Raw genomic sequence first — 72,089 nt, 5'->3', positions numbered from 1 at the left:
TTTTGTGCTTTTTAGTGACTTTCGCCATATTGGTTTTTCCTCAAAATTTACACAGACCTGCACCCCTTCCCTGAGCATATTACTGGAAATTACTATGTGTCTATCCTAAACACAGTGTCTGCAATATTAATAAATAACGGGGTTCAGTCCCAGAACACCGTACAAAATAGAATTTGGGCTCAAATCGTGAGGGCATTTTTCATTTTCAGGATCCCCAAATTGTACATTTCTGTGAGCTTACTACAAGATTTTAGAAGCATTTAACTTAAACATATATTTGCTGCAATATGAATCCACAGTCCTGTCTGACCCGCCCCTAGGAACTGGGGGAGTCAGGGATCACATGTCTCTCCTTTCAGGCAGAGCTCTGTTTACAGTCCACACCCAAATCAGCATACTCCATTCAATTGAAAGGGTCTATTGTGTTGGGTCCAGCAGGCTGCAGGGAAGTCCCCTGCCTCTCAATCAACAGGTCCATGTGATATCCTGCCTCCTGGTGTGGTTCTCTGGGGTGTTAAGAATTCTCAGGAAAGGCATGTCTTTTGAACTTTTAATTACATAAGACTCCCTTCTGTTCACTGCACAGTTCTGCAAGACAGCTCTCCTGTCAGGATTTATAGAGCGCCAGTGCCGGTCAGTTTCCAATGCCAGTACTGCACCTATTTTTGACAGCTGTCTTGAATTAATACATTTCAAAAGGAAAGGATTTTACTTGATAGTATATGATCCTTGCTTGACATGGCATTGATGTGGATCTGTAGTAGAGTAAAGTAAAACACTCAACCATAGTTGGATTTTTGTTTGGTGGTTCCGGGCCCATGATCTTAGCAATTTTTGACTTTAATAAAAGCGGGTTTTGAACAGAACCATCTTTCTTTGCACTGGTGGGTGGCAGATCAGGGGACCATTTTGGTGTGCGAAAAACCGCACAGTTCTCCTGGATTCTGGCGCAAATGTGGGCTTTTCCGCCCTCTTAGATTTCCTAAGCCCACAGCACCAAATGTTGCAGCATAATAGTCCAAACGTGCGTCAGGACACCCAACAGACAAATGCCCATACTTACGGGCCAGATTCATACCCATTAGTTAATAAACACAGATTGGAAGATATTGGCAAAATTATTGGCTCAACATCTGGAACAGGTACTGCCCAGGTTGATCAATCGCAATCAAGCAGGGTTTGTGAAGGACAGACATTTGTCAATTAATATGAGACATGTTTTGTTGACCCTACAAGAAGGTGGTAAGTTGAATGATGTGGTGGCTCTGTCCCTGGATGCAGAAAAGGCATTTGACCAGATACATTTGAAAAACCTCTTTCTGATACTGGATGGATTTGGGATGGGGAAATAGTTAATTGAATTGATATAATTGGTGTACACCTGGCCGACAGCTGTGGTGATGACACATGGGTACATTTCCAATCTTTTTATGTTGTAGAGCGGTACCCGGCGGGGATATTGCCTCTCACTGTTGTTGTTTGTCCTTGCAATGGAACCACTAGCATTAATCCTAAGAGAAGATGGGAGAATCAAGGGAGTGAATTTCAGTTGAGTAGAACCGAAGGTCTGTCTCTATGTGGATGACCTTCTGCTGGAGGTGCAGGATCTTTTTAGAATTCCCTTCCTGCAGTGATGGGAAGAATGGACGAATTTGGAAGATTTAGGCTGCAAAATGAATTTGCAAAAATCTGAGGCTATACCGATTACATGAGTCAAGGCCAATCTTATCAGGGAAGGTTTCCAGTGGTGCTCAATGAAAATAAACTATCTTAGTATTTGGCCTACGAGAGAACTGGACCAGTTGATACAGGTGAACATGTCACTGGCATTGGAGAATTTTGAGCAGGCCATTCAGATATGGGCTACATGTAATTTGACACTGTGGGGTAAGGTGAACAACATCAAGAAGACAGCAGCTCCGATAATTAATTACATTTTGGAAATGCTTTCATTACCAGTGAGAAAGCGGATCTGGTGTACCCTGGATAAAATGTTGCAGAATTATATTTGGGAAAATAAACCAAGGATGCAATTGTGGAAACTGCAATGGCCTATGAAGATGCACACTAAATAAACAGTTGGGTGTTGCAAACTTTATTGGGGGGTGGAGGGGGATGACCAGGTGTCCATATTGTATAAATTACAGCACAGGACCATTTGGCCTGAGCAATCTATAACCTCCTGCTGAGGGCTTACAAAGGGAATTCTCAGTTAGTTGAGAAATGTTCACAAAGCCTTACAATTTATATGGATATGATGAAGTATGAGAGGATATGCAGTTACATTCCACTTGTGTTGTTCAATGGTGGTGAGCATGCAAGATGGATTACAATTTTTAATCGGATATTCCGGACATTCATCCCTCCCCTCCCTGTCCCTACACCTCCATATGTACGTATGCACTACTGAAATGTTCTAGGACCAGTTAATTGTCTGTCCTGCCCCCCATCAGCCCCCCACTGTTTCTCTTCTCCCCCCTCTGAGGTTGTTTGCAACTATAACACTTCATGCACTTACATTAGGAGAAATGTCATCAGGCCTAGTAGTCTAGTTTTCTTTCTCTGTTTTGATCATTCAGAATCTTCAAAGCCTAAGAATGATTACTGGATTCCCCTGTTCCCTTCACACCTTGAAGCGCTTTGAAGCACTTCACATGTGTATAAACGTTGTATAAATAAACTATATACTAAACTTAACCTGTATGAATGTATGAACTGAATATGTGTGATTCAAATGTGTGCTGGTGGTGTAGGCATACTGAAGGGATGCTGGAATGGTTTATTTGGGATTTTACCAGGGTGAGAACTTTCTGGAATGAGGTGTGTACATTGCTCAACCCGGGGTTGAGCCTGGCTATTGCATTTGATTTGAAACAATGATACTAGGGGACGATGGCCTCTTAGTTGAGTTTTCCAGTCCTGAGAAGAAGTGGGTATTCACGGCCGCTATGACGGTGAAAAAGATGATTCTTGGAGGTTGGAAGTCTGGAAGACATCCTTTAACAAAAGACAGGGTTAATGAACTTCGCAAATTGTCGTTGATTGAAAAGGGTTTGTTTTCTCAACTGAATAAGTTCCACCTTTATGAGAAGGTGTGGGATATATTCAATGAAATGGACTTGTAAACTGTGTGTTTGTCTTCAAATATGTAGGCTGATGTACATAGAATTTGGTTGCTAATAATGATGTTCTTTTTTGTCTTTTTCTTTGTAAATACCTGTAAATACATAATAAAATACATAAATAAAAAGAATTAGATTTGTTCGGAAATTCAACTTACCTGGTGATAACCAGTGGCATCCTCAGGAATCAAATTTAGGCGGAGGGTACAGAAGGGGCCACAGGCCGAAGTAGGGCGGGCACCTAAGAATAGACAATGTGAATGTTTTTCCCAAATTGACGTGGGCCAAGTAGCCCAAAGTGGCTCTGGGGAGGTAAACATGGTGCATTTCTACAGCACAATATTTGGGTAAAGTTGGGTGAAAAGACATAGGGCCTCATTACACGGATGGCGGTAAGGATTTACCAGTACCGGTAAAATACTGGTACCGGTAAATCCTTACCGCCTTACTACGAGGTCCCTTTGCGGGTTGGGGGATTTAACACCTGCTTTTTGCAGGCGTTAAAAACCAACCTGCAAAGGGACCCAGGGAGCTAATTACGGTACAGCAATTTGCGGTACCGTAATTAGCGCCTTCCCCATTCCCATTATGCCCTATGGGGCAAAAATGGGAATGGGGAAGGGCAATGGTGGAAGGGGGAATTACCGCCCCGCCAACCTTGGAATGGGGCGGTAATGCCCCTTTCCGCCAAGGCGGTGCCGGTATTTTACCGGCATGAACCATGGCGCTAATAGCGCCATGGTTCTCCGCCATCCGTGTAATGAGGCCCATATACAGGCCATTTTGTGGGAACAATTAAATATTCAAATACTTTGGATACCAGTGCGTCAATTGTAAGCAGAATGTAAATTATGCATCATAGGTCAGTTTAAATGACACCAGTTCAAATATAGTGCCAGGATATCATGCAGTGCACATCACTATTTGGTAGTAACAGAATGTATCAACATTTACTTTAAGGAGTCACCAACAAAATGCCAGGTTACTTCAATGTATAACTTAGTGTTGCTCAAATGCTGCACAGTGTTGTCAATGCAAGATGACCTGTGTTGTTCTTTTACAGGGAGTTCTGAATAAAAGTGCCAAACTTGCTGCGGTAATGTTTAAATACACAATGGTTCTCTTGCAAGAAAAACACAAAGTTCAGTGCAATGTGCCAGCCTGCCAGTTAAGTATTGCCATGTCAGTTTGAAACAACTCTACTTATTCACAGTCAAAATAATGCCAGTTCTAACAGTACCATGCCATCCTTATCCAAGCCTGCATCAATATGGCATATTCTGATGTAAGTGCATCCTGAGATCCACCAATAATTCCATCAAATGCCTTGTCAGCCATCATATGTAATAGCCTTGCAGGAGCTGAAATAATATGCCAAGTGCACATTCACATGTCCCAAAGAAGTCATGTTGTGGTTGGTACAGCCACCATATGTAATGTAGAGAACCACAAGTCCAATCCCAAATGACCTAATACCTCCAAGACCTGGCATACCTGGCATCCTGCCTCCACCATCAAGACTGCAAGCCCATACCTGGCATTCTGCCCCTCCACCACACAGAGCAACAGCACCATAACTGACATCCTGCAGCACCACAACCGAGAGCACAAGCCCCATACCTGGCATCCTGCTGCCAGTACCCAGCACACAAGCACCATTTCTGGCATCCTGCCTACCCACCACCCATAAACAAGCTATATACCTCGCATTCTGCCCCACCAACTCTAGGATTACATGCCCCACACTTGCACCTTCACCACACAGAAAGAAAAGCCCCATACCTGACATCCTGCCCCATCACCAAACCACCAAGCAGAGCACACATCTGATATATGGCTTCCTACCGCTCCACCTAGAACACAAGCCCCGCACCTGGCATTCTCCCCCATGACCCCGAGCTTAAGCCCCATACCTGGCATTCTGTACCCCACAAGCCAGAGCACAAGCCACATACCTGCATCCTGCCCCCCACCACTAGCACACACTTCCCATACCTGGCATTCTGGCCCCCACTCCCCAGAACACAAGCCCCATACCTGGCATCCTGCCCCCTACTACCCAAGGCACAAGCCCATTGACTGGCATCCTGCCTGCCCACCGACCAGAGCATAAGTCCCAAACCTGGCATCCTGGCCCCCTATCACCGAGAGCACAAGCCCTATACCTAGCATCATGACCCCAGCACTAAGATTGCAAGCCCCATACCTTGAATTATATCCCTGCTACCCAGTGTGCAAGCCCCATGCATAGCATCCTGCCTCTCCAGCATCCAGAACACAATCCCCATACCTGGTATTCTGCTGCCCACTACCCAGAGCACAAGTCACATACCTATCATCCTGCCCCCATCACCCAGAGCACAAGCCCCATTCCCAGCATCCTGCCCTGTACTACCCAAGGCACATACCCCATATGCGGCATCGTACCACTCCACCACCCAGACCGCAAATCCCATACCTGGCCTTCCGTCCCATCACCCAGAACATAAACCCCATACCTGGCATTCTCCCCCAGCACCCAGAGCAGAAGACCCATACTTAACATCCTGTACCCATTTCCCTGAACACTAACCCTGTGCCAGGCATTGTGTCCCCACCACTAATATTGCAAGCCCCAAACATGGCATCACGTCCCTTGCAACCCAGTGTGCAAGCTCCATACTTAGTGTCCCACCTCTCCACCATCTAGAACACAAGCCCCATACCTGGCATTCTGTGATTCACCACCCAGGCTAAAAGCCCCATACCTAGCATCCTGCCCCTCACTACCCATAAAACAAGCTCTATACCTGGCATCTTGCATACCAACACCAAGATTGAAGGCCTCATAATTGGCAACTTGCCCCTTCACTACCCAAAGCACAAGCTCCATACCCGACATCCTGCCCCTCCTTCACCGAGAACACAAGACCTATACCTGGCATCCTGGCCCCCACCTCCCAGAACAGAAGTGCCTTACCTTGCATCCTGCCCCCACTACCCAAGGCACAATTACCCTTAACAGGCACCCTGTCTAAATACCACCCAGAATATAGGTCACACACCTGGCATCCTGGCCAACTACCAACCAGAACACAAGGCCTATACCTAGCATCCTACTGCCACCACTAAGATTGTAATCCCCATACCTTGCATTTTGGTCCCTGCTAACTAGTGCACCAGCCCCATGCCTAGCATCTTGCCTCTTCAGCATCCAAAACACAAGCCCCATACCTGGTATTCTGCCACCACCACCTAGCCCACAAGCCCCATACCTGGCATCTGGCGCCCCATTACATAATGTACAAGCCCCATAGCTGGCGTCCTTACCCCCCACCACCCATAGCAAAATCCCCATACCGAGCATCCAGCCCCTGCACTACCCAAGACACAAGCCCTGTACTTGGCATCCTACCATCCTGCCTCCTGACCACCCAGATAACAAGTCCCATACCTGTCATCTTGCCCACACTACCTAAGGCACCAGCCCCATGCCCAGCATTCTGCCTCCCCACCACCCATAGCAGAAATCCCGTACAAGACTTTCTGCCCACCACCTAGAACACAAGCCCCATACCTGGCATCCCACACCACCCAGAGCACAAGCAACAGAGCACGAAGATTGCAGGCCCAATACCTGGTATCCTACCCCCTGCTACACAGTGTGCAAACACCATGCCTAGCATTCTATCTCTCCACCATCTAGAAAACAAGCCCTATACCTGGCATTCTGCCCCCCGCCACTCAGACTAATAGACCCATACCTGGCATCCTGCCCCCCAACACACAGACTGAAAGCCTTATATTTGGCATCTTGCCCCTTTGCCTACCAAAGCACAAGCACCATGCCTGACATCCTCCCCCCACCCACCGCCCATTGCAGAAGACTTATATCTGGCTTCCTGCAACCCAGCCAGAACACCAACCCCCTACCTGAGATTCTCTCCCACCACCCAGAGCTCAAGCCCCATATCTGGAATCCTGTATCCTACCCAGAGTGCAAGCCTCATACTCAACATCCCACCCGCTACCACCAAGAACACAAGTACCCTGCCTGGCATTCTGGCACCCACCCCCAGAACACATGCCGCATACCTGCCATCCTGGCCCCCACTGCCCAAGGCACAAGACCCATACCTGGCATCATGCCCCCAACTACCAAGGCATAGCACCAAAACCAGCATTCTGCCTTCCAACCACTGAGAGCATAAGCCCCAACCTGGCATCCTGGCCCCTACCAAACAGAGCAAAAGCCTTATACCTGGCATCCTGCCCCATCATTAAGATTGCAACCCCACACCTTACATCCTGCCACCTGCTACCCAGTATGGAAGCCCCATAGCTAGCATCTTGCCTCTCCACCATCCAGAATACAAGCCCCATACCCGGCATCCTGCCCCCACTACCCAGAGCACAAGCTCCATACCTGGTCCCCTGCCTCCCCACCACCCAGAGCACAAGCCCTATACCTGGCATACTACCCCCACCACCAAGAGTTCAACCGCCATACCTGGCATCCTATCCCCACTTCCCCAGAGCACAAACCCAATACCTGACATTCTGCCGCCAAATACCCAGTGGGCAAGCCTCATACTTGCCATCCTTCCACAACATCAAGATTGGTAACCCCATGCAAGGCATCCTCTTCCCATCCACCAAGAGCACACATCCCATACCTGGAATCCTGTACCCACCACACAAAGCACAAACACTATACTTGGCATCCTACGCCCGTCCACCCAGAGCACAAGCCCTATACCTGGCATCACGCCACCATCTCACAGAGCACAAGCCCTATAGCTGGCACCCTAACCCTTACCACCAAGACTGCTAGCTCCAAACCTTGCATGCCATACATGGCTCCTGTTCATTCCAGAGTGTCTTTTGTTCTATGCTGACTTTCTCCATGGAGAGGTAGTGAGCACAGCAACCCAAGCCCACTCCTGCCTCCTGGGAAGTTGGGGCACAATATGGGGCACAACATTTTGAAGGGGTGGCAGATGCCCGCCCTGGCCTTACCAGAAACATCATAAACAAACTGCATACGGCCATCTTGGTGGTGTACAAAGCATCAATAAGAGGCATTCTGCTTACGGAAAAGAAATCCAGAAATATAAGTGAAATCCGAAACGTAGAAATAGAAAAGTAAAGTGAACCATATAGAATAGAATCCTTTGGCTAGCTGGGACTCTACTTACTCTTTGGAACTCGAAGCAAATGTGGGTTGTAAGTCCATAATGCAGTGCATACGAATTTACCTATGTGGCTAAACGAAAATCCAGCAACAAAACAATGAACTGCTCGAATTGGCCTCGTCTGAACCTGAACCGTTCCTACCAAAACCCAGCTGTCATCTCAGACGGGAGAATTTAAAATGAAACACTGGTAAATAGTAATGTAAAGATCAATCCTTCAGGAGAATGGAAACAGATGATTACTCAGGTAAAACATTCCACTGAGTATTGTACATTTTACAAATAAAATAGAATTAAACATTGTAACATTGTAATAAATCTGTGGGATATCACACGATCGCGGGAGCGTGTTCTCGCGAGAAGACACGTAACGTGATCTCGTGAGCCCACGCTCCGCGGGAAAACATTTCCCGCTTCAGAGCTGGCAGCCCGCCAGATGAAGCGGTCGCACCACAGCGCTGCTCCTGATGAGGAGCCAAGAAGTAAGAACTTCCAGCAGCCGTGCAGCACAGCTTATAGGGTGTAACACCACAGCCACAGGAGGTTACCTGGGGGCCCTAGAAGTTTACAGCATGCCATCCTAGTGCACACATTTCCCTCAGTGACTCAACTGGGGAAGTCCTAACGTAACTGAACTGTAAGTACGTGCTTGATGAGAACTTGGACATATACCAGTCCACACCAGTTGTTATTCAATAAAGTAGAGTAGACTCACTACAGCGTCCTGTCGTTCTTCAAGGCCACAACATAATTGGCGACGAGGATACTAAAGACTCCACGGCCTCACCATGCAAGGCACCACACCGCCCCCTGCCTTTCTCCCGTCACCAGGGACACCAGCAATTCCATGGATGCGGTGGGAGCCCCTGTTTTCCACCTATCTGGAAGCGATAGGTGGCATGCGGTATGCCCCCGTGAGGAAAAAGGCGATGCTGTTAAATGGGTTGCGGGTTGAAGGACAGCGCATTTTTGCTGGGTTGAAGGAGATACCTGCGGCCGATGATGACGACGACGATGACGTCTACAAGGAAGCGACCCGCCGCATTGTGAAGAGGTTCACCAATAAGGAGAACGTTGTACTGCACAGGCTGAGGTTCTACACCCACAAACAAGAAGGGAGCGAACCCGTGGATGACTACATCACCAGGATGAGGGAGCTGGCCTCTCTTTGCGCCTTTGGCGAAAATGCAGAACAGGTCATCTGCGACATGCTCGTCGTTCACACCAACTCTAGGAAAGTGCAGGACAAGTTCATACAAGAAAAGGAGGTCACCCTTGACAAGGCCATCCAAATTGCCAGGGCGGAGGAGGAAACCTCCAGCAGACGCAAAGAGGCGGGAAGTCACCTGCCCACGCCCGAACTTGCGGCGCTACATTGGAGAGGGCGCAGAGACAAGCAGTCCCGCGACGGCCCCAGAGACAAAAGTCCCAGGCAAAAGGAGGCACCCAAATGCTATAGATGCACCAGCACCAAGCACATGGCGAATGATCGCGACTGCCCCGCCAGGAATAAAGAGTGCTCTAAGTGCGGACGCATCGACCACGTGGCTCCGGCATGCACGTGGCGGGAGAAGGCGGTTTCCCGTGTCGATGGTGACTGCGTTTCAAGCGACGATGACGACCAGCAGGACAGACCCATGGTTGTCATGGTCAACGCCCCCCAGGCCAGGAGGGAAAAGCCCCACTGCACCATTAAAGTTGACGGAATGGAAACGCGCGTCATGGCAGACTCGGGATCCGACCTCACAATCCTCCCCATCAACACGTATAAGGAGATGATGGGACAAGCACAAGTAGAGATCAGAACGACCAGGCAAAAGCCGACGGTGTTCGGTGGTGCAACTGTCGACCTTTTAGGCTGCATCAAAGCCCGGATCGAATTCAAAGGGAGGTCCACCACCATCAAAGTGTATTTATCACCCAAAGGCCCAGCTGTACTGGGATGGGACGATCAACACAAACTCAGCATGAAACTGGATCCCAGCACTCCGGAACAGGTTCTCATGGTCTCCCCAGGAGCAGCGCTGAACTTCAAGGAGATGTTCCCGGACCTGTTCTCCGAGAACCCAGGGAAGGTGAGAAACTATGTCCACAAGATTCGCCTGAAACCCAACGCCATACCGGTGAAACACAAGGTCAGGACAGTACCTGCCACAGCGAGACCCGCATTGGAGGCCCACCTTCGGAAGATGGTCGAAGAAGGAACCATCGAGACTGCGAAATCCTCAGAGTGGTTGAGTCCAGTAGTTTTGATCAAAAAGAAATCCAGCAACGACCTTAGGATCTGCATCGACCTAAGAAGCCTCAATCTAGAGGTAATAACAGATAGCTTTCCACTCCCCAGTATCAATGAGATCGTCCTCATGATGAAAGAGGCGGCAATCTTCTCTAAGCTGGACATGCGTGATGCCTATCACCAGATTCCACTGCACAAGGCCTCTCACCCCCTTACAGCGTTCATCACGCCCTTCGGCACCTTTCAATATACCCGCATGCCATTCGGGTTGTCGTCGGCGGCATCCGCATTTCAGAGAATGATGAACTCCTTACTCAAAGGACTTACAAATGTTTCCTTCTTTCAAGATGATATCCTTGTGATTGCCAAAGACAACGAGACCCATAACAAGGCACTCAGGGCTGTTTTGAGCAGGCTTCAAGAGGAGGGCATTCACCTACGCCACGAAAAATGCGTCTTCGGAGTGAGCAAGGTAGAATACCTTGGCTACTGCATCTCAAGTGACGGCGTCAGTCCCAAGAAGGACCTCATGCAGGCCATAACAGAAGCACCGGCTCTCTTGTCCAAAGAGGAGCTACGCTCATTCCTGGGCCTAGCGGAGTACTACGCCAAATTCGTCCCCAGATTCTCCCAGACCACGTCTCCCATGAGGGAGCTTCTGAAGAAGGGGCAGCCTACTCGTGGGGTCCGGAACAGAACGAGGCGTTCTGTGAAATCAAAAAGAGAATCCTACATGCGCCGTGCCTGAAACCATACAACCCTGATTGGGACACCTGCATTACCACAGACGCCAGCGCGTATGGCCTGGGGGCCACCCTGACCCAGAAGAAGGGAGATGCTGAGAACATTGTGGCATTTGCATCCAAGGCGTTATCCGCATCGGAGAAGAATTACTCCACGGTCGAGAAGGAAATGTTGGCATGTGCATGGGCCGTCGACTACTTCAGATCGTACGTATGGGGGACGAGATTCAAGCTGGTCACCGACCACAAACCCCTCATCCACATGTTGAGCCCAGGCGGCACCAAGACGGCCACACCGAGGCTGGCCAGAATCACCGCAAAGCTTCAAGAATACACATACAAAATAGCACACATCGCGGGGTGGAAAAATGCAAAAGCGGACTGCATGTCCACACTCCTGAGCCAAGGAGCCCCCGACACCACGTTCTTGGAGGATGAGTGTGTCGTAGCCTCCATCAGTGACTTAAGGAACGGCGAATACATGGACCTGAGTGAGCGCCACTGGCGGGAGGAGTTCGAACAGGACGAGGCCCTAAGGCACGTCAGCACCTGGGTTCGCGAAGGATGGCCCAACGAGAGAGCGATCCCCGAAGGCCTCCGTCCCTACTGGAAAGTGAACGAGGAAATCTCCACCATGAACGGTCTCATCTTCAGAGGCGTTCAAATCATCCCGCCCAGCGGCATCCGCAAAGTGATAATGTGCAGGGCACATTCGGGCCACCTGGGATGCAACATGACCAGACGCAGGATAGGCGACGCCTACTGGTGGCCAGGCATGGACCAGGCCATAAGACAAATGGTCAAAAGGTGCCACGAGTGCACCAACAGTGACAAGCGCCTAAGCGTGAGGCAAGCCCCCATGCTGCCCACCGAAGTCCCCAAAGGGGTGTGGCGAAAACTAGGTTTGGATTTCATTGGGCCCCTGGACAACATGCCCCCAGAGCACAGATATGGGATAGTCATGGTTGACTACTTCTCCAAATGGGTGGAAGCTGACTTCACGTCAGACATCACCACAAGCATAGTCATTGAAACACTCACCGCCGTATTCCAGCGGGAAGGTCTACCAGAAGAACCCGTCACAGACAACGGAGTCCAGCTAGTCTCCCGAGAAATGGAGAAGTTTCTCAAGCTCAACAACATTCGACAACGGAGAGTAAGCCTATACCACCCACAGGCCAATGGCCTGGTGGAGCGAGCAAACCGCTTCATCAAAGGGGCACTACAACTGGCTCATGCCTCGGGCTCAGACCCGTACAAGATGGTCAAGGAAGCAGTAGCGGCACACCGCCTCACCCCCAACGCCGTCACTGGGTTCTCCCCATTCCATCTGCTGAGGGGGAGAAGGGCTGCATCCTCACTGGTAACACCCTGGCTCCATCAAGTGAGGGCTGACGAAGACGTGAACATGGACGACGTAGCGTTTCGCATGTGGCGCAACAAAGAAGCCATGAAGGCCCAAGGGGACTTGCGTCGAGCCGCTCGACACACAGCAATTAACAGAGGTGACCTGGTGAAAATACGCCTTCCCCACAAAGACAATTCGACCGGCTCCAAGTACAGCAGTCCCATAGAAGTCATGGAGAGAGGGTCAAACCACATCTGCACCAGCGACGGAAGGAAATGGAATCTGGAGAGAGTGGCCATGTACCGCAGGAGGGAAGACATGGAACAACCACACTGGGACACCGGAGAAGATCAAGACCGCCAAGGGACATCCGAAAACCCTCGCCGCTCAGAAAGAGGTGTCTTGGAGCCACACCACGGCAACGAGTTCTCAAGCCCCAACTCTCCAACTACACCCAGGGAGTCACAGCGAAGAGCAAGGGAAGAAGAACTCGAATCACCCGCATCTTCTCAAGGGTACTCCAGCAATCCTGCCCCATATACAGATCTAAGCAGACCTCAGAGAGAGAGAAGAAAACCCAGCAAGTTTGCAGACTTCATCATGGAATGACCACCCATCCTTTTTCCTGGCAAAGGAGGTGTGTGGGGATATCACACGATCACGGGAGCGTGTTCTTGCGAGAAGACACGTAACGTGATCTCGCGAGCCCACGCTCCGCGGGAAAACGTTTCCCGCTTCAGAGCTGGCAGCCCGCCAGATGAAGCGCTCGCACCACAGCGCTGCTCCTGATGAGGAGCCAAGAAGTAAGAACTTCCAGCAGCCGTGCAGCACAGCTTCTAGGGTGTAACACCACAGCCACAGGAGGTTACCTGGGGGCCCTAGAAGTTTACAGCGTGCCATCCTAGTGCCCACATTTCCCTCAGTGACTCAACTGGGAAAGGCCCAACGTAACTGAACTGTAAGTACGTGCTTGATGAGAACTTGGACATATACCAGTCCATACCAGTTGTTATTCAATAAAGTAGAGTAGACTCACTACAGCGTCCTGTCGTTCTTCAAGGCCACAACAAATCTTTTTTTTTTTTAAATGTAATTTAATATTGTTAATACACACCTTTTAAATATCAAACAACATCACAATTCATCACTGGCCCGAGAGGATAGGTCAGCGGCAACGTGTTCGCCTTGGAAGCAAGACGACACGAGACAACATCGGCTCGATCCCCGGGTCCACAAAAGCGGCCCAGGGTGCAGATGGCCAGTGGGAAATTTCTTGAGTGCCCTATAGGCCAGTCCGCCCATGATTCCCGCTAAGATTACTGCAATAAATCCACAGGGGTGATGCATCCTGAACCAGAGCAAATGGTAGGTCAAATATCTAAGTGGCACATAAAAGATACACCGAGTTTCACATTCTGTAACGTCGTTTTGTCACCAATACGTCTTTATCACCACAAAAACATCATGTTGTGCTGTATTATTGGCAGTAAGTAAATATAAAACAAAAAAGGGGTTACCTTGTAGCTAAAAGATGAAAAAGAAAACATTTGTTCAAGCTGATATAAAGTCTTCCTCCACTTGGACACCCAAAATAATAGTTTGCATTGGTCAAGCGCAGGTGGTGGGCATGCCACACATTTTGTTACACCGTCAGGGATACATCACGACCAGGAGAAAAAAAGTTAGAGAGTTTGAGTCTCACATAAGAATGACAAGAGACAAGAAGAGGGCAATTTGGAGACGCCTTGCAGATCAAGATTCCAGAAACACAATGGATGGAACAAAATGTAAATGTCTCATAATATCAGAAAGGAAATCTCAGTCTTGCTGAATGTCAATCACGGCCCGTGTAAGATGAAACAATGATCTGGCATAATGTATCAAAAAGAGACAATTGGGCCTCATTACGAGGAAGGCAGTATAGAGTTAATGGCGCCGGTAGAGCTGCCGGCGCCGCTAACCTTCTACTGCCTCATTACGAGGTCTGCTTGCGGGAACCTCTAAGGACGTCTGGTAAAACCAGGCATCCTTAGCGGCACCCGCGAGCAGACCAGGATGCTAACAACGGACCCGTTGTTAGCATCCTCCCCATTCCCATTGAGCCCTATGGGGGCTCAAATGGAAATGGGATGTGCCGGGTCCGGGTTCCTTGAATGGGGAAATAACGGGCCCTCCAAGGTCGAAATGACCCGGTATTTCCCCATTCCAGGAACCCGGACCCGGCACCTGGTATGGGGTTAGCCATGGCGTTAAAAGCGGCATGACTACCTCCATACTCGTAATGAGGCCCAAAGACTGCTCAGGTTGTGATGTAGAATTATACGTCAAAGGAGTATCTCACAAAAAAAATCATAAAATAAACGAATGACCCCACACACTCCTGACAAGGTCAAAACATGCTGGTTGCTTAGCATTCAGAATGGAAGAAGCCCACCCAGGACCATAAAATCTGCTTTACCCAACAGATGCCCATCTATCTCATATCTAGTGCCAAAGGTCAACAATCAAGAAGCAACCACCAGTGGGGGTGCAGACCAGTGGTATCACCACTCCAAAATCACAAGAGTTGCGAGTAATCTGCCATCTTAATTGAAGACCCCTGAACTTCGGGGTATAAATGGACACACTCATTTCACTCATTGGATGAGTCTGATTATCCCCCACCACCACCACTGTCCCACCACTGTCCCATACTTTTGGTTCACATGTTTATTCCCAAAGAATGTTTCAAAGCAAATGACGCCTATATGTGCGCTGTATAGTATAATTATGAAGTGGTTCTACGGTCAACCACAAAAGATGTTCGATGTCAGGTGAAGCCTGTCAAAATACACGGTGGCACACCTTCGCAGCAGCACGTCACATATGTCCCAATGAAAACAAATCCATTCTCAATGGAAACAACAATTACTCAAGAGAACATTGTGTTGCCAGATCGTTGAAGTGTATTAACAGTTGTACCATTGCACTTTTGAGAATGAATGCCAACAATAGATGTCACGTGTGACAAAGTCCTGTGATTGGATCTTCAGGGGAAGGATGTGGGGACCGTTGGGCTGAGTGCAGCCATAGCTGATTAATGCAGGGGCAATGCAACCTCATGTGAGTGATTCCTCTGTTCACCCCACCACAACCCAATCACATGGCACAGACTTGTCAGAAAGTACAACTCTGTCTTGTTGTACCTTTAAAGAGACATTCTGCACCAAAGATATCACCGTAATATGTAATTTTCCCTTGGTCAGGGAAGGCCCACATTTAGTCCAGCATAATGAGAGTAAACAGTAGAAACAATGTATTATTTGTTAGTAACATTGTTTATGGAGTGCCGTGGGATGGAGAATAGTTAGAAGGAGCTCAAACATGCACAAACCTGATCCCACAGAAACCCTCAGACTTACTGCATGCTGATACTAAGTGCGAAGAGTGAGGTGGTAGTTTGGTTCTGCGTATGCATATCATGGGAATCCAAGCTGGTAGGCTGCTCTTAATAAGGCTCGGTCCACAGAGCAAAGGGAGGCAGGGGTGGGGCTTCCTTAGCAGCGGGAAAGCGGTGCACAGATACAATCAGGAATCAAGGCTGAATGTATGTGCACCTGAACATAAGTGAGTGGAGACAGGTGATCGGGGGCAAATGTCAGATTGGTATGAGACCCGAGAGAGTGCAGGTGGAGAGGGTGGAGAGTAGGAGGAAGGAAGACAAGGGGAGGTTGTGACTCGGGAGCAGGTGGTGATTCAGGAGGTAATTAAGATGGAAGAGGAATGTAAGGAAACAGAGGAGAAGGTTTAGAAAGAGCACAACAAACAGAAAGGAAGATGAGGATCATTAGGTGTGCAAGAACCAGAGAATTATGTTAAGGAGGAAGAGGGCAACCATACAAGACAGTCAGAGAAGCATGCATTGCTGGAGTGATAATGATGTGTTATTTATATAGCGCTTTCGCCAAAGCCCGGTGCAAGAAACATTTACATACAATTATCTCCCAACCGAAAATGGTACTCATCAATCAACCTCGGAAGGATGAAAGGCTGGGTTGGTGTTGCGAGGATTTGAACCTGCGAGCTGTAGATCACACACAACAACGCAAGTGCTCATCCCGCTGACCTATCTTATTGTCTAAATGTGTGCAAAGGAGATAAGAGTCAGCAAGGGAAGGCCTGGGAATGAGAGGGAAAATCATTTTATATGTTACACACCTGTCAAAACAAGCTCCTGTTGATCCATCAAGAAGTTGTCTTGAGTGTCAAATTAAGGCAAACTAATGGAAGGGGGTAGCGAATAGGAAAGGCTTCCCTAGGTTTGACACCATTAAGTGGAAGAAGAGGAGAGGTTGTTGGGTGCCACTGTTAACACACTAACCCCTTTCCAGCACATTCCGAGCCTATGCCCAGCAGAAAATATCAAATTATTTTATGGCTTGAGATTCAATCATAGAAGTGGTTACACAATTGTCTACATGGTGTTTGGGAGATATCTATAGCCATTGTCTGAGGGCCTATAGAAGTGGGAGATGCCCTGTCAAACAGATCTCATTCAACCAGTCAAAGGTTATGCTCGAAATTTGACGAGAGAATCACGTCAAGGACATACATCGGCAGGCCAATCAGACTTCTCGAACATCTTACAGAGTTCCAGCAGCCCAATCTGAGCCCCTTATTATCCAGGGATATTTGGTGGGATGCTAAAATGCCCAACTCATGTCTGTGGGTTGTGCTTGGCTATTGGTGGGAGAAACAGAGCTCACTCACATGGGGACAGAGCTGGCGAGGTTGTGCTGTAGCCAATGCAAGTATTTCTTGAATGCATTACTGGTATTTTCATCCATATTTGTGAATTTTGTGTGTTGTTTTGCTTGTTTTGTGAAGTACAAGTACTTTAAAGTCTGCCATCCCAATTGAGAAAGCATTGATCAAGCTCTTTATTTTTGTTTGTTTTTCAAGTACCTTTTAATTCCTTTTCTACTTTCCACACAAAACTAAATTTAAAAGTAGAAACCCATTTCTTAAACCCATTTTAAAGCCATCTATCGTAGTGTTTTTTTAATTTATTTTGCATTAACTTAATGACTTCCAACCTTAAAAAGGAAAAAAAGAAAAAAATAAGCCCTTTCCATATACTGCCACAAAAATGGAAAAAGATAAACCTACTGCAAAATCCACTATTAGAAATGCTGTATGAGAACATTTTCCTAAATTCACACCAAATGCTCAGTCATTATAAAACAAGTGGAATTGTTTGCAGAATTTCATCATATTTGGGTGAGGAAGAGGGCACTCCAGTAGGAGGTTGAACAGGAGGATGCAAAGATGTCAGCAGGAAGGAGGAGACAGACATTGTAGGGCAGCTGAAAATGAAACATGAACAGGTGGATGAGGAGCAGCAGGTAATAGATCAGGCGGTGGAACAGGGGGACGCAGATTGAATGGAAAAAGAGGCAGATAAGGGGCCAGAGAAATGGAATGAGGAGGAGGAAGATGGGCAGGTTAATGGGGAGAAAGTGTAGGCTGACAGAGGTGATGCTGGTTGTACCCAGTGTGTGTAGAATCAGTGGAGGAGGCGAAGAAAAAGTTACTCCTGCAACACTTTCTAGTCCAGGAAACTCATGCACCTGGAAGTTATTTCTCTTGTCTGTGGGGATGATACAGGTAGAGGTTTATATAATTGGGAGCAAAGACTTCAATACATCAGCATGGAGGCACAAGAAATCTGAGCATTAAGCATTGGGAACAATTATAATGGTTAAACACATTTGGCAGTGGCATTAACCAATGCCATATAGAGCAAGCACCTGCAAATACATCTGGATTTGAAGGTCATATTGCACCATGACATAAAGAATGTTGGCATTCAGAAAATACACAACCTCAATCAGTGGCACCAGCTGTAGCTATTAATATGTTGTTGCCTCAGTTAAGTGCCCATCCAATTTTGGTTGAAAGGATAGCTGTGATATACTTTAGCAGCCAGTGTGATCAACTGTTCTGGAAAGCCGGGAAATATTGCTTCATTGATGTGGGGTGTTTAGTGCGGGATGCATTGACCCACTCTGCTATACTATGCGGTCTCACTCTGCTATCTATGGTGCAAAAAACATTAAAATGGCGGCAAAAACCTTTGTCTGCGCCAAAACCCCCAAAACCGTGTTTTTCAACACACAAAAAGATGGCTGCACAACCTGCCACCATGGTGCATGTGCGGTGGAACAGGGCACACGCTGCAGAAAAAGTGCCAGGGAGTTGCATGAAAAGCAAACATTTACTTTGCTGCTAAAACTCCGAAATGCCTGTACACAACACTTCTCAACATTCAAAATCTTGCCTGGCCCTAAAATTCATTTAACCTAATGAAGCACTGTGAATGTACATAGTCCTGAAAGGCTAAGAGCAAAATATTTGTCAGCAAAACTGTATGCCGGTGAATGACAGTTCCTGTCAAATGGGCTCTCCTGATTAAGCTTTACAGTTATTTAAACTAAAAGTCTGCCAGAGTAGCATATATAAAAGGATTGTTGCTGAAAGAAACACAGATTTCAGTTGTGTTTGATCCCACAGGTTTAAATCTAAGAACGTAATTTATCTATGTCATTTGATGCAACAAGTTTGTTTTCTGCTCGATTTTAAGTCAAGAAATCAAGAATAAATTAGGCTGACTGGGCCTGCCAGAAGTTGAAAATCAGGTTTTTCCCCCCAAGGGGAGGGCATTCCTCTCAGCAGATACTCACTGACATATTATAATTGTGGGGTAGGACAGACTTTTGTCTGCAGCCACAGACTGAACAATGGAAGATTCTCCAGGTCAGGAAATAGACGTGTGAAGAGGTCATAAACCTGGCTTGCAGAAGGTTCTCAAAGGTGGGGGCTACTCCTTGAGCTCCAGCGAGATACAAAAGGTAGACCATTTGCTGCTAAGAACATGTAATGAACAATTTTAGAGACTCTTAACTTGTTATCAGAAATGGTGAAAAATATGAAAAGGGCAGATTTTTTAGTCTAAATGTTGGCACCACATTTCAAAATGTGGTGGAACATAGCATATTCTGAACAGGATTTGCGATATATGTGATTTTATGTGAACTGTATTTATGCTAGAATTGTTAAGCTTTACACACACATATTTGTGGAAATTTGGAGAAAGGTTGGAAATTGTTCTCATGAAGAAATGAACAAAATGCTACAAAAAGGTGAAACAAGATCTCACAGCTGTGGGATTTTGATGAACAGATACTCCAAAAAATATAGAATCTGTGTATGTAATTTTCATAGAGGTTGCAAATGTATAAATTTGTATTTAGGACAAAATTCGATTTTGATACTAGTGGCTAGGGGAGGTTTCTAAGGACTGTAAAAGCCAAACCATAAATGTGACATCATCCGTCCGTGATCCAATCACTCAGATGCAAGGCATATATGAGGCTCTGATCCAATCCCAGTCCACAGGGGCGAGTTTAGTTAAGCCGGCCCATACACCCATTTGTGTGATGTCATTTGGAAGGATAAATAGTGACAGCTGACAACACATAGAGACGGACTCTTCTGATTCCAACCAAAGCACTCTGATCCAGCATTCAACATCCAACATTCAACATCCTTCCAGATCCAGATGCCAAGGACCAGGCCAAGCAGTAGCTGAACCATTTTCAGTTAGGCCTCAATCCTCAAAATAATCCTTACAACCCAGTGAAGCGCTGTGGTGTGAGAAAGCATCCTGAAACTAGCATCCTGTAACTATCTGGCTTGCTGCCATAATGCTTGCCTGAGGAACTCGCCATCCCGCTGATTTGAAATACCCAGAATCAAGAAGGGCAGATCCTGTGCAGTTCTGATGACCGGCCTAGCTGATCCAGTCCCGCGCCTGATGTGCTGTCTTTCCTTGATAGATCCAATCCATTGACCAGAACCGCGACTGTCCAAAATGTTTAAAATCCCAGTGGATTGTGAGTATTAATAGGACACTAGAGAACTATTGTATACCTTGCATTATCTTGTTCGATTCTGATCTCTGAACTATCCCTACTTTCCCAGCCAGTAACAGTGTCAACATTTTTAGTGCTATCTTATTCTGTCTAGTTTCTAAAGTGCCATTTTCATAGTCATCTATGTTTGTGTAACTCTGATCCCTAAATCCCACTGTGAGTGTTTGGACTGGTGCCGCTGGGGAAAGTGATGGGGATCTATTACTGAAGTCATGAATTAGTCTCGGAGCTTGCTTCGTCCCGACTTGGTTGCCTAGCCTGAACACTCTATCCTTGAATGAAAGCATAAGCCATATTTTCTGATTCTAAACTGAAGCCTGTGTCCAAATTTGTGTCTTTATTTTAAAAAAAATACCTCTCACTAAAACCTTGATAACTCCCTCCGTTTTTAAGATAGAAGTGAAATTCCAACTCCCACTTGTACCTAACATCCTTCGCTACCTCTACAACTCACATTGTGAAACAGAATCGCTTAAGTAAAAGTTTGCCGCTAATTGACATTTGGAAAGGTTTTTACACATGTGAATTACCTTTAAATTATTTCCCACTTGGCCTTTGAGATCCCAACTGTTTCCTTTTGATGAAATCATTGTCTGTGTTTGCTTGCATCTTTTCAAAGCAGCTCCCGTAGGAACTTATAATAATTTAAGCATTTTTAACATATTTTGTGTTTTTGCTCAGCAATTCCAAAGCCATCCTGACAGTTGAAAAGTTAAATCCGTTTTTCTCTTGTGTTTAAGGGGGGAAGGTGGGAGTGATATTCTCTTTGGTCTGCATTATTCCTGAATACCTGCTCTCTCCTCACATCTAGTTAAATTGCCTATTGGTGGGTTGAGGTGTATTGCAAGGGGAACTCCTAACCATAGTGCTATCTATTTCAAACCAACTCAGAAGCATTATTTTCTTTGCTGCATTCTTTTTGTGTTCATTACTTTATTCCTAATGCATTAAAGATATTATTCATTGTTCCTGTCACCCCATTGGTGATAGTTGTTACCTATTAAAAATATATGGTGATTTTAAATTCTAAATAAATAAACAAGTAACTACCTTTACAACTAGCCTGATTCCTGGTTCAGTGTAACCTGGGGGTATTTTCAGGAGGGTGTGATATGAGTGTTATATCATTCAGAATATTGTACTTATAGATAAAAATAAATAAGAGTTTAATTTGCACACTACATGCTGGGCGAGTCTTGGGTGTGTGCCTGATTGAAATCACTTACAGCTTGGGGGCTCGGGTCCGGGATACTGAAGTTGACATACCACTCATGACAGTCTAACACAGCATACTAGCCGGCAGGGTACACACACCTGGTTGGGTTGGCATACTGTGCTACACTGCACAAGCACCCCTCAAAAGAAATACTCAAAATAATTGGGCGGTTTGCAAAGGTAAATTAACCCTGAGATAAGTCAGGAGGTGCTGGTGCATACGGCTTCCCTATTCCCATTGAACCCAATGGGGCTCAAATGGGAATGGGGAAGAATGTTTCCCTGCACCCATGAATGGGCAAATACCGGGTCCGGCAAGGCTGTAATGACCCGGTAATTGGCCATTTCTGGGTGCCGGAAAAAAGAAATACTGGCGGCAGCCATGCCTGTATTACAGGCTCGGCTACCGCCAGCCTGCTAATGAGGCCCAGTGTCAGCTTTGTGTCTGCTGCAGCATCCCAGCTGGGGGTATCCACTCCAGTAGTACCATGGAAGGTCCGGAAACACCCCAAACTGTGAACTAATGGGGTTCTCAGGCTCACACATCACGCTAGAGTTGAGAGGTAAGTTGGGTAAGTTTATTCCCTGACTCTGAACACAGGAAAGATAGATGGACAGAGTACTGCAACTTCCCTCTCAGCCAGCACAGCAACTCTAACTGTCACTGTAATAACCCATAGAACCCAGTCACACCAACACTCCAGGCTCCATGTGACAGCACACCGATCTGCACTCCTACACATTACAACACTTCTCCCTCCCTAATAATCAACGAAAAGGGAAAAATCCACAATACTACCAATCAATTCTCCCCCAATCCACGTGTGGCCAGCATGCAGACCAATTAAGATCATCAGCACACTCCCCGACATATGCATGGCAGAAACAGAAAAACAGCAGAGCCATACCAGAGAGCCCCACCACAATACGAACACACTGTAAAGTCACACACTGTAAGGTCACACATGCCTTAATAACCCTATGAAAACCATTGCATGCTGTGACCGCCTTAACATGCACACGTTCCAGCAAGAAAAAACTGGAACATGCCTTGATGACAACTGCCAAACCTGTTGACTAGAATGGCAAAGCAAACCTGAAAATGCAGAAGCTCCAGAGAAAATGGACACTGTAACTGGTATGCCTAGATGTGAACTGGTATGCCTAGATGTGAAAACAACAATGTTGCACCTTGAAACTCTTGTGTATAGGCGCATTATAAATGGCATATCATATCATATCATATCATATCAAATAGAACGTCCAAGATTAAATGAAATCCAAACTCCAGCTCAACCACCAACTGAAAACATGTGAAACCAAAACATCCAGCTCCAACTACCAACCGAAAACAGGTTCCAAACACACCAATCTATTGGATTTCCAACACCAATCGGAACTCACAACTCACCAACTCTACTCCCTCCTTTAACCAACAGTGACACACACAAAATACAACACACAAAACAAACCCCACAATGTGACTCTCAGTAAGCAGGCAAACAAGTGAGCATGGTTAATGCTAAGTACACTACAGCCGAATCAAGTCCATAACCTGAGCATGACGTCTGGCAAAGAAGATAGAGGAGAAATTGCTTGATACAAAACACATAAATAGCAATCCGGCAGCACCACACTGCAAAAACACACAGAAACTACCCAGCCATCCCGAACCCCATCAGCCCCTCACTGCAAAACCACAAAAACACTCAGAACCCACCCGGCCATCCTGAATCCCAGCAGCCCCTCACTGCAAAACCACAAAAGTCTCAGAACCCACCCAGCCATTCTGGCCACCACAAAACCTAACTGCCTAAACACAAAACTCTCAGAACCCACCCGGACATTCTGGACCCCGCAGCACCTCACTGTAAACACTCAACTCTCAGAACCCACCTGGAGATTCTGAGAAATGTGCAAAACCCACCAGTGGAAACTCCCCTACGAACAACACACAAAGCATAAAACACATGCAACTACATGTAATATGATTTGCCCAAAAGATTAAACCTAAACTTGAATCTTGAGTTCCAGCACCTGAGTTCCAGCGCTTCAGTTCCAACACTTGCACCACACCTTCATGTCCAAAATAGAAAACAGAAACACAAGGTCCAAAACGGAACCCATGTAACCCGGGAAACCAACATGTCCATGGGAGAGTTCCAAAATCAGTCCTGTGCATCCCGCACCCATATGTCCATGTAGGTCCCTGAAAAAGAAAGCATGTACCCCACGGCACCTAACTGCCAAACCACCAAACTCTCAGAAACCACCTGGCCATTCTGGACCCTGCAGCACCTCATCGCCCACATGTCCAGTAAGTAACTAGATAAACTCCCAAAGTACACAAAATCACCCTAAAGTCAAATTCCTGTATCCCTGAGGCCACACCACAAAATCAACATCATAATCACAAGGCTTGACAGTGACCAGGACCATACCCCCAAGACCACAACACAAACACAGCACACGAAAAACATACACAGACCCAACACAAACAATTACCAAAGTCCTCCTCACCAGCTTCCAGGAAAATGTCTTTTACTGTTACGTTATAGTGGCCAATGTGTTTTACCTCCAGCTTACCTTCAAAGTGATTGCCACAAGTCCACCACAGACTCCCACAGTCACCACAGTCAGTGACCCGGTCCTCCACTAATCTGACCCAAAGATGCACATTCTTACAGATCTCACAATTGGAGAGAGGGGTGGACACCCTGTCCCTGCACACTGCTGTTCGTAGGAACCACCACACCACCATTGTCTGAAAACGCTGCCGCCTCATCTCGCAAATCTAATGCTTAACTGCAACCCCGGGAGAAGCGCAAGTGAGTGTGGTCACCTGACAAGAACACTGATGACGTGCAGCCGTTACATCTCTTGCCCATGTCATCAGTGTGTCTCTCACTGCAAACTCAGCAGGTTTGCCAGACGGCTCCCTGTGGTCATGCGTGCACACCTCCTGCTAGCCCCATGGAGGCTGGACTCTCTGACTGCTTCACACTGTCTCCAGTCAGAGCCAAAGGTCCTCTCCTTTTTCTTTGCACCACCCGACCTGCGAGCCACTTGGGGAAAGTGATGATCATCCATCAGCACACAGCTGGCACATTGCTTCACACCACAGCGCCCTGGATCATGCTTACTACCAGCCCTCTGCCAACCCGCTGGTTTGTTAATATAGGTCCTTCTCACTGCTGCCCACTGAAGCCAAGCCTGCTCTGCCCAGCGCTCCACTGGCACCAGGCTGCTCTACCGCTCCTGAACTGCTCAGTGACCGTGTTCGCTCCCAGCCGTTCCTGTGCCTCCCTGGACACTTAAAGTCTGTGCACTACCAGCTATCTGTTGGCTTCTTGGTGCTGGCCCCACCGGCCTGACAGCTCGCAAGGCCCATCACACGCAACCCGGCAAGGTCCCTGCTCCCAGATGGCCCCTCTGTGCGGATGAGGCTGCCCGCCTGGACAACACTCCTCCTTAGCCTCAACCCAAGTAGCTCACCAACTCCATCTGGTCCCGAAGGCAGCTGGCATCTTCCTGGATGGATGTCACACCTGAAGGGCAGTATCTCATCCCCTGCTGCCCTATTTTAGCAGCCAATACATTTTCGTCGCCAGTGAAGAAATGGGGCTCTCAGGCTCACACACCACGCTGGAGTTAGGAGGCAAGTTGTTGAGTAAGTTTATTCACTGACTTTGTGCATAGATGAGATACATGGACAGAGTACGGGAACATATCTCCAAGCCAGCAGAGCAACTCTAACTGTCACTGTAAGAACCCATAGAACCCAGTCACAACAATACTCCAGGCTCCATGTGACATTACACCCTTCTGCACACACATTACACCACACTGCTTTGGGCGCATTTCACTGGACATTGTGGGAACGCCAAGGTAGACGTCATGGGTGCTTTTGGCACTGCTCTTCCAGCATGCTCACAAAGAGGCTTACACTCTGGTCCGCGCACCATGAAATATGCCCCTCTCCATCCTCTTCACCCTGAGTTGCTCCTTTGCCAAGAGCTGCTCCCCATTTGCCCTGTGTGGCAGCATCTTTGGCTTGGTAGGCAGCTCCTTTATCCCGGGGTGACAGTTTCCCTGACCTGGGTGGCACCTCTGCACCCCAGGCGACATTTTTTAACTTGCATAGTTAAAGGTTAGGATATTACTGGCTACATGAAATTTGGCCACCCCACCCCTTTCCCCAAATGTCAGCACCTTCACACAGGAGACGGTTAGGTGACATCAGCGAAACATCAACGTGGTCATAGAAGGACCGTTCACAACAAGACAAAGAGAGAAAACCATATTTCAAGGCCCAAGGATGCACGGTTTCCAAGATAGTTGCACCACAATGAACCGCAACAAATCGCAACAAACCACACCATGCCAGGGTGAGGCGACAGGTGGGGAGAGAGCACAGAAGGTTTTATGGAGGAGCACACTAACTCTCCCCTCCCCCAATGTCTGCTCTGGGGTATGTCAGTCAGCCACACGCCCATTCTCAGTGCAGTTTACTTCAGGGTGGAAAGCACATCAAGCAATAAGTGAATCGGAACAGCAACCTACAGGATCATTGTTTTTCAGCAATTGTTGATAGTGTTATCATGTCTATGTACCAAACCCGTTCAGAGAATGGCTACCTTTGCTAGTTATCGTGCCTGTGTTTTATTTTTTGACAAGTGTCATCATGTAGGTACAAAAAATAGTGATATACCTTTGTTGACTGAGGTACAGCCTGTGGCCATGGGCAGTGGCCAGATTGTCCGGGTAATGGGATAAGGTCATGACACAGACAATCTGGCCATGACCGCGAGGGACGAAAAATGGCATTAATGTGGCCATGTCCAACTGGGACTGGCTATATGGTAAAGTTATTCAAAGTTAGGATAGTTTTGAAAGGAGAAACAAATGTGCTTGTGGTAATATGGTCATAGGGTTCTGCAGGCTGCCATGGAAAGGGAAGAGGGGCTCTGTAGGGAGCCCTGCCTTCTCTTTCCATGGTGGCCATCTTGGAAAATCCTTCCTTCCTACAGCGGGACGCTGTAGGAAGAACAATCTATTTTTTAGCACCCCGGGTTCCCGCTTTGGGAAACAGGGTGCTAATAGCCTTTATCCCCCATGCAGGAGCTGCAATGGAGGATAATGGTCCGGAGCCCTTGTTATTTATTTATTTATTTATAACATGTTGAAGCCCGCAGACATCAGGGCGCACATAGACACACTTTGTTTGGGCTGATAACTTGGGCTGCCGGGCTGTTATCCCCTGGTCCGGTCCCTGGAACGGGGATGAATGTCACAATATTTCCATTAGCATAACACAAAATGCTAATGGAAATGTTGGGAAAACATACTGAGTCTATGTACTTTACTGAGAAATGTAAAGTAGATGGAGTCTCTAAGATTTGTTTTAGTTCTATTTTTTAACTGTGTAAAGGGGTTCCTAAAGAATCCTTTCTTTTGTTTTAAAAGAAAAAGTTTGCAGAAGAGGCTAGAACGTAAGGTGAGGAGGGAAATGAGGGAAGAGGCACCAAACACTAATATGAAGTTATTTTTAAGGTAGTGGGCAGTGTTTTTCATGCTCCTTGATTACAGTTTCAAAAGCATATCGAAATTGCTTCCCCCTGCAGAGTGGTGTGTTGCAGTAAATAGAGAAGACTGTTGTCTTCCAAAGATATGGATCAACAGTCTCTTTCATTCCTTCCAAGGTAGCTGGTGGGATTTTGTCTACCACAGAAGTAGGCTATGTTGTTACAGTATTGGTTAAGGAAGATGAGGTGGAGGAAGACAGCCTACTACTTGCTGAGAAAGGAACATCCTTTCTGAGAGCATTGCGGTGGTTGGATTTGGTGTTGCGGCTCATGGAGGTGGTCCCGTAGGAGTACTGTCCAGGTAGTCCGCGACTGAGTGCAAGCACTCAGTGCATTTCATTTTGGTAGCTTTAGCCTTTGATACACTGCCAACAGTGGTAACAAACTGCCACACCCATGACTCTCTCTGGGTGCTAGAGATAGGCACTTCCTCTACAACATCTTCTTGGTCCTCTTCATTGTCTTTGGTAGTACTGTGCTTTTTGTTGTGTAGGTCCTCCAGCTGGTAGTGGTGGTGGTGGTGGCTCTTCGGGAGGAGGGATGGCAATAGCTGATGCCATTTTTAAGAGAACTATCAGTTTTACTAATATTTGTCCAAGTATGTACTTTGTACTAGATTGTTAATGGATAATGAGTAAGTATAGGTGTAAGAACTGTGCAAGGATACATTTTGAGCTTGAAAGTTCCCAGATCAGTCAAAAAATGCAGTTCCAAACAGTCCTCAAAGCATGGACCCAAACGCGAAGCTCAGACGCCTTCTCAGACACATCATCATGCTGCGTGCAAGAGCTTGGTCACCTGGCACTGTCCGGAAGGTCTGAGATGACAGCAGAAGTTTGTGGACATCGACGGATGCAAAAACAGTGGAAAAAGTTGCAAAAAGTGTATAGAAGTTTTAAAAACGATGCTAGAAGGTGGGAAATGACAAAGCTTTAAGGTGATACATTGTGGTTTGAACAGAAGTGTTGCTATATTGGGGTAAGTATGATATTACTAAGTTGTAGGAAAATAGCATGCACTGGTAAAAACACATGAAATCCCTTTGTTAAAGGGACGTTATGGTTAAGTCGCACTGATAAAAACCTATGAAAATCAATGAAAAAACTTTATTAAAGGGACGTTATGTTAAGTTTCACTAATAAAAACCTATGAAATTCAATGAAAAAGCTTTGTTTAAGGGACGTTATGGTCAAGTTGCACTGATAAAAACCTATGGAAATCAATGAAAAAACTTTGTTAAAGGAACGTTATGGTTAAGTTGCACTAATAGAAACCTATGAAATTCAATGAAAAAACTTTGTTAAAGGGACGTTATGGTTCAGTTGCACTAATAGAAACCTAGCAATTTCAGTGAAAAAAACGTTGTTAAAGGGACGTTGTGGTTCAGTTGCCCTAACAAAAACCGAGCAAATTCAGTGCAAAAACTGTGCTTTTCCTATTGGTTTAGCAACAATTGTGGCCAGGGCCTAGAGTCTTGGGTGCATGGCCGAAGGTCGTAGGCCATGCACCCAAGACTCTTGGCCCTGGCCACAACCACTGCAGCATAACTCTACAATGCTACCAAACATTTTGATTGTGGTATGTGGGCTGCTTAGGGGATATGTCTTCAAAAATGTAAATATTGATTGGCAGTAGGGTAGTGAGATTATGTGTGTTAGTTTGTTTGTTGGATTGTGTTCAGATTGTTGGTATCGAAGACTGTAGGCATTTTGGGTTGTATTTATTGGTGAGATATTTGTTTGCATGGCTGTGTAATAGTGCAGTGTTTGTGAGTCTAATTATTATATACTTACTGTTTCCTTTGTTGAGGTTGTATGATGAGTTTTGGCCAGGCCATGCAGTCAAGATTGTAGTGTTTGGCAACAAGCACTGCAGCATAAGATACCCATGGAAGCAAACATTTTGGATTGTGGTCTAAGGTCAAGAGTTTGATTGAATGGGTGTGTTATGCTATGCTGTGTGTGAGTCCAATCATTATATACTTACTGTTTCACTTTTTGTGGTTGTATGCTGTTTTTTCATGACGTGGGTAGTTGGAGCAGATACAGTTCCGGTGTTTGTTCATTAAATCATTGGGTCTGTGGAAAAAAAAATCTTTTCTACGTTGTGGTACAATATATTTCTTTCATTGATTTCAGTAGGAGGAATCGAATAGGTGTATGGTTTTTGATTTGGAAGCGGTGGTAGTATTGTTGCAATTAGATAGCAGTTGGTGAATTCCATTTGTTTATTTCTTTTCTATTTTAGTGGTATTTATCTATCTGTTGGCTTGTTGCAGATTTTCGGGGCAGTTAGATACCTGTTGTCGTGTTCTAACTGTGTACTTCTTGTTTTATTTTAGTGCTATTCATTTATCTGTTTGCTTGTTGTAGAATCTTGGGGCAGTTAGATAGCTGTTGGCGTATTCTAACTGTTTATTACTTGTTTCATGTTAGTGGTAATCAGTTATCTGTTTGCTTGTTGACTGATCTTGGGGGAGTTAGATACCTGTTGTAATATTCTAAATCTGCATAGTTTTGAAGTTGAAGTTCTGTTTATGTTCAAATACAGATAACATATTAAATTTTGGTTTTAAGAATATTAAGTAAGCGTTCACAAGATTTGCTGGTAATCTCTGTTTTACAGTAATGATAGTATCATTACATTTGAACCATCCACAATTCTTTTTTATATATGCAGTCTAGTGAACTACATTGGGTGTGACTCCTGCGTAGTAGATTTTACCTATTGTTGTGAAGGTTTTCTTACCAAGTGATACTTGACCATGTGTGAATCCAGTCAACATACAATTGTTTTGGTACCATCTGCATTGTAACATAAAACCATTACTATTACGTATTTACTATGTGTTTGTATTTGTAAGGTAGAGCGATTATCTGAATTGCAGGTAGTACATAATCTACTATGTTTTGCATTTTGTACAAGTTGCTGAAATGCAATGGATTCACAGTTAGGTATGGATACATATATGAAGTGTTCATAAGGAACTTCTTCTTGTGCGACATGGCTGCAAAGAGTGCATGTATGTTGCCACATGTATGAAATCTGGAAGATTTCATTTATAGGTATGTTTTTGTTTTCTAGTATTTGTATTAAATACAGTAGAAATTCTTGTGTGTTTATAGTGAATTTGACCATTCCTGCACAGTAGTCCAATTCCTTCCTTATTCCATAAACACTATAACTGTTGTCAGGAATGTTGGTTGCATTTCTATGAACAACTAAAATTTGCAAACACAATTGGTCTGACCCGCATAAGTAAATGTTGTCAATTATTGGTGGCACTTGGAATAGAATATTGATTGCTACATTTGTGTAGACATTTGCACCAGTTGTATTTGAAAATTTGAATGGACCTGACAGTTCTGTGTCCAAGTCAATTGTTCAGAGTGTGTGTTCTTTCTTTGAAGAGGTAGTTAACTTTGTTTGTGCATGACATTCTTCTTTGGTTGTGGTTCTTGATGATTTAGTAGCTTCTTTTAATTTCTTTGGAGGAATTGCTGTGAGATCCTGCATAATGTCAGAGCGAAGTAGTTTTGTTTTACAAAGTTTTGCTTTTTGCAGAACAGGATAGGTTTTTAGATGGGGGGTGTAGAGTGAACATAGTCTATTGTATTCTAGAATGCAAGGAATATCAGCATTTACTTTACTTGCATCAAAGTTGTTTAGAAATAGTCTGTCAAGTGTACGTAAGCGTGATAGTGCTACATAGCTCATGCCTTCTTTAAATACTGTGCTACCAATATCTATCAAGGCTTTATCTAGAGTAAGACCTTGTGATTTGTGAATGGTGACTGCGTATGCTAGAGTTAGAGAAAATTGTCTTCTGCGCACATACATTTTTTTTTTTATTTATTTTATTTATTTAACATTTATAAAGCGCTCACACAGCCCGCAGGCATCGAGGCGCTGTTACAGGGTTTTTTTTTTTTTTTTTTCTTAGTTGCGTAATTGTGGTTTTTTTTGTCTTAGTTGCGTATTTATAACGCGCTTAAACACCCAGAGGTTTTTAAGCGCGGACCCGGGGATCGAACCTGTTGTTGCTTTGTGTCGTTTTGCTTCCAAGCGCGCACGCTGCCGCTGAGCTATCCTCCCGGGACATGTCTTTGAAAAGAAGGAAGCGGGCTGTTGAGCGTCCTATCCTTTTAACATCTGATAGTTTGTCAAACGGAATATTGACAAACTGAATGTTGTTGTCATGTGGGTATGTTTGAAAGCCAACAACTGTACCAAGTGCTCCATTAACTCAGAAGAACCTCAAAACCTTTCTCTTTGCTTCTGCTTTTACTCCCCCTTTCCTTTGCTGACCTCCTGGCTATAACCGAAACTGAACTGGCTACCTGTATACCCTCTAATTGTGGGCCCAGGTACGTCCCCCGCCAGTCACACACCCCTTCACTGCCTGCCTGGCAACCCCTGCACTTGGGGACTGTTTTGGTAGCCCTACACTCCCCTACGAGCACTTGATGTCTGCACTTACCCTTGCACTTGCCACTTGCTGGCCGTTACTTTTACTTATTGTATTACCTACTCCCATGTACTGCACTGTCCCTCCCCCATCCCTTGCACATGTGCAATCTGAATGACACCTGTGTATAAAGGAGGGTAAGTCCCAATTTTTTGGTAAAGGGGGATTGAGCTGAAAACGGGACTTGGTTCTTACAGAGGGAACAAAGGGACACAAGCTCAATTACCCCTCTTTTTGTCCGCCTCGCAGTAGGGCAGGGACAGAGGGATTTTTGGATAGATATATTTCTTGTCTATCTGAGAGTCGCATAAAAATATTTCATTATTCAGAGGGTAGTCACAGTAAAAAACATATTTTAATAGTATAATTTATACACTTTTGTAGGTGGTTGGTGCTGTCCACCAGGCACCTCCAGACTTAGAAAACAATACATACAACTAAAAAGTCCAAACTAACACATACATATTCTGCTTGTGGTGTCTAGGTTAGTAGAGTGACAATTCTAATGATGCACTTTGTCAATTTTAATTTGTTGACTTTCGAAAAATGGGGAAACTAAGACATTCAATGTACAGCATGCAATTTTAAACGCTGCAAGAAAACACAGTTGTTTCAGTGTTAGGATGTCTACATATGTTTCGGCACATAATATGCATCAACACCATCCCTGGTGTTCTGCTATTTTAGTTGTGGCCCTCTTCAGGACAGAATGTTGTTTTTCGGAATGACAAAAAGTTCAGAAAAAAACCCCAGGTGTTCACGTTGTTTTTCAGTGCTGTAAAGGGTGGAAAATATGGAATTTGTGTTAGTGGTGTGTCTAGGACTCAACTTTGCATTAAAAACTCTTCTGATAGAAATTTATGCGACATGGATACAATCTTCTCCACATTCCCACTTCTTACTGACCTTTGTATGCTTTTGCGGTCGGACTTAAGATTATTATTTTTGTTCTAGGCAAGCGTCGAAATCGCTGTCATGCCCTGGATGTCATCATACAGTTGGTTGCCTATATCTTATTTGGGCTTAATGGTTGGTCCTTACGTCGAAGTAATTCAGACTTTCGAGCCTACGGACACAATTGAAAATTTAAAACAAACCGTTTGTTGCGTTTATGCGTGTTGGTATTTCAAACATAGAAGTTGTCTTCATTTTTTACTGACCTGAGAGTATCGTCAGAGGGTATAATTTAATTTGGCGCTAGTTGTTTTTGCAGAGATGCATGTCCCCTGCATGTGGGTTCCCAGGGGTACCTTCTTTTCCAGTTTGACAGAACCTGTGGGGGCAGATGGAATAAAACCTGCGTTTAGGAGGCCAAATCTCCACATGAGCCGTAATATACTTTTTTTCCTTTCGCTAGCGTGGTTTCGTAGTTGTTTTATGAAACATTAGCGTTTAGGTTTTGTTTACCTTCTATTTGATTCGATGAAACGATCTTTACGTATCGTAGTGCAGCTCCTCTCAGTTTCGACGTAGAGGTACCAACTTGTTTGAGTTTGGTGTTTCAAGAGATGAAATATATTACTTCCGTATTGCTTCCGTAGTTGCATATCATGTGACTGCCAAGTACGTCTTTCGAAAAACCCGTTCATTTCTTGGCGGCGCATGCGGCCATCTTGAAGTGTGTAAACTGAATGGTTGATCCTTTCTTTTTTGTAGGTTTTCACATAACGTAATTATGTTTTGTTCATTAAAATAAATATGGTGGTACATAGACACGCCTTGGCAGTGTTTTCATTGTTTACATACAGTATAGCCCGTGTATTTGTTATGGTAGAAACGAAGTCTGGGCTCCAGGGTCATATAGGCTCGAGATATTCTCTTCAGAAGAAAATTCCCCACTCTACTGATGAGTTAAGACCATTTTTTACTGTATCTAGGTCAAAAATCCATTTTTGTTCGCATTTGCGCAGAGCCAAATCACGGTCTCCGCCTCTGTTTGAAATTTGAACTGTTTGAATGATAAACCAAAAGATTTCACATGGTTTATGTTTTAGTTGGAGATAGTGGGCTACAAGAGGTTTATTAGGTGTCTGATTTCTGATGTTGGTCCGATGTTCTCCTATGCGTATTTTGATGTGTCTTTTTGTTTTCCCGATATACAGGAGTTGGCATGGGCATTGGATCGCATATACTACCCATTGCGAATTGCAGTTTGTGAACGATCTAAGTTGCCAGTCTCTTTCTTTCAATTTTATGTTTTTCATGTTTTTCGTGAGTGGGCAAACCGAACACATGCCACATTTAAAATGTCCTGTTACCGGTGGAAGGTCCCAAAGGGTGTTCTGTAAGTCTGTTTTTTTTGATTGAGGATATGTGTGGACCAAACTGTCTTTTAGGTTCTTCTGTCTTTTAAACGCAAATCTAGGAGGTGCAGGATTGAAGTCCTCCGTTTTTATGATGTGCCAGTTCTTTAGGACTAGTTTGCGTAGCTTGTGGCTAATCGGGGTGAAAGTTGTGATGCATGTCATTTTTTCCACAGTTGTTTTTCTGGGCGGGTTTAAACATGTATCTCGATTTTTATTTTTCGCACTTTTATAGGCCACATTTATATACTTTTTCGGATATCCTCTTTGTTCCAGACGTTTTTTCAGTTGTTTGCCATGTATCCTATAGTCTTCTAGATTCGTGCAATTACGGCGTACTCTTAGGAATTGGCCTATCGGAAGGTTGGTCTTGAGGCTTGCTGGATGGTAGCTCTTGAATTCGAGAAGTGTATTCTTATCCGTTTTTTTCCGATATAAGTTTGTGGTGAGGGAGGCATTTGGCTCTGTTCTGATTTCTAGATCCAAAAAAGGGATGCTCTTTGTGTTGTGGCACATAGTGAATTTGATGTTCACATTGCATTGGTTTAACCATTTTTGGAATTCTAGCAGGAGTGAATTGGAGCCTCTCCATACTAGAAAACAGTCATCGATGTATCTGTACCATGCGATGATGTTGGTTTTAAACGGATTATCGATGTGATAGATAGACTTGGTCTCTACAGAGTCCATATATAGGTTTGCAATATCAGGGGCAAATGTTGCACCCATACTGGTTCCATGTCTTTGGTTATAGAAAGAATCTCCACAGATGAAGTAATTCTCCATAAGGGCCAGTCTTGCGCATTCCAGGATGAAGGGGGTTGGAACTGTCTTGTTGTTCATAATTCGTTGGTTCAAGTATTGTTCCAGTATTTTTAAACATTCGAGCTGCGGGATGCTGGTGTATAGAGCGACTACATCTAGTGTTGCTAGAATGTCTCCTTGTTCCGTGGTTATATTTTCTACGATCTTTATCATACTCGTCGTGTCCTTAACATATGATTTCATGCGTGATACGAAAGGTCTGAGGAACCAATCGACGTAAATTGACAGAGGTTCGAGGATCGAGTCTATTGCCGACACTATTGGTCTCCCTGGGCACAACACCCCCAGGGAGACCAATAGTGTCGGCAATAGACTCGATCCTCGAACCTCTGTCAATTTACGTCGATTGGTTCCTCAGACCTTTCGTATCACGCATGAAATCATATGTTAAGGACACGACGAGTATGATAAAGATCGTAGAAAATATAACCACGGAACAAGGAGACATTCTAGCAACACTAGATGTAGTCGCTCTATACACCAGCATCCCGCAGCTCGAATGTTTAAAAATACTGGAACAATACTTGAACCAACGAATTATGAACAACAAGACAGTTCCAACCCCCTTCATCCTGGAATGCGCAAGACTGGCCCTTATGGAGAATTACTTCATCTGTGGAGATTCTTTCTATAACCAAAGACATGGAACCAGTATGGGTGCAACATTTGCCCCTGATATTGCAAACCTATATATGGACTCTGTAGAGACCAAGTCTATCTATCACATCGATAATCCGTTTAAAACCAACATCATCGCATGGTACAGATACATCGATGACTGTTTTCTAGTATGGAGAGGCTCCAATTCACTCCTGCTAGAATTCCAAAAATGGTTAAACCAATGCAATGTGAACATCAAATTCACTATGTGCCACAACACAAAGAGCATCCCTTTTTTGGATCTAGAAATCAGAACAGAGCCAAATGCCTCCCTCACCACAAACTTATATCGGAAAAAAACGGATAAGAATACACTTCTCGAATTCAAGAGCTACCATCCAGCAAGCCTCAAGACCAACCTTCCGATAGGCCAATTCCTAAGAGTACGCCGTAATTGCACGAATCTAGAAGACTATAGGATACATGGCAAACAACTGAAAAAACGTCTGGAACAAAGAGGATATCCGAAAAAGTATATAAATGTGGCCTATAAAAGTGCGAAAAATAAAAATCGAGATACATGTTTAAACCCGCCCAGAAAAACAACTGTGGAAAAAATGACATGCATCACAACTTTCACCCCGATTAGCCACAAGCTACGCAAACTAGTCCTAAAGAACTGGCACATCATAAAAACGGAGGACTTCAATCCTGCACCTCCTAGATTTGCGTTTAAAAGACAGAAGAACCTAAAAGACAGTTTGGTCCACACATATCCTCAATCAAAAAAAACAGACTTACAGAACACCCTTTGGGACCTTCCACCGGTAACAGGACATTTTAAATGTGGCATGTGTTCGGTTTGCCCACTCACGAAAAACATGAAAAACATAAAATTGAAAGAAAGAGACTGGCAACTTAGATCGTTCACAAACTGCAATTCGCAATGGGTAGTATATGCGATCCAATGCCCATGCCAACTCCTGTATATCGGGAAAACAAAAAGACACATCAAAATACGCATAGGAGAACATCGGACCAACATCAGAAATCAGACACCTAATAAACCTCTTGTAGCCCACTATCTCCAACTAAAACATAAACCATGTGAAATCTTTTGGTTTATCATTCAAACAGTTCAAATTTCAAACAGAGGCGGAGACCGTGATTTGGCTCTGCGCAAATGCGAACAAAAATGGATTTTTGACCTAGATACAGTAAAAAATGGTCTTAACTCATCAGTAGAGTGGGGAATTTTCTTCTGAAGAGAATATCTCGAGCCTATATGACCCTGGAGCCCAGACTTCGTTTCTACCATAACAAATACACGGGCTATACTGTATGTAAACAATGAAAACACTGCCAAGGCGTGTCTATGTACCACCATATTTATTTTAATGAACAAAACATAATTACGTTATGTGAAAACCTACAAAAAAGAAAGGATCAACCATTCAGTTTACACACTTCAAGATGGCCGCATGCGCCGCCAAGAAATGAACGGGTTTTTCGAAAGACGTACTTGGCAGTCACATGATATGCAACTACGGAAGCAATACGGAAGTAATATATTTCATCTCTTGAAACACCAAACTCAAACAAGTTGGTACCTCTACGTCGAAACTGAGAGGAGCTGCACTACGATACGTAAAGATCGTTTCATCGAATCAAATAGAAGGTAAACAAAACCTAAACGCTAATGTTTCATAAAACAACTACGAAACCACGCTAGCGAAAGGAAAAAAAGTATATTACGGCTCATGTGGAGATTTGGCCTCCTAAACGCAGGTTTTATTCCATCTGCCCCCACAGGTTCTGTCAAACTGGAAAAGAAGGTACCCCTGGGAACCCACATGCAGGGGACATGCATCTCTGCAAAAACAACTAGCGCCAAATTAAATTATACCCTCTGACGATACTCTCAGGTCAGTAAAAAATGAAGACAACTTCTATGTTTGAAATACCAACACGCATAAACGCAACAAACGGTTTGTTTTAAATTTTCAATTGTGTCCGTAGGCTCGAAAGTCTGAATTACTTCGACGTAAGGACCAACCATTAAGCCCAAATAAGATATAGGCAACCAACTGTATGATGACATCCAGGGCATGACAGCGATTTCGACGCTTGCCTAGAACAAAAATAATAATCTTAAGTCCGACCGCAAAAGCATACAAAGGTCAGTAAGAAGTGGGAATGTGGAGAAGATTGTATCCATGTCGCATAAATTTCTATCAGAAGAGTTTTTAATGCAAAGTTGAGTCCTAGACACACCACTAACACAAATTCCATATTTTCCACCCTTTACAGCACTGAAAAACAACGTGAACACCTGGGGTTTTTTTCTGAACTTTTTGTCATTCCGAAAAACAACATTCTGTCCTGAAGAGGGCCACAACTAAAATAGCAGAACACCAGGGATGGTGTTGATGCATATTATGTGCCGAAACATATGTAGACATCCTAACACTGAAACAACTGTGTTTTCTTGCAGCGTTTAAAATTGCATGCTGTACATTGAATGTCTTAGTTTCCCCATTTTTCGAAAGTCAACAAATTAAAATTGACAAAGTGCATCATTAGAATTGTCACTCTACTAACCTAGACACCACAAGCAGAATATGTATGTGAATGACACCTGGCCTAGTAGGATCATTGTCTATCCTCCCTGTGTTCTCCCTCCCTTGCCTCATCACATCTTGAAACACTTGTGTATAGGTGTGTTATAAATGCCATATCATATCACATCACATCATCTCATATCATATCGTCATTGGTCCACTTCAAGGTTACGTTTCCGGATTACTCTGCAGTTTAAAGATAATTTTAATATTTTCCCCAAACCAGCTGTGTTAGAGATATAGTTTTCTAAGGTATTTACCTTTGTTGTGGCTTTTTGACACATGGGTAGTGTCATGCCATGTACATCCAGTTTGTCTGTGAACATGTTGCAAGAGTTGCCATCAAGGACATACAGTTTACATTTTTGTGTGCAAATTGTTCCATGACCTCAGTAACACGTGGATTTTGGCCATAGAATGCATGAGTGTGCCTGGTTTTCCATATAGATTGTGCTTCTTGAGATAGTACACCAACCCTAATACTTTTCAAAGGTGTTGGCGTATGTGAGGTCTGCAGACTGACACATGTTTTTAGTTAATTCTCTGTATTGGAAATGTTGGCAAAGGTTGACATTTCTTATGCTGCCAAGAGTTTTATGGCATAGATTGTGCCCTGAAGTTTTAAAAATATTCTTCAAAGTTCTTCATAGTCTGTTTTTAGGACCTCTTGTAATATGAGGTGAATTAAGGCTAACATTAAATTGGAAACCATGCTTACTTCATCTATTAGCAACATTTTCATTTGTTTGAAAACTTAGTGTAGTTCCATTGCAGCTTCCGGAGAAAGTTTGTAATAGTATATTTTGTTTTGGTGTTCTACTGGAAGGAGTAGTAATTGCTGTAAAGTGACACCGCCTATGTTGTCAGCAGCTAATCCTGTGGGGGCAGTTACAACAGCTGACAGTTTGTAGTTTGTTAATTGTTGGAGGAACTTGCTGATGATTTTGATTGAGAACGTTTTGCCTGAACCAGCTTGACCACTTACGTATAGCAGTATAGGTTTGTAGACTTGGCAGGTACCATTTTTAGTTTCATGCTGCACACCACGTTATTTCTTGGAAAATGCTACGCTGCTCATTTTTTTAGTTGTGATTTTAGTACAGCAAATTCTTCTGTAGATTTGCTCATACTGACACGTGGTGTTTTCTACTTCTGTCATGGCTAATGCTGCCTCATTTGCTATTAGTGGCTATCCAAGTGGTTCTTGGCTTCCTGTTACAGAAGGTTGACTACTGTCAAGAGTGTCCACATTTAGTTGCGCCTGGAGTTCTTCTTCTTGTTGTTGTTCATTGTGCAACATTGTTTTGTACTGTGCAAAGTTTATGTCTTTTTGCTTTGAAAGCGTCTTCAGAGGAGCCATAGCTATCTAGTAAACCTTCTTCTTTTCTCCATGGTTTAAAAAGTTATAGAAGGGGCATGTAATACAGTTCTTTAGGTTGAGGAGTTTTTAATGACAATTTGATATGATTAATTAAGCTTTGTTTGGTAAGTTTCACTAAGCTGCCGTCAAAATTTTCCACACTGTATCTACCTTTCTTCTCATCTGGTTTAATATCATTTTGTATGTGAAGTTTTGGACTATGTGGTATAGACACATGGTTTCCAAAGTGGTACTCTATGTCTTCATATGATTTTCAAACTATTTTTCTAGATTTAGCAGGACCAAGACTTAGTCATGCTATATTTTCAGATTTTCCATACAAGGCAGTACTGGTTAAATGGTCTGCTTCATAGCAGCCACATTCTCTGTGGGAGAGCATTCTTATGCCTAAGCTGTACAATTTCTGTGATAGTGTTTTGTCAGATGATATGTAATCACAGAGGTCTTGGAGCTCTGTTATTTCTGCTTTGGTTAACCCCTTAAGTGGCAAGGGTGAGCAATTTCATCATTGATATTACCTCCATGTTGCCAAGGATGAGAAAGCTTGTCCTTTTTGGCACCTTGTTTTGAGCAATTCCTGCAGAGAAAAGATCACTAAAAACAGTAATCCAACCTCCGGGCTATGTGAGAGGGATGTCCCTCCTCACTGCCCAGGGGCTCGAATACCTTCATTTTCACATCGGCATGTGTAAAGCCCTCCGATGTGAAAGTGAAAGTAATTTTCACTGTGGAAGCCATTTTGGGATGCCGCTGTGAAAATGAGAGGTGAGTCTCCACCTTTCTCCCCTCGATCTATGGCTGTATTTCAAGCAGGAGATAGAGGGAGACGTCGCTGGAAAGGGGAGATTCTCCCTTTTCCAACAACATCTTTTGTGAAAACATTGCTTTGCACAGATCAGGTGCAGGGCGCTCAATCCCTGCCGATCAATGACCACTAGAGCATCAGGGAATTGTTTTGAAAGCGGAGGGGAGGTGGGGGCTGCTTACAGTAAGCAGCCCTCTCCCCCCGGCCCCCAAAGCATGGGGGCACTTATGAATAACCCTGGGGGCAGATGACTGATCATCTTCCCCCAGGAAGGGGTGCGCAATAAAATAAAAATAATAATAATGAAACGCAACAGGGATGGGGGGTGGGGGTGGAGGGGGCACTAGTCACCAGGGATTTTTTTCCCCCGAAAGGGTGGTGGCCTTTCCCCTCCGAAACCAAGTGGAAAAGGGGGCCACCCCTTGTAGCCCTCCCTGGTGCAGATTTCTGCCCCCAGGCAGGAGTACACCAGGTCGCCCCCCCATCCAATTGGCAGGGGGGCACCAGGAATAGGTGTGCAGGCCTCCCAAAGGATGGGGCCTGCAGGTTAGGGCCCCCTGGGGGCAAATGGCTGATCATCTGCCCCCAGTGAAGCGACAAAATGAAAGAATAAATAAAAGAAAAACAAACAACAAAAGGGAGATTTGGATGGGGGAGGGGGGCCACTAGCCACCAGGGATGTATTTACGGAAAAGGGGGAGACCCTCTCCCCCTCACCCCAAGCTGAAATGGAGGCACTCCGTGTAGCCCTCCCTGGGGGCAGATATCTGCCCCTAGGAAGGGGCATCTGACACCAGGGAGGGCTGCATGAAATGCTCCCCTCTTATCCGCCCCCAGGGAGGGCTGATTGAGATGCCCCCCCATTCATTTGGTGTGAGGGGAGAGGGCTACCCCCCATTACATCGGAACATTCCCCTAGGATTAGGGTGCCCCTCAGCCTGCCCTAAAGTGTAATGTACCATTTTAAATGTTTATCTTTGTTTACCAAACATCCCTTGGCGCAGTTGGCACATTAGTGTGCCAATCTGCCCCCAGGTTGCCCAAACCTTACTGTGCCACCCACTGGGGGGCCTGTCCAATCTTTTTTGGTGGCCCTCTCCTCCCCCACCCCAAATGGAGGGGGGGTGTACCTTATGCAGCCATTTGTAGGAGACCCAGGGAGGCTTGCATGAGGTACCCCTCACCCATTTGGGTGAGGGTGGAGTGAGCTACCACAAAATGTCAGACTGGCCCCCCAAATGGTTGGAGCAGAAGGTTATGGGCACCCTGGAGGCATAATGGCACACTATTGTGCCCATCTGCACCAAGTGGATTTGGGTAAACAAAAGAAAATAGTAGACAGCATTTTAGGGGGGCTGCGAGGCACTCCAAACCAATGGGGAATTTTCTAATGGGAAGGGGTGGTGGCACCCCCCACCCACTATGGAGTGGGGGCCATGTCATGCATTCCTCTCTGAGGGCATATATCTGCTCCTAGGAAGGTACACCTGACCCCAGGGAAGAGTGCATGACAGCCCCCCCTTATCTGCCCCCAGGGAGGGCTACATGAGATGTGCCATCCCTCCATTTGGGGTGGGGGTGCAGATGTGCACCCCCCTTCACATTACAATATTCACTTGCAGTTTAGGGTGCCCCTCTGCCCACCTAAAGTGCAGCCTGCCATTTTCAATTTTATTCTTTGTTTACCTAAGTTGCCTTGGCGCAGATGGGCACATTGGTGTGCCAATCTTCCCCCAGCGTGCCCAAACCTTACTGCCCCACCCACTCGGTGGCCTGTCCCATGCTTTTTGGTGGTCCTCTCCCACCACCCCAAATCTAGTGGGGGCCACCAAAAAACACGAGACAGGCCCACCTGTGGGTGTGGCAGTAAGTTTTGGGTACCCTGGGGCCATAATGGCACACCATTGTGGCCATCTGCACCAAGGGGAGTTGGGTAAACAAAGCAAAAAAGTAAAAAAATGGTAGATAGCATTTTAGGGGGGGCTGTGGGGCACCCCAAAGCACCTGGGCATTTTGTAATGGGAAGGGGTGGTGGCATCCCCCCACCCACAATAGAGTGGGGGCCATGTCATGCAGCCCTCCCTGGGGGCAGATATCTGCTCCTAGGAAGGTACACCTGACCCCAGGGAGGAGTGCATGACAGCCCCCCCTTATCTGCCCACAGGGAGGGCTACATGAGATGCGCCATCCCTCCATTTGGGGTGGGGGTGCAGATGTGCACCCCCCTTCACATTACAATATTTGCTTGCAGTTTAGGGTGCCCCACAGCCCACCTAAAGTGAAGCCTGCCATTTTCAATTTTTTTCTTTGTTTACCCAACTCCCGTTGGCATAGATGGGCACAATAGTGTGCCATTTTGCCCCCAGGGTGCCTAAACCTTACTGCTCCACCCACTGGAGGGCCTGTACGATGCTTTTTGGTGGCCCTCTCCCCACCGCAAATCGAGTGGGGGGCACCTCTTGCAGCCGTTCTTAAGAGCACTAGAGAGGCCTGAATTAGGTACCCCCCATCTATTTGGGGTTGGGAGCCACCAAAAAACGTGGGACAGGCCCCACAGTTGGTGGGGCAATAAGGTTTGGGCACCCTGGGGGCAGAATGGCAAACTATTGTGCCCATCTGCGCCAAAGGGAGTTGGGTAAACAAAGCAAAAAGTGAAAATGGTAGATAGCATTTTAGGGGGGCTGTGGGGCACCCCAAAGTGCTGTGGAATTTTGTAATGGGAAGGGGTGGTGGAATCCCCCCCACCCACTATGGATTGGGGGCCATGTCATGCAGCCCTTCCTGGGGGCAGATATCTGCTCCTAGGAAGGGACACCTCACCCCAGGGAGGAGTGCATGACAGCCCCCCCCCCTATCTGCCCCTAGGGAAGGCTACATGAGATGTGCCATCCCTCCTTTTTGGGGGGATGGAGAAGTGCACCCTCCTTCACATTATAAAATTCCATGGTGGTTTAGGGTCCCCCCACCACTCCCCTGAAATGCAGTCTGCCATTTTCAATTTGTTTCTTTGTTTACCAAACTTGCCTTTGTGCAGATGTGCACATTGGTGTGTCAATCAGCCCCCAGGTTGCCCAAACCTTACTACCCCACCCACTGGGGGGCCTTTCCCATGCTTATCGGTGGCCCTCTGCCCTGCCACCCGAAATGGAGTGAGGGGCACCTCATGCAGCCGTTCATAGGAGCCCCAAGGAGGCCTGCATAAGGTGCCCCCCCATCCATTTGGGATGGGAGGCACCAAAAAACGTGGGATAGGCCCCCCAGTGGGTGGGGCAGTAAGGTCTTGGCACCCTGGGGGCAGAATGGCACACTATTGTGTCCATCTGTGCCAAGGGGAGTTGGATAAACAAAGCAAAAAAGTGAAAATGGTAGATAGCATTTTAGGGGGCAGTGGGGCACCCCAAAGCACCAGGGAATTTTGTACTAGGAAGGGGTGGTGGCCTCCTCACCCCCTACCCACAATGGAGTGGGGATCATGCCATGCAGCCCTCTCTGGGGGCAGATATCTGCTCCTAGGAAGGGACACCTCACCCCAGGAAGGAGTGCATGACAGCCCCCATTATCTGACCCCAGGGAGGGCTACATGAGATGCACCACCCCTCTATTTGGGGGGGTGGAGAGGTGCACCCCCTTCACATTACAAAATTCCCCGGCGGTTTAGGATGCCCCTCAGCCCCCCTAAACTGCAGTCTGCCATTTTCAATTTTTTTCTTTGTTTACCAAAGTTGCCTTGGCGCAGATGGGCACATTGGTGTGCCAATCTGCCCCCAGGGTGCCCAAACCTTACTGTCGCACCAACTGGGGGGCCTGTCTCACATTTTTTGGTGGCCCTCTCCCCCCACTCCAAATGGAGGGGGGTGTACCTCATGCAGCCATTCGTAGGAGGCCCAGGGAGGCCTGCATGAGATGCGCCCCCCACCCATTTGGGGTGGGGTGGAGACGGCCATCACAAAATGTTGGACAGGCCCCCCAATGGGTGGGGCAGTAGGTTTTGGGCACCCTGGGGGCAAAATGGCACACTATTGTGGCTATCTGTGCCAAGGGGAGTTGGTTAAACAAAGGAAAAAGTGAAAATGGTAGACAGCATTGTAGGGGGGCTGTGGAGCACCCCAAACCACTGGGGAATTTTTTGAATGGGAAGGGGTTGTTCCCTCCCCACCCACAATGGAGTGGGGGCCATGTCATGCAGCCCTCCCTGGGGGCAGATATCTGCTCCTAGGAAGGGACACCTGACCCCAGGGAGGAGAGCATGACAGCCGCTCCCTTATCTGCCCCCAGGGAGGGCTACATGAGATGACCCACCCCTCCATTTGGGGTGGGGGTGGAGATGTGCAACCCCATTTCAAAATTTTCCAGTGGTTTAGGGTGCCCCTCAGCCCTCCTAAAGTGCAGCTTGCCATTTTCTATTTGTTTCTTTGCTTACCAAACTTCCCTTGGCGCAGATGGGCACATTGGTGTGCCAATCTGCCCCCAGGGTGCCCAAATCCTACTGCCCCATCCATTGAGGGGCCTGCCTGACATTTTGGGGTGGGCTTCTTTTCCCAAGCCAAATGGAGTGTGGGGGGGCACCTCATGCACCCCTCCCTGGGGGCAGATATCAGCCTGCAGGAAGGTGCAAATGTGTTTTCACTGGAGGGTGGGGGTGAGGTTCAGTAGACCACCAGGGATGGCTTGCAAGGGGGGCATGCTTGGAAAGTATGAGTGTAGATTTGTTTTTGCTGGGGTGACCGTAGGTTACACATGTTTTTTGTTTTGTTTACAGCTATTTCTATGCGAGCAGCTGCAACGTTAAGTGAGTACAGTTTTTTATTATTCTATGGTACGGGCCCAATGTCAGTGGGGTGGGTGAGACTGGGGCTGGATTGTTGGCGGTGTGGGTGTGAATAGGCCGTCTGGGCAGATATTTTGGTGGGCGGGGACACAATTTCAGGGGCAGGCCACAGATTGCCCCCGTGCCAGCAGAACATTGGTGTTTCCCTGGGAGCGGATGCCTCCCATGCGGGTTGTCCGTCTGCAAGCCCAGGCTGCAGCTCTGGCTGTGCTACAATACAGGTCTCACCTCTGGGGAGGAATGGGGATCCTGCCAGGGATCCGTGGAGCTGCCGCTGTGCTTAGGAGACGGTATACCCACAACGTACATGGATGTCCAAGGCCGGGGACATCACCTCCAACTATGCTGAAGTTGCGGCTGGGCAGCATTACAGCTTTTCCCTTCAGGGATGTGTTGACACTGGTGGGTAGAAGCTGTAACACAAGCCAGCCACAGCTCCAGCAAAGTCAGCGGTAATATCCCTGGCCTTGGGCATCCTTCTCCCATGTGGGTCTTGACGTGGCTTGTGGGTAATACATTCTGGGGAGATTCTCACAAGTCAGACATCTTTGGATTCCCAGGGGTGTCTTCTTTTCAGAAATGCATGGGGTTCCGTTTTCCTTGGTGGCTTGGACACCCTAAGCCCATATCTGTATGGTGCCATACCCTAGGCCCAAATCTGTATGGATATTTTTGTTAGCAGCGTTTCTTGTTCCTTAATAGTATTCTTATGTTTTTCATACCCTCATCCACTGATATGTATGGCATTTGGGTTTATTTTATTTTGTTTGTATGCTTCGTCATTCAAATACGGTTCTGTGCTGGTGGTGTGAGTCCCATCACCTCCACAGATGTTTGCAAAGTTATGTTTGTTGATATTCCGTTTATTGAGAAGTCTTTTTTGTAGTTTAGTACTTAGTTTTGTTAGTGGTTTCATTCTGTTTAAACCTAAAATAAAAAAAAATACCTTTTGAGAAGGATTGCACTGTCTATGAGAGCTTCTACAATTAATTTTCTACAGTAGGTTTTAAGGGTTGTGAGTGATTTCTCTCCTGTTTTTATGAGGTTCTGAAGGACTCTGTGGCGGAACATTTTTTGTAAAATAATTTTTTTGGTATGCTTGTGGCTACATTGAGATTTATAGGTGCAGTGTTAGCACTAGTGGTAGCTGCAGTCCTGTTAATCAATTTCTGTTTCGTTTTACATATTAAAAGAGGTGGCAAAGTTTGTTTATGAGAAGCTGTTTTTGTTTTGCTTACTGACTGTATTTGAAGTTCTGTTTGAACTTTTTGTCCAAATTCTGTTAGAGGTGGATGCTTACTTTGGGCACTTCGATTTTGATTTTGTCTACTTTTGCGTTGCTTTCTAGGAAGTTGTGTTTTGGTAGGCACTCTTTGGGGTCTGTTGGAGCGAAAAAATAAAGTGTGGGTTGGAATGTTGTGCAATGTATGTGTGCTTTGTGTATGAGTGTCTGAGTATGCTGGTAAGCATGTATGTAGAGATGTGTGATTGTGCAATGGGCTGTTACTTCAGGTTGGGAAGGCTATTCTCGTAATTGTGTGTTACTATACTGGTGTTCAGATGACAATACAAAGTATGCACCTGCTGAGGGACAGTAATACTGAATCTAATGCTGCAGGGTTAATGCAATTGTTTTTTCTACAAAACTAGAATTCTATAGTGTTTGAGTAACAGTTAGAACATTATGGCAGTATTGACTTACTTTTTAGGATGGAAAGAGTAGGTTTCTTCTGAGTTCTGGTTCGTACTTTAGACACTGCTGGTTCTCAGGAGAGTGGTCTTCACTGCAATTGTGAACAAAAGAAGTTAGTAAATATGTGCGTTAATAGCACTGTTGTTAATGTAGACATTATTTTTTTGTTTGCAGTAGCAGTGCTTTCTGATAACTGTGCATAGCATGTAGATGCACTTTCCTTTGTCTATGTGCATTCTGTATATTTTACTTAGAATCTGTGAGTTGAACATGCTTTAGAAATCATTACAATAGTAAGCACACTTGGCTTTTTAAGGCTGTGTTATTGGATGTTAGGAGATAGGAGAAATAACTGTATGCTTTTTTTGCTATATATACAGGGTAAATGACAGGAATTGTCAGGAAAAACATGCAATGTATGCATTTGTGAAGGTGTGGGAAATAAAGCAGAAGGATTTGATGGGTTCAGCAGCTTATTACTCTCCAGCATATTTGTAGGGGAGAAGGTTGAAATAAGAAATCCTGGAAAAGTGGTGATGGGACAAAGCAAGTTTACCAGACTTCAGATGATTAGCAAACTACTGGGTGATCCTGTGGTGCTTGGAGATGGGAGAGTCTGAAATAAAGTAAGGGTTACAATGAAGGGTGTGGTGCTTGCGTTGCAGACTGAATGGAAGGGGGACATGTTGTATGTGTTGGTTTACTACATTGTTCGTACATAGTTGTACATGATGCGATAGACATGACTGCACCTGTGTATAGTTGAATGCTGTGGTAAATTCTAAAACAGAATGGGCAACCAGCTGGAATGAGAGAGCTGTAAAGAATGGAAGAATAGTTGTAGATGCACTGGTGTTGTTTCAGCTGGGAGCCTTTCAAATGATAGTGGCTATCTGTGCGCATGAATAAAGATGCATGTACTCATCCTGGCTGTGTGTAATTTTATAACACACTACAAAGCCTTCTCCCACGATTATACAGTTATTTCGCACATCTTTTAACATGAAATGCCAGTTTGTTAGATAGGTGGGTGTGTGTTGTGTCTGATTACTATTATAATCATTTGTAAAGGAATTTCAAATGAAAGATTGTGTAAAATATCCAGATTGTATAGAAAGGACATTGTATGTACATCATATGCCCTATAATGCTTTAAATGCTATTATAGTTGAAATGTGGATAAATAGGTGGCAGTGGTTACACAAATGACAGAATGAATTAAGAGAATAACAGTTTGCACATTACAGTAAGTAATATAGATAAATACAAATTTGGAGAGCAGACAGCTTTGGAAGCAACACTTTATCATAGCAGATGGGAGGAATGACAGTATGCTTTTTTTACGGGTTATAATTAGCTCTCAACTCACCCGCTTTTGGCAGGTGTTACCTGCCTTGCAAGCATCTGAATCACCCACTAAGTCCCTCATACACCCTTTCACTGCTATGGCCTCTCATCCGAAAAAAAGGAAATCGGTTGTTTTCGCCCACCTTGGTGACACAAAAGGTTGGGAGCTATGGGTTACACAGGGTAAGTGGCGGTTATCCCGTTTATATGCATTTACACAAGAACTGTACATGTACTGTGCAGAAAATATTTTTTACTGTAGTTTGTGTTCATTCATGTGGGTGTGGATGAATCTGGAAACAGACATCTAGAAGAGTTTTGTAATAGTTGTTGATATATTCCCTCTGCAATCACATCCCATTTGTATTCAGAGTGATCAACAGTACATCTAAAGTGCTGAACTGTGATGATGGAGTTAGATGTAGTGTTCTTGGATGTGATTGGTAGATGGTTGTGTGACTGCTTAACAGTAGCCAATGAGGGAATGGTGCAGAGAGTGAAGCAGAAAGGTTATAGTGCTGCCCCAGTGTTACTTACGCGCTCCGCAGACACTGTGGTTGTTCGCGGACATGGCGTGCCATGTTCGGGGCGTATAAGCATGACATTGGAGTGTATGTTTAGCCAATCACGTGTTGAGGTTCTGCTTCATATTGAGGGAGGCTCTGTGTAATTAAGATGGCAGAGGTGTAGATAGTCAGGGTGTTGGTGCTTGGAGATATGTTTGTGAATGTTTTGGAGCAGTATGCTAAATCTAGGAATGTGGCTAACAAATCTGACGTAAAAGGAGTGGAGTTGGTGTGGAGCACTGTGCCTGGTTTCAATTTGCAGGCAATGCTAGAAGTTTGTCAGGATATTGCTGGGTTTAATATTCCACATGTAGTTGTCCTACACTGTGGTGCTTTGCATTTGGGCTATGCCAGTGCCCCTACTTTGTTGTAAGGTCTTGAAAACTTGGTTCAGGCAGTCATGAAAGTACTTGAAAATGCCAAGGTTATTGCTTTGGTACCTAGAGCAGTATGGGATAATAGTTCTGTTTTTTTGTCCTCAGCAAATGTTGCTAGGTGTTTATTTAACCAAGGCACGTTCGCTTTTATGATTAGAGCTGGCATGTTCTTTTGCAATTATGCCAACATTGATTCTGGTAATGTTGTTTATTTTAAAGAAGATGGCATCTCTTTATCTTTTATGGGAAATGCCATGCTGTTTTGGAACATAAGGATTGCTTTGGAGAAGCTAATGTGAAGATATTTGGCGGGAAATAAGGAAAAAAAACCATAAAATGTACAAAATTAAAAATCTTTCTAAGGCATCTTCAAAAAACCAAAAAAATGCTCTTTTCAGAGCCAAACTAAAGGGTAAAATGGCGCACATGATTTCAATTTTCGTCCCCCAATCTCAGATTGTGTGATTTGTCCGCGGACAGCGCCTATTACATACAGGGATTTTGATGCTGAGAGGCATGCAAATGAGACTTAGCAGGGCAAAGGATTGGTCAATAAGGTTTACTGGGCATGATGTGTAAAGAGAGACTTTGTCAGAAAGTATTTTTCCTGAGAGGAGAGCAGATAGCTATGGCTGTGTCTTTCAGAAGGCAGATTGTCTGGATTTTGGGAGACTCATGGATAAATTGGTGGGAGGTGCATGAAATAGCTTTGGAGTGGCTGCACAGCTTGGATTCCCTCATGTGGAAGTGCACTAACATGGAGTGCGTGGAATGAAGTGGCTGGATTTGGTACCTCGTTGTGCTACTTTGGTGACACAGCGTCATCCAGACATTATTATTATTCATTGTGGAGGGAACAGTTTAGGATATGTCTCTGGAATCCCTTTGCAATTTGCAATGAAAGAAGGACTTGGGAAAGTCATGGACATGTTTCCAAAGTCCGGAGTAATTTTTTCCTGTATTGCGCAGAGACAAATGTGGCTGCGTTCTTCTTCATTTGGTCCACAAATGGAGAAAGTGAGGCGCTATGTCAACAAGGCTGTTTGTGCCTTTTTGAGAGATGTTGGCATGTCCTCTTTTCATAATGAAAATATTGTGTTTCGTAGTACACACGTTTTTCACAGAGATGAAGTACATCTTACTTTCCTGGCAATCAGATTTTTTTGCAAAATATACAAAATGCATTGCAACCCTTTTGGATTAATAGTAATCCTTTTTCCAGTGGGGGTGACCATTTGAAGTTTTGAAACACAAAAAAACACCAGCAAAAGGCTCTTTTCAGACCCACAACTTCCTCCCGGAGAAAAGTGCAATGTTTTGATAGGAGAGCCCCCCAAAAATGTCAATGTCCGTGAACTGTCCGCAGACTTCTAAAAAAAATACACAGGGCCCTGCAGCATTTCATTGGCACTTCTATTTTTGAACTGTGAAATGCGGCTCTGAAAAGATACCTTTTTTTGTTGTTTTGTATTTTCTTTAGATTTTTCAGACATGACATATAAGGAAAGGAATGGAAGGGAGGGTAAGTTAGGGGCAACAACCACGGGGACAAGAAAGGGCAGATGGAGAGAGGAAGATGTAGGGTGGGCCTTAATCAGGTAGTTGGCAGTCCTTCTCATGCTCCCAGACCGCAGCTTCGAAAGCACTTCGAAGGGTCTCCCCCCTGCAGAGTACTGCGTCACAGTACATACATATTACTGTGACCCTCGAAAGGTAAGGTTTACAGAATCACGTATGGCCTGCGAGGAAGCTGGAGGGATGCACTGCCCCACAGGAGTGTCTCTTGTGGTGGCAGGAGCAGAAACAGAGGATGCTGCAGAGGAACTCAACCTACTACGTTTGTCGCAAGGTACAACCTTACGAATAGCCACACCGTGGAATGAATTTAGGTGTCACTTCATTGAGGTAGTACCGTAGCTGTACAAACCTGGTTTGCCACAACTCAATACCAACTGGCATTGAGTGCAGCACACCTTGTTTGCTCGAGCTTTGGGCACTGCATCATGAGTGGTAAACAACCTCCTCACCCAAGACTCATGGTGAGTGCTAGTAGTAGGGACTTCCACTACCTCATCCTCATCATCCTCCTCTGTATCATCATGTATGTTACCCTATGCAGGCCCTTGGGGAGGTGGTGGTGGTGGTGGAGGGGTTGAGGGTGGTGCTGAGACAGAATTTGCACCAGCAGCTGGCATGGATGCCATCAGAACAGCTGGAAGGAAATTTCCAAAAGGAATTAATTCAGTAGCAAAAGCAGGTCCACCAAGGATCAATGTCCAGCAATGGTCTGTCTTGCTTGGAAATCCAAAAGCAGAATGAGGATCAGCTCTGGGGTGTGGCCTTTTAAAGGGGTGCTGGGGCATGCTTAGCAAACACCCGTGCTGCCTCGAACACCAAAAAAGGGTTCAAAAATTCCAAAAATTATGTAGATCACTAGGGACATTGTCTGGGACATGTGCAAGGCTGATGTTTTCGAGAAAAATACTTTGGATTGCTTAACAAAGCACTTTTTTAATGTCCGGGGGCCGGACTTCGTTACCGAACAATTACATGCGGTCACATGATGATGTTGCGGACACGTTCACAAATGGGACGGGTGTCCATAGGACACCAAATGTGTGGGGTCGGTTGCACGCATGCGTGCCGGTGTTCTACAGATAGTGTTTGTGTCCCCGAACAAATTAAAAGTGCGACACACATGCGGCTAACAGTTACAGACAGGCACAATGTTCGTAGGACCCAACGGTGTAATTACGCATGCATGTGGGTGTTCTACGGACAGAGTCGAGGTCCCCAACCAAATTGAATGTGTGTCACATCTTTAGAGACAGGCGGACGGGCTATTTGTTCTATGGACATATTTATTGTAGGTGTGAACAACGCAAACAGAGGGTATGTTCTAAGGAAACTTCATTGTGAATAGTTGCGGACATGCGGATTAATTTTGTGTCCTGCGGACACCCCTATTTTGTTTAATTGTGGACAGGCCGACATCTTGTGTGTCCTAAGGACCCCTGTATTTTGATTGCGGACAGTGCAAACAAGTAGAGTGTCCTTAGGACACCCTCATTTTGCTTAATTACAGACATTCTTGACACCTGCGCTGTCCAAGGACACTCTTACTGCCTTTTTAAAAAAAATAAGACACATAGGAATATAGTAACAGCACACATAATATTTTATTTGTATAAAAATATAAAAATGATGAAAGAGACGGGGAAGCAGAAACTGATACAAATAAAGGGGAATTAGGGATTTGTACATGCTGGATGGTAGGGGAGGAAGGGATTGAAGTCTCATCATAATGTTTTTCTTGCTGGGGAGTTTTTGGGTATGGTTGACTGGGATAAGGAGAAGGAGTACAGGTACACGTGGGACAGTGATATTTAATGTTTTCCTTTATATGGTGCTCTACAAAGTTTTTTAAAAGATTGAAATTTGTCATGAATAGATCCATTTTTTCCTCTAGACGCTGCAGATGATTTTTAAAGGTGTCTGTTTCTATACTCTTCTCATAAAATATGTCATCAATGACATATTTGTGATGTCATCTTTGATGTCCTGGGTGTTAGTCTTAGCAGTGCACGGTGGTGGCGCGAGTTATGGTTGCTTAGTTTACCATAACTGGCGAATTTCAAGGGTTTTTCGGTTTTACTTGGAACCATGACGTCCCTTTGACAAAGTTTTTTCACTGAATTTCATAGGTTTTTAGTAGCGCAACTTAACCATAACGTCCCTTTAACAAAGTTTTTTCATTGAATTTTGTAGGTTTTTAGTAGTGCAACTTAAAATAATGACTTTCACTTTATATACATATCATATGGAACTGACTGAATCGCTTCTACTGTACTTGATGTCCGCGAACTCATTTAATGTTCACGGACATGTTTGAAGAACAGTACCACTACCTAAAAAACTCTGGGGGGGTATGTTTGATTGTTATATCATAACATAGGAACACTTAACAAATTTAAAAAAAGCACACAAACACATTATGTGTACTAATACATAATAAATGTAACACATATATACAACACACTAACCATTCATTTAAATGCACTATGTTCTAAAATGGAATATACCACACGAAAATAAATTGGCTTCCAACATAATTACCTCACAAACACAACAGAACTGAGAACAAGAGCAGACCCACTGAGTACATAGGACATATCTTACATTTAACATATATATATTTTTTTTGTACAGAGCATAACAAAATAGAAACTTCCTCTGAAGAAGCTGTTATGGAAAACACGCTTGACAGCATAAAAGAAAACATTGATTTATTGTTGACCAATTTTAATAATTTGAAAACTTTTGTTGAAGATCATTTTAAAACAAAAACGTCATACCATTGCCCCACATGTACTTGTCCCCCCTCACCATATCCCAGTCAATTATCCCCAAACCCTCTCCATAACCCAAAACGTTTTGATGAGACTTCCATCCCTTCTTCACCTAATAACAATCATGATGAAACCCCTAATTCTCCTGTTTTTGTTTCTGTTTCTGCCTCACCTTCTCTGTCATAAATTATTAATATATGTTAAATAAAGTTAAATTTTTATATTGTGTTGTAAATAGTTTCGTTTTTTTTAAAAAAAAAAAACAATGTAGGTGTCCGCGGACAGTGCAGGTGTTAGAAAATGTTTGTAAATAAACCAAAATGGAGGTGTCCTGAAGAACACTATACCTGTTAGTACTGTTCTCTAGCAAGATGAAACTATTCTAAGAACACACGCGGTGTCCTGAAATGTTCATAAAAAAAAAAATTCAAGTGTCCTAAAGAACACTATATCTGTCCGTAGTGTTCGCTAGCAAGTTCAAACTGTTCTAAGAACACACGCGGTGTCCTGAATTGTTCGTAATTAAACGAAAATGGAGGTGTCTTAAAGAACACTATACCTGTCCGTACTGATCGCTAGCAACTTGAAAATGTTCTAAGAACACAATTGGTATCCTGAAATGTTCATACATAAATGAAATTGAACGTGTCCTGAAGAACAGTACATCTGTCCTTACTGTTCGCTAGCAAATGTAAACTGTTCTAAGAACACACGCAGTGTCCTGAAATGTTCGTTTCACGTGTGACGCAATTTTAATTAGTTCAGGACCCCAACAGTGTCCGGAGAACATCAACGTGCATGCGCTAGCCAATCTCTGTGCATTTGGTGTCCTGCGGACATGCGCTTCCTTCACGGACTTGTTCGCGAACGGATCATATGACCGCGCCCACGCTGATCGCGTGTTCTGAATGAGGACACTGTTCGGGTCCCCGAACAAATTAAAAGTACATTTTCAATTAATCCATAATATTTCTCAATAAAATCTCACCATGGCACAAGTCCCACATAGTAATCCTGAGTTTCTACATACCTTTTGAAACTTTTCAAACTTTTTTTTGTGTTCGATCTGTCCGTGGACAGCGCGCATGTCCGCGAACCGTGCAAAAGCACCCCTATAAAAGACCACGCCCTAGAGCTTATTCTCATTGTGTTTCTGGCTATTCTTCAGAGCACAGCTATTTCTCCAGCAACTTGCTGATTACACCATCGAGATGGCATCCCTGGCTGCAGAACTGCCACCTGGTGATGCACCAGCTTCAGCACCACCCCCACCCCCTCCACCACCACCACCTCCCCAAGGGCCTGAAGAGGGGAACAGGAGTGAGGATGCGGAGGAGGAAGAAGAGGATGATGAGAATGAGGTAGAGGAAAACCCAACTACCCGCACTAGGCATGAGTCTTGGGTGTGGCGGTTATTTAACATTCATGGTAATGTTCCTAAGGCTATTGCGAACCGTGTTACCTGCAATGAGTGCAAAATGATACTCAGTCGTGGGAAGCACAGTAAGTACTGCTTTGGGACCACTACTATGAAGCGACACCTGAGGTCATTTCACTCTGGGGCTTTTCGCAGGGTTGTACCTTGCGAAGACAGAAGCAGGTTGATTTCCTCTACTTCATCCTCTGTTTCTGATCCTGTCACCACAAGGACCACCTCTGTGGGACAGCGTCTTCCTCAAGCTGCCTCACAGGCCATACAGAATGCTGATGACCCTTATCTTTCGAGGGTCACAGTTGTATGTATGTACTGTGACACAGTACTCTGCAGGGGTGAGCGACTTCGTAGTGCTTTTGAGACACTACCCAAATAAAACCCACTCTACATCTTCCTCTCTCAGCTCACCCCCATTCTTATCCCTGTGGTTGGTGTCCCTCCCTTTAACTTCCTTTCCCCTCCTCTCCTAGTGTGTCGTGTATAAAAAACCAAAAAAAATACAAAATATCAAAAAAATAAATAAATAAGGCTCTTTTCAGAGCCGCCTTTCACAGTTAAAAAATAGAAGGGAAATAAATGAAGCAGGGCCCTTTGTGTTTTTTAGAAGTCCGCGGAGAGTACGCAAACATTTAAAAAATTGGGTTGCTACCGCATCACAAACATTGCAATTTTCTCTGGGAAGAAGTGGTGGCTCTGAAAAGAGCCTTTTGGTGGTGTTTGTAAGTCAAAAATTATAAATGCTTAACACCTACTCCAAAAAAGGTTGCAATGCATTTTGTACATTTCTCAGAAAAATCTGATTGCCAGCATAAGTAAGATGGACTCCATCTATGCGAAAAATGTATGTACTACGAAACATAATATTTTCATTGTGAAAAGAGGACATGCCAAAATCTCTTAGAAAGGCACAAAAAGCCTTATTAACATTGTGCCTTGCTTTTTCCATTTGTGGACCAAATGAAGAAGAACAAAACCATATTTGTCTCTGCGCAATCCGTGAAAATATCACTTGAGAATTAGGAAACATGTCCATAACCTTCCCAAGTCCTTCTTTCATAGCAAATTGCAAAAAAATTCCAGTCACATGTCCTAAACTGTTCCCTCCACAATGAATTACAATTATGTCTGGATGTTGCTCTGTCTCCAAAGTAGCACAGAGAGGTAGCAAGTCCAACCACTTCATTCCACGTACTCCATGCCAGTGTACTTCCACATGTGGGAATCCAAGATCTACAGCTACTCCACATCTTTCTGCATGCACCTTCTACCAATGTATCCACGAATCTCCCAAAATCCAAACAATCTGTTTTCTGAAACACACAGCCATAGCTATCTTTTGTTCTCTCAGCAAAAAGAGTATCTGAGAAACTCTCTCCTGGCACAACACACCCACTAAACTTTCCTGACCAATCCCTTTAAATGCTTATTCTCATTTGCATGACTTATGAACCCAAAAATCCCCGGATGTAACTCCCGATGTCCGCGAACTACCGCCATGTCGGCGGACATATCGTAACATAAACAGCCCTTTTACCATTTCCACTTCACTCTCTCTGCCATTCCCTCATTGGATGTAGCTAAAAAATCACATGACCATGCACCAATCACCTTCAAGACCTCTAGATCTAACTGCATCATCATAGATCAGCACTGCAAATGTACTGTGAATCTCTCTGATTACAAGTGTCATATCATTGGCAAGCACCATCTACCAGAAATACTGTACAAGTCTCCAAGATTTCTACTTGCAGCTCCATGCATATCCATATGCATGAACACAAACTTCAGGTATGCATATTTTCTGTACAGTAGATGAACACATTTTCAAACAGACTTTTAGCTTGTGTAATCTGTAAAATGAATTTACTGTATTTTTTTCAATATCCTAAAATCAACCATCACTTATAAACCTTTATACTATCTACTTTCCTTATACACACACACTCAAATCATGTTAAACTAACATTTTTTAAATGAAATATATAGACTACATATATTCAAACAAAATTGCATGCAAGCACAATCTATGTTTAAATCTTTAAAAAAAATACTTACACAATTTCATATTTTTTTGTTTTTATTTATTTATTTACTTAATTAGTTTAATTTAGACATGACATTGAGGCGCTATTACCTAGAACAGCTTGCTTACAGAAATAGTAGTATTCACTGGTATATTATAAATTTCACAAGACATAGTAAAGATATTTTTTTTGCTACAGGTAGTCATTCAATACAATTTGTTCATTAAGAACATGTCATATGTACTGAACTGATGCAATGTATCTTATGTAAATAAATTAATTTAATGGTTTTAAAGAAGGCACTGAGGATTTCAGTTAAAAAAATCAATATCTAAATTAAAAACAGCACTATATACAAACAAAGTTACTAATTTGAAGCTTTTACAATTGCAGTGAAGACCAGTCTACTGAAAAGAAGCAGCCGAATTCAAAGAACAAAGAAGAACTAAGAAGATACCTGTTAATTTAAGATAATAAGTAAGTAGAATATCACCATAATATTTGTATTATTAATCAAACATACTATAACATTAATACAAGCTATTTTGGTGCCTAAACATAGAGATTGTGTACCATTTTTGCCAAAAATCTCCATGTCTTAAACAGCCATTTACAGCCAGAATGGCCCACAAATTCCTATTTTTGGACACACAAATTACCCAACTGAACCGCTACAATTTTCATATTATAGAACAAACAGCTGTTTTAATTGTATACATTAGATTTACTATTTGTACTTTTCCACACCATTAGCTTACTTTTTTTGTCATCTGAACCCCAGTTTAGTAACACATAAATTCAAGAATACCTATCCCTACTAGTTGTAGTTCCCAATGCACAATCACACACCATTACATACATCTTTATCATCTTACTCAAACACTCATGCACACAGCACACATACATTCCAGAACACCCCAACCCATATCTTCTTTATTTTTTTCAACAGACCCTAAAGAATGCCTACCAAAAGTCAAGTCCGTAGAAAGCAACGCAAAAGTAGAGCAAATGAAAATAAAAGTGTCCAACATATGCATCCATCTCTAGCAGAATTTGTAAAAAAAGTTGAAACAAAACAGCTAATAAAGTCATTTAGTGAAACACAAGAAGTTTCAAGTACAAAAACTTTGCCTCCTCTATCAAAATGTAAAACAAACCAAAAAACAATAACAGAAAATCAGCTATCACTACAGATAAAACTACTTCTTCAAATTTTAATATAGTGCAAAGTAAGCATACCAAGAAAAGTATTTTAGCCAAAATGTACCATCACAAAGTCCTTCAAAATCTTATAAAAACAGGATAGAAATCAGGTTCAATGCTTAAAACCTATTGTCGGAAATTAATCTTAGAAGCGTTGATGGACAGTGCAATTCTTCTGAAAAGAAAGTTATTTATTTTACTGTTAAACAAAATGAAACCACTAACAAAACTAATAACTAAATTACAAAAAAGACTTCTCAATAAGCGAAATGTCAACAGAAAGAACTTCTTAAGTATCTGCGGAGGTGAATGAAATCACACTACTAGCACAGAACCATATTTTAATGAAGAAGCGCACAAACAAAAGCAAACAAATGCAATTGCCATACATAGCAGTGGTCGAGGTTATGAAAAAGTGAATAATACCATAATGGAACAAGAAGTACTCCTTACAAAAATATGCCCTGAAAACTTAGAGTTACCCCTCCATTCAACTGAATCAGAACGTCTAGTGTACAAATGGCCATGCACGTCAATATGTAACATTCTTAAACAATGTTTCAAATCTTTACGCCAATTCCTCAATAAATATGTAAAAAGCAAAGACAAAATCAAAATTAAATTACTGCAAAATTTGGATACCTGTCCAGTGCTCAAGTACACAGGACTACAAGGACATTCATTGGCCTGCATTACAGGACCTACTTGTAAAACCACTTTCAATGAAATCAAAACCATATCAACACATCATTCAACTATAAGAAATCTAGTCTATAAACTGTACTATGCTAAAAGTCCTGCTTTAGCACTAGCAAAGTTAAATAACATCCTTCTACATGGTACAGCAAAAGACCTATTTGAAGAAATTCACTATATCCAGAAAAAATATTTTGGAAGTGAAAGACATTTACAGAATGAAATAGCTTTAAACCAATTAAGCAACAATTCTACACATGGCAACTTTTTGCTAAACACATACAAAAAAGAAATGCAAAAATGTAAAAGTACATCAGCTGAAGTACCAAACCATGTATGTGTATGTTGCCGTAGAACTTTTTATAAAAGTAACACAAAAACTGTAGACCTATCATACAAAATAGAAGACAATGAAGATTCTAAATGGTTTCAATTAGCTCTCTACCTTGTAGCAGAAAACAAATACGAAATAACTGAGCCCTTAATACTTTGCAGTTTCTGCACTACAAAACTTGACAACAACCAAACTCCTTCACGTGCTATCACAAATAATTTGGAATTATACCCAGTACCAAAACCCCTACAACAACTTAATTTATATGAGAGCATCATAATTCAAACAGTACACCCATTTCAAGCAATAATACGCCTTCAACCAAAAACAGAAAAATTACCTCCTTCTGAATTGGTAAAAGGCATTTGTGGAAAAGTAGTTTATTTGCCATTAGATCTAAAAGAAAATGTGCATACTCTAGGAGTGCAACGTCCAATGCAGCAATCTTTAATTATCTTAGTAAATGGAGTACCTACAAAAGACAAAAAAAATATGGCAACAGCTGGTAGCTTTATATAAAGTTAGACAAGCCTTCCAATATCTTAAAGAGAATAATGAATATTACAAAGAAATTAATATTGAAGAAAACTTGAAAGATACAACTGAAATAATTCAAGAAACACAAGAAGCTGGTCAATTTGAGCTACTAGATCCTGCTACAATATCAAATACTTTAGACCATTATACAATTCATCCTTTGCACTGTAATGACACCGTAGAAGATGCACTGGAAACTTACCAAATGCGTCAAACAAAAGGATCACCAAACAGCATATGGGAAAAAAGTATAGAAGCACGTGCTTTTCCTCTACTCTTTCCTACTGGCAAAGGAGGAAGGTATGATGATAGACCTATTCAAATATCAGCTTCAGAATACCGCTCGTTACGGATGTAGTCTGAAGATCCCAGATTTAGACAAAATGTGGAATACATATTCCACCTACTCTTTGAAAGTGAACTAGCAACTTTATGTTACGGAGTTGCACACATATTAAAATCAGGATCACACTTTCAAAATATGACAGCTACACAATTATTAGAAAAAATGCAACAAAAGGATGAGGTTTTACAATCAAATATTACAAATCTATTAGCAAATATGCGTGGTACTAAAGAGTACTTGTTTCGACGTCATGGAGATGTACGTTGTATGATAAGGAACCTTTGCCCACCCACTTGGTTTGTTACATTAAGTTGTGCAGAATATGCATGGGAAGATTTACATGATTTCCTACGCATATCAAATAAAAACAAAACAAACATAGATATACTAACACCTGGAGAACTTTGTGCTTTGGATCCTGTTAATGTTTCAAGATATTTTCACCATTGTTTCATTGCTATGCTACATTTTATTTGTAATAAAACTGTTCCTCCCCCTGGAGAAGTGCAACACTTCTTTTGGAGAAAAGAATACCAAGCCAGAGGAGCACCACATATCCACATGCTTTTATGGATTAAAGATGCTCCTAAATTTGGTCAAGACAGTGATGCCACTGTTTTACAGACACAAATGTGGAAAATATTTTTGTCGCAAATACAAAAACAAAGGGAAATACTACACCAAATACCGATTTGGTTTCCCTAGACCAGTTACAAATGCAGGTCAACTGAACAACCTCATGACTTCAGTTAGACATAGTGTTAAAGGTAAGTCACCTAAAAATACATATTACATAAAAAGAAAAGAAGAAGAAAATATATCAATGATTATAATGCAATCATTGCCCACTTATGGAATGCAAACAGAGATGTGCAGTACATTGCAGACAATTCTACTGCAGTTGCACGATCTGTCACAGCATACTTAACTAAAGCAGAAAAGACAGAGCTCCAAGACCTCTGGAATGACCTGTCATCAGATAAAACAGTATCTCAGAAATTATACAGCTTGGGCATAAAAATGCTCACCCATAGAGAATGTGGATCATATGAAGCAGCTGATCGTTTGACTGGTACTGCATTGTATGGTAAATATGAAAATATAGTATGGCTAAGTCTTGGTCCAGCTAAATCTAGAAAAAGAGTTCTAAAATCATATGAAGATATAGAAACAATAGCCAAACATGATCCCAATAGCCAAGACATTTTAAAAAACAATTTATTGGACACATACTACCCAAACAGAAGTAATACTTTGGAAAACATGTGTCTAAACCACATAGCCCAAAACTACACATACAAAATAATATGAAACCTGATGAAAAAAAAGGTAAATATAGAGTAACAAACTGTGAAAGCAGCTTAGTTAAACTCACTAAACCAAATTTAATTAATCATATCAAATTGTCATTAAAGACTCCCCAACATAAAGAAGTATATTACATGTCCCTGCTACAACTCTTTAAACCATGGAGAAAAGAAGAACAATTACTAGATAACTATGACTCATATGAGGATGCTTTCAAAGCAAATGAAAGCACTATAACTGATGTTAACTTTACACAGTACAAAAAAATGTTGCACAATGAACAGCAACACGAAGAAGAACTCCAAGCCCAACTAGATAAGGACACTCCTGACAGTAGTCAACCTTCTGTAACAGGAAGCCAAGAACCACTGGGAGAACCACTAATAATAAATGAGGCAGAATTAGCTATTATAGAAGTAGAAAACACCATGTGTCAGTATGAAGATAAGGAAGACTTAACTATACTACAATCAAAACTAAACAATGAGCAAAGTAGTATTTTTCAAGAAGTAACAAAACAAATTGTACATGGTGTAAAACATGAAAATAAAGAATGTTCCTGCCATAATTATAAACCTATACTACTGTACGTCAGTGGTGAAGCTGGTTCTGGCAAAACATTCCTAATCAAAATCATTAGTAAATTCCTTCAACAATTGACAAACAACAAACTGTCAGCTGTTGTCACTGCCCCCACAGGTTTAGCTGCCTACAACATAGGTGGTGTTACATTACACCGATTACTACTATTACCAGTAGAACACCAGAACAAATTAGACTATTACAAACTTTCTGCAGAAGCTGCAATGGAATCACGCAGAGTATTGAAACAAATGAAAATGCTACTAAAAGATGAAGTGAGCATGGTCTCCAACCTGATGTTAGATTTGATTCACCTCAGATTACAAGAAGTACTCAAAACAGACTATGAAGAGCTCTTTGCAGGAAAACACATTATTGTTTTTGGAGATCTGCTTCAATTAACACCAGTAAAAGGTGAGCCTATTTTTAAAACATTAGGACAAAAACTCTGCCGTAAAACTGTTGGCAGCATTGGAAATGTCAACCTTTGGCAACATTTCCAATACAGAGAATTAACAGAAAACATGCGGCAATCTGCAGTTATCACTTATGCCAACATTTTAAAAAGTATCAGAGTTGGTATACTTTCTAAAGAAGTAGAAGGAATATTGAAAACCCGGCACATTAATTCACTTTATGGCGATAATGCATGTGCTACAGATGTTATGGAACAATTAGCCCACAAAAATGTCAATTGTATGGCCTTAATGCCAACTCTTGCAAGCTGTTTCAAATTCAATGAAATCATGCTAAGTAAAGAAATGCAACCAATCATGGAAATTAGTGCCACAGACAAACTAGATGTACATGGTATGACACTACCCATGTGTGACCAAGCCACAACAAGACTAAATAGTTTCGAAAAATCAATCTCAAACACAGCAGGCTTAGAAAAGATATTAAAATTATCCTTAAATTGCAGAGTAATGCTTAAACGTAACCTTGACGTGGACCAAGGACTAGTTAATGGAGCACTGGGTACAGTTGTTGGCTTTCAAACATACCCACGCAACAACAAAATTCAGTTTGTCAATATACTCTTTGACAAACTTTCAGAAGTAAAAAGGATAGGACGCTCAACAGCTAGATCCCTTCTCTTCAAAGATATGTATGTACGCAGAGAACAATTTTCTCTAACTCTTGCATACGCAGTCACGATTCATAAATCACAAGGTCTTACCCTAGACAAAGCAATGATAGATATTGGTAACACAGTCTTTAAAGAATACATGAGCTATGTAGCACTATCACGCTTACGTACACTTGACTGTCTATTTCTAATCAACTTTGATGCAAGTAAAATAAACGCTGATATTCCTTGCATTTTAGAATACAATAGACTTCGCTCACTATACACCCCCCACCTAAACACATATTCTGTTCCACAAAAAGTAAAACGTTATAAAAGAAAAATAAATCAAACAGAAATGCAACAGGATGTCACTGCAAATCCTCCAAAGAGAGTAAAAGAAACTAATACTTCATCAAGTACCACAAGCAAAAAAGAATCAATTAGGGAAAGTAAACCAAGTACTTCTTTAAGGAAGGAAGACAAACTCCAAAAAAAGCAGTTAGATACAGAACTACCTGGACCATTTAAATTCTCAAATATAGTTGGTTTAAGTTGCTACGCAAATGTAGCAATGAATATTCTATTTCAATTACCACCAATTGTTGAAAACATTTACTTACACAGTACAGACCCATTGTGTTTGCAAATGTTAGTACTTCACAGAAATGCAGCAAACAATCCTGACAACACGTATAGTGTTTTTGGAATAAGACAACAATTGGACTACTGTGCTGGAATGGTGAAATTCACTATAAATTCACAGGAAGATCCACAAGAATTTCTAATGTACTTACTACAAGTACTGGAAAACAAAAACATACCTATAAATGAAATCTTTCGGATTTCATACATGTGGAAACATACATGCACTCTCTACAACAATGTGACACAAGAAGAAATCCCCAATGAACACTTCATATATATATCAATACCAAATTGTGAATCCATTCCATTTCAGCGAATTGTACAAAATGCAAACCATGGTAGATTATGCTCTACCTGCAATTCCGATAATCGCTCCACGTTAGTAATACAAACACATAGTAAATATATAACACTAATGCTTCTACGTTACATTACAGATGGTACCAAAAACAACTGCAAGCTGACTGGATTCACACATGGTCAAATATCACTTGGTAAGAAAACCTTCACAACAATAGGTATAATCTACCACGCAGGAGCCACAACCAATTCAGGGCACTACACTGCATATATAAAAAAGAAATGTGGATGGTTTGAATGTAATGATAGTACCATTATTCTAAAGCAGAGAATACCAGGAAATCTTACAAACGCTTATTTGATGTTCTTAAAACCGCGAGTGTTCTTAGAACATATTCATCTTGACAACGAACAATACAGACAGCGTCCTCAGGACACCCCCATTTTGTTTATTTGCGAACATTTCAGGACACTGCAAGTGTTCTTAGAACAGTTTCAGTTTGCTTGTGAACAAAACTGACACATATTGAGTCCTCAGAACACCCCCCATTCAGTTTATTTAGAACATTTCAGAACACCCGTGATGTCTGCAGACAAATCGAACACAAAAAGAACGTCTAACACATAAAAAACACAACTTTCATCCTATCTCATACACTCCCACCCTCCCCAAACACTCCTACACACCAACACACTCTACTAAATACACATTTTGAACAAAGTTTCACCGCGCTGTCCGCGGATGACCGCGAATCCAAGATGGTGGGCGCTACCGAAAATCTGACGCGCTTCACGCTCCACGCAATCCAATCAGCGAACACGTTGCATGTCTGCGAACATCACGCAAGCCGATTGGCCAATCAGGACACTGTCCGCGGAGCGAACACGGAAGTCCGTCCGCGGACCGAACACAGATATCACACATTTTTTTTTTACCTACTTTTTGGTCATTTTAAAAAAAACTGCTGGATGGATTTTCACCAAATTTGCAAAAGCATGCTTTTGGGACCAAGCCGCTGCTCCTGGTCCAAATTTGGTGAAAATCCGTCCAGCGGTTTGGGCTGTAGACGCGAGCAAAAATGATTTCCCATTCAGTCAATGGGGAAAATAAAAGGTTTTGGGACCCCCTATAACTTTGCCCCCCCTGGACGAATCCTCACCAAACTTTGCAAGAAAATTCAGAGTGACCCAAATACTTTTTTTCCAAAGTTTGGTGAGGATCAGTCCAGGGAAAGCGAAGTTATAAGCCGCCCAAAAAGTGCTCTTCCTAAGGAAACAGCAACTTAACCATAACTACATGGCCACTAATTAACATCACATGTGTGTACAAGGAATTATAAGAAAACTGATTATTTAGCCCAATTTGATGGATTCCTCATTCCTAAATTGAAAGCTTAAACACAGCGGACACACCCCCTTATGACACATTTTTAGAGTAGGAGCTAAGTACCCCCATCTCAATCACTTTCCCCATATTGCCTAAACGTTGGGAACCAGAGTGTGAGACACGTGCGGTACCAGTGAAAATACCGATACCAAGGAGAATCATAGAAGCAAGGTTCCCATTGAGAAAACCATACCTGCATAAGAGAAAATAAGATGGCCATTTGAATAAAATCCCAGAAGAAACTGGACAGTTGAATGGCGAAGAAGAATTTTGAAACTATGCAGAGCAGAACTGACGTATGTAGAAGAGATGCAGAAATTAGTGAATGCTGATATTCAATAAGGCCTCAAGAAAGTATTGAAGATAAGTGACATGTTGGGATCTAGATGAAGAAACTTATGCTACAAAACGAATGAAGATATCAAGCTGTTTTACACCTGTACATATACAAAGAAACACAAGCAGACAAAGTATTATTGAGGCTAACTTATAGTGAATAGATTGCGGCATGCGCTAACATGTACATATATATATATATAATGGAGTCAGTAAAGAATGGATGTTTCCACTACGTGTTATAGCAGAGCAGGGCCAACGACAGAAGGCCTCTTTTCCAGTGTGGCGCAGTTAGGAAACAAATTAATTAAAAGTGAATCTCAGAAAGGCGAGGCTGAATGAGCCAATGAGCTGAAGCCATATCAGGCTAGAGTGAGCAGACATTGGATACACATCGTGTGAAAGAATGAAGCTCCTGTTCAGGAGGCTTGGACAATAAAAAGAAAGATGTCAGAGGTCTATTAGAAAAATAGTATTTTAATACACCAGAAGCTCAATTTTGTGATCTTCAGTCACGTGGAGAGAAGAAGTTGGAGAAGCATGATGGTCACACCTACGCATGAGGGCAGAGCATGCCTTCACTCACCTGAATTCTCCAGAGCAAGGGAACTAGTTCAAAGCCCTAATTGTCAGCACAACACTGAGGTGATGATGGATGATTATGCTAATTGGTGGGAAGCTATGGTTAAGACCAGCTCACCAGTACATGCAGGCTCAGTCTGTGTGCTTCAAGCCTACGTGGAAAAGTACTGACAGAGGTTAGAAGGCAACTAATGGTAGAGGGCCTCATGATTAAGGGTCCCATAGTTGTGTAACCAATGGGATGTCATGTATTTAGTGATGTTCATAGTGACCTGTTTAAGGGGAGGGCTTAGTTCCCCACCTGATGTTAAGAAAAAAATAATTTTCTTCCACTGCCTTAGATGAGTATGGATAGTATACTTAGATGTTCCTTATGACCCTATCACACTTGCCACTAGGTTTTTGTAGTTTGCCACGTAGAATGACGTTAGTAATACGTAGGTTAACATCACCTATGATGGTGTTTTCTTATAAAAGCAAGCTTTGTTTTCAAAATGCATTGAGAGAGATTTACATGAATCGGAGGAAACATTGGTCTGCGAGTCAGGAAGATCAAGAAAAAACACACGGGATGAGATTTATAAATATAAACATCAAGAGGATTTCTGGTTCGGAGTACGTAAATTGAATGAAATACCCAAGTACATACAAATCTTCCCGAACTGGTTTCTGAGAATGCAATATATGAGATTCCGGCTAAACATTATGGGGGTAATTCATAGAATTTAGCGCAGAAGTGGTGCACGTGGCTGGTGCAGAGAGGGAGCGTGCATCAGCCTGCGCCAGCCGCGTGCGCCAAAAACCATTTTCACACACAGCATATTCATGGATACTTACATCCATAACCAGCCGTGGCGCAGAGTGGTGCAGAGACCCTGCAGCAGCGCCAGATATGCCCCCAACCCCGCCCTGTGCACCAAAAACATCGTGAAAATCCCCTACATGACGCAAAGGCCAGTGGACCAGCATATAGCCCCCAACCACAAAAATATGCTAAAAACGCCACTCACGCGCCAGCAAAATTGCGTGTAGAACTCCCCACACACCCCTAGAATACGCATACCCTGCTTGCACCAGCAAAATCATGTGCAAAACTCCCAGCGCACCCCAGGAATATGCGTACCCCGCTGGCGCCAGCAAAATCGCGTGTAAAACTCCTGCGCACCCCAGGAATACACGTACCCCGCTCACACCAGCGAAATCACGTGTAAAACTCCCCTCCCCATGCCCCGCAGGCAGACCATCCACTCTCTACTTGCCCGCAGGCAGACCATTCACCCTCCCCATGCCCTGCAGGCAGCCCATCCACCCTGACCATGACCCGCAGGCAGACCATCCACTATCCCCATGCCCCGCAGGCAGCCCATCCACCCTGACGATGCCCTGCTCTCGCCAGGGAAATCACATGTAAAACTCCCCACGCACCCCTGGAATACGCAACCCCACTCGCGCCAGCGGAATCGCGTGCAAAACTACCCTCGCACCCCAGGAACACGAATACTCCGCTCGCACCAGCGAAATCGCGTGTAAAACTCCCCGGACACCCCTAGAATATGCGTACCCCACTCGTATTTGTATTTTGTATTTATTTATTTGTAGTGCGCAGTGTAGCCCTGAGGCAGCTGTGCGCATATCTTACATAGTATAATTTCACATTGTCCATTAAATAATTCTTACATAGTATAGATTCAAGTTGTATATCAGATTATTCATCAGATCATTGTTACAGATATATGCATGGTCATATGAGCAGTGGCAGGTACAAAAAGGTGGAAAACTAGATGCCATTTTGGTTCCAGAGACCTGCTTTGACTTTGTTTCTGAAGATCGTGAATGATGTTTCGGCTCTTATAGGGAGGAGGAGAACATTCCACTTTCTTGCAGCGAGAACAGGGAAGCTAACTCCACCAGCCCTTTGTTGGTTAAATCGTGGTACGATTACACAGTTAGTTTGGGCTGATCTGGTTGGTCTAGTTGAAGTATGCCGTGTAAATGTATCGCAGAGGTAGGATGCGGCCTGGTTGTGTAATGATTTATGTGTTAAGGATAGTACTTTGAGGTCGATTCTTTGGTTGGTATTTGGCCAATTGAGATTTTGTCTAATTGTGTAAATATGTTGTTTCCTTGGGATATTACATGCTGATCTGACTGCATTGATCTGCATTACTTGCATTTTATTTAGGTTTTGTTGTGAAGTACCTCAATAGAGTGCATTGCAGTAGTCAAGTTTAGATAGCAATAATGCTCTTGCTTCTGCTATGCAGTTGTTAGTGGAAAGATAGGGTCGACAGGCTGTGATAAGCTTACATGTGTAAGCTATGGCAGATGCAAGTGTATTAATTTGTTTCTTGAAGGAGAGTGAGGCATCGATATGTATGCCCAATGTTTTCACATTATGTGATACATTAATGGTATTGCCATCGATGTTGAAGGATTTAAAGGCAATATTTAGTTTGTTCAGTTTACTGGGGGACTCAAGTAAGAGAAGTTCGGTTTTGTCATTGTTTAGACATAAACCGTGGTTTGCCATCCAAGTTTGTATAGTACTGTATATGTCGTTTAGTGTTTTGCTGTCTATAGTGTAGTCTCCATTGGTAGGTATGAGGATCTGGGTGTCGTCAGCATAGTTAGTGTATGTGACACCCAGATGGTCAACATTATCAAATAGAGGTTTGGTAAAAACATTATAGAGCGTTGGTGATACGCAGGATCCTTGAGGGACTAGACAAGGTTCCAGTGATGGTAAGGCCAAGGCAGTGGGGGCAAAGACTCGCATGGTTCTGTTATTGAGGAATACATTAATCCACATGCTAGCTTGGTCTGAGAAATGTGCAGCAGATGACAGGTGCTTGCAAAGTATGTCATTGTTCACAAGATCGAATGCTGCAGATAAATCTAGTAATAGTAACAGGGCTGATTTGCCTTTATCTTTTAAAGTCTGAATCTGATTCTTTAGATCAACAAGTGCCGTCTCTGTCCCATGTCTAGGTCTAAATCCAGATTGTCTTATACCTAAAAGGTTATTTTGTTCCAGGTATTGTTGGATTTGGAGATAAGCTGCACGGTCCAATATTTTTAACAGGAAGGGGACCGTAGTGATCGGTCGGTAGTTAGATGGGATATTAGGGTCGAGCGTAGGTGTTTTTAACAACGGGAGTACCCAGGCATCCTTGAGGCTCGTGGGTACTGAGCTTGTGGCAAACAAGGCATTGATGAACTTAGTAATGAAAGGCGCAAGGATAGGGGCCGCTTCTTTGATTAGTGTGACAGGGCAGATATCACCTTTACAGTTGGACTGTTTCAGTTTAAGTATAATCTGTTCAACTTCTTTGGTGGTTAGAGGTTGAAAGTTAAATTGAGGCAGTTCTGTCTCGTGCCAGCGAAATCGTGTGTAAAACTCCCCGCTAACCCCTGGAATACGCGTACCCCGCTCACACCAGCAAAATCACGTGTAAAACTCCCTGCGCACCCCTGGAATATGCGTACCCCGCTGGCGCCAGCAAAATCGCGTGGAAAACTCCCAGCGCACCCCAAGAATACGGGTATCCCACTCGCGCCAACAAAATCGCATGTACAACACCCCTCCCCATGCCCCGCAGGCAGACCATCCACTCTCCACATGCTCCGAAGGCAGACCATTCAATCTCCCCATGCCCCGCAGGCAGCCCATCCACTCTGACCATGCCCTGCAGGCAGCCCATCCACCCTGACCATGCCCCGCAGGCAGACCATCCACCCTCCTCATGCCCTGCAGGCAGCCCATCCACCGTGACCATGACCCGCAGGCAGACCACCCACCCTCCCCATGCCCCGCAGGCAGCCCATCCACCCTGACTATGCTCCGCAGGCAGCACATCCACCCTCCCCATGCCGCGCAGGCAGGCCGCATGGAACCATGCACTTGGGAGCCCCGACTCATGTCTTCCCCAATTGACAGGCACCTGCCTGCAGGCCCCGGATCATGTCCCCCAACCCCCAAATGACAGGCACCTGCCAGCAGGCCCCGACTCATGTCCCCTCCAATCCTCCATTGATGGGCACCTGCCAGCAGGCCCCAACTCATGTCCCCACCCGCCAATTAACAGGCACCTGCCAGCAGGCCCGATACATGTCCCCCCAACCCCCATTGACAGGCACCTGCCAGCAGGCCCTGAATCATGTCCCCACGCCCCAATTGACAGGCACCTGCCAGCAGGCCCCGACTCATGTCCCCACCCCCCAATTGACAGGCACCTGCAAGCAGGCCCGACTCATGGCCCACCCACCCCCCATTGACAGGCACCTGCCAGCAGGCCCTGAATCATGTCCCCCGCGCCCCCCATTGATGGGAACCTGCCTGCAGGCCCCGACTTATGTCCCCACCCCCCCAATTGACAGGCACCTGCAAGCAGGCCTGACTCATGGCCCACCCGTCCCCCATTGACAGGCACCTGCCAGCAGGCCCCGACTCATGTGCCCCCCCATTGATGGGCACCTGCCAGCAGGCCCCAACTCATGTCCCCCCACCCACCCATTGACAGGCACCTGCCAGCAGGCCCGACACATATCCCCCCATCCCCCCATTGACAGGCACCTACCAGCAGGCCCGACTCATGTCCACCCCCAACCCCTATTGATGGGCACCTGCCAGCAGGCCCTGACTCATGTGCCCCACCCCCATTTATGGGCACCTGCCAGCAGGTCCTGACACATATCCCCCCACCCCCTCCATTGATGGACACCTGCCAGCAGGCCCCCACTCATGTCCCCACCCCCCAATTGACAGGCACCTGCCAGCAGGCCCCAACTCATGTCCCCCCACCCCACATTGACAGGCACCTGCCAGCAGGTCCCGACTCATGTCCCCCTCACCCCCCAATTGATGGGCACCTTCCAGCAGGCCCCGACTCATGTTCCCCCCACCCCCATTGACAGGCACCTGCCAGCAGGCCCTGACTCATGTACGCCCCACCCCCCCATTGATGGGCACCTGCCATCAGGCCCCGGCCCCAACTCATATCCCCCAATCAGACCCATTGACAGGCACCTGCCAGCAGGCCCCGACTCATGTCCCCACCCCCCCCCCATTGACAGGCACCTGCCAGCAGGCCCCGACTCATGTCCCCCCAACCTCCATTTACGAGCACCTGCCACTAGGCCCCGACTCATGTCCCCCCACCCCCCATTGATGGGCACCTGCCAGCAGGCCCCGACTCATCTCCCCACCCCCCGAAATTGACAGGCACCTGCCAGCAGGCCCCCATTCATGTCCCCCACACCACCCATTGACGGGCACCTGCCAGCAGGCCCGACTCATGTCCCCCCACCCCCCATTGATGGGCACCTGCCAGCAGGCCCCGACTCATCTCCCCACCCCCCGAAATTGACAGGCACCTGCCAGCAGGCCCCCATTCATGTCCCCCACACCACCCATTGACGGGCACCTGCCAGCAGGCCCCGACTCATGTCCCCCCAAACCTCCATTGATGGGCACCTGCCAGCAGGCCCCGAGTCATGTCCCCACCCCCCAATTAACAGGCACCTGCCAGCAGGCCCCGACTCATGTCTCCCCCCCCATTGACAGGCACCTGCCAGCAGGCCCCGACGCATGACCCCATCCCCCCAATTCAACACAAAGAGAGGGGGAAGTGTCCCAAAAGCAGTAGTGGCGAGGTACTGTAAACTAAGCGAAACCAATGGGGTCCATACTGCTATAAATTCAATCGGAAAATTGCTTGTATCACTGAACCACTAAATTGAGGCT

The sequence above is a fragment of the Ambystoma mexicanum genome, chromosome 8 (assembly GCF_040938575.1).
Source record: "Ambystoma mexicanum isolate Mex_15411 chromosome 8, UKY_AmexF1_1, whole genome shotgun sequence".
NCBI lineage: Eukaryota > Metazoa > Chordata > Amphibia > Caudata > Ambystomatidae > Ambystoma > Ambystoma mexicanum.
This window is presented reverse-complemented; position numbering follows the sequence as displayed.